General features: G+C 40.2%; 3 protein-coding genes across 5 annotated transcripts; all 3 read right to left on the bottom strand.

Annotated features, from left to right (window-relative positions):
* Window positions 1–15,673: 15,673 nt before the first annotated feature.
* On the bottom strand, window positions 15,674–20,318 carry MCRIP1 (MAPK regulated corepressor interacting protein 1). Of its 3 annotated transcripts, none has more exons than XM_063293298.1 (5): window positions 20,209–20,318; window positions 19,511–19,571; window positions 18,873–18,991; window positions 18,333–18,434; window positions 15,674–16,670 (listed from the first exon to the last, which is right to left on the bottom strand). In XM_063293298.1, exons 2-5 carry the CDS (start codon window positions 19,516–19,518, stop codon window positions 16,606–16,608), a joined length of 294 nt encoding a protein of 97 aa, XP_063149368.1. In that variant the 5' UTR covers window positions 19,519–19,571; window positions 20,209–20,318; the 3' UTR covers window positions 15,674–16,605. The 3 variants fall into 3 exon arrangements, with proteins under 3 accessions (XP_063149368.1, XP_063149367.1, XP_063149369.1); XM_063293297.1 differs by having other exon boundaries at window positions 20,108–20,287; XM_063293299.1 differs by lacking the exon at window positions 20,209–20,318 and adding an exon at window positions 19,885–20,101.
* A 2,954-nt stretch (window positions 20,319–23,272) lies between these two features.
* Window positions 23,273–26,611, bottom strand: PPP1R27 (protein phosphatase 1 regulatory subunit 27). Its single transcript, XM_063293296.1, has 3 exons — window positions 25,993–26,611; window positions 24,776–24,926; window positions 23,273–24,015 (listed from the first exon to the last, which is right to left on the bottom strand). Exons 1-3 carry the CDS (start codon window positions 26,168–26,170, stop codon window positions 23,892–23,894), a joined length of 453 nt encoding a protein of 150 aa, XP_063149366.1. The 5' UTR covers window positions 26,171–26,611; the 3' UTR covers window positions 23,273–23,891.
* A 9,052-nt stretch (window positions 26,612–35,663) lies between these two features.
* On the bottom strand, window positions 35,664–52,970 carry P4HB (prolyl 4-hydroxylase subunit beta). The gene is made up of 11 exons (XM_063293295.1): window positions 52,747–52,970; window positions 51,262–51,468; window positions 47,598–47,731; window positions 47,050–47,187; window positions 44,009–44,113; window positions 43,714–43,839; window positions 42,675–42,875; window positions 40,701–40,821; window positions 40,342–40,523; window positions 39,960–40,046; window positions 35,664–36,688 (listed from the first exon to the last, which is right to left on the bottom strand). Exons 1-11 carry the CDS (start codon window positions 52,904–52,906, stop codon window positions 36,605–36,607), a joined length of 1,545 nt encoding a protein of 514 aa, XP_063149365.1. The 5' UTR covers window positions 52,907–52,970; the 3' UTR covers window positions 35,664–36,604.
* Between the last annotated feature and the right edge of the window lie 12,958 nt (window positions 52,971–65,928).

The raw sequence follows: 65,928 nt of genomic DNA, 5'->3' as shown, positions 1-65,928 counted from the left end.
CATGTATAAAGAGAGTGTTTGTTATGCAGAGTGAGTTGTCTTGGCAAAATTCTATCAGCCTATGCCCTGCTTCGTTTTGTTCTCCCAGGCCATACTTACCTGTAATTCCAGGTGTCATTTGACTGCCCACCTTAGCATTCCAGTCTCCTGTGATGTAAACAATGTCTTTTTTAGGTGTATTGTTCAGTAGGTGCTGCAGATCCTCATAGAACTGCTCTACTTCAGCTTCTTCAGCATCTGTGGTTGGGGCGTATATTTGGATCACTGTGATGTTAGATGGCTTGCCCTGAATTCAAATTGAGATCATTCTATCGTTTTTGGGATTGTATCCAAGCACTGCTTTAGCCACTTTACTATTAATTATGAAGGCTACTCCATTTCTTCTGTGGTCCTCTTGTCCACAGTAGTAGATCTGGTGGTCATTTGATGTGAAGTGGCCCATTCCAGTCCATTTCAGTTCACTGATGCCCAAAATGTCTATCTTTAATCTTGACATCTCACCAATAACCACATCCAATTTGCCCTGGCTCATAGATCTTACATTCCAGGTTCCAATGGTGTGTTGATCCTTAGAACATCGGATCCGCCGTTCACCACCAGCACCGTCGGCCGCTAGCCATCCTTTCGGCTTTGAGCTAGCTGCGTCATCACGTCTGAGGCTAGTTGAACTCATCCTCTGTTCCTCCCCAGTTGCACTTTGACCATCTTCCGACCTGGGGGTCTCATCTTCCGATGGTATACCGACATATCTCTGGTTGTACTGATCCATTTAGTTTTCACGGCAAGAATACTGGGGTGGGTTGCCATTACCTTCCCCAGGGATCGCATTTAGTCTGACCTCTCTGTCATGACCTTCCTGTCTTGGGTGGCCCTTCACGGTTTAGCTCATGGCATCATTGAGGGGCTCAAGCTCCAGCACCACAACAAGGTAACAGTCCTTTGCTGAAGATGGATCACTGTGGGGACAGCATTTTTCCACTTTCCTCCTGTTAAGAGAATAGGAAAAAAGCGTATCACTGAGACTGAGAGGAAGAGCCCTGAGTTTTGCAGACTTGAGAAATAGATTAGTTTTTGTAAGATAGAGTATCAGGCTGCAGCTAACTTTCAGGCATTGTAGGGTCCCAGGGTGAAGATGTCAACCTGTAAAGGGCAGTCTGATGTCTCAATGTGATTGCCACCAGCACTGCTGTCTTCATGGTAAAAAGATGCAGGAAGTCATCAGTTCATAGGGCTTAGTCAATAACAGAGCCAGTATTACTGAAATAGTCCATGAGGGTGCTATGCAGCATGTGCAATAACAGATTATGTATACCTAATACAAACTATTAAATTACTGCATGCAAGAAAACTGGAGATCCAGCAACAGGACTAAGAATCACAGAAACAGCAGCCAGAAAACCTTGGGAGAATAAGTGCTGATGTATTTGATATAGAAGAAACCTGATTGATAGAACAAGAGAAAAGATCAATAGCAAAATGATAGAAAGCTTTACATTTGGTCCTGTAGGAATACATCTTGAAGTCTTCAGGAAGCTTCCAGTAATTGTACCAAAAAGAGAGTAATTGACCAGAAACAGGATTAACTGAGATGAAGCACTGGACCTCACTTCTGTGATGGAATGTTATCACAGAAAAGTAGTCAACGATAGTAGCTGTCCACTAGCTGAACGAAATCCATAAACCATGACCACTGGAAGCCCCATGTGGGTACAATATACAGTAGGAGGGTCAGTTGGCACAAAGCTTGGCAATGATCCCAGATTGGAGGGAAGAATGGGAAAACGAAGAACAAAAATTCCCTGTAACTGGTAAAGGAAAGTATCATCAAAAGCCAACATATCCAACATATCCTGGGTGCAACACTGATGGCATATTGTGCATTTTCTTGGCTTCTGAATAGCTCTATCAGTAGAGTTCCCCATGGGTGGAAAATGTATGCAGAACATGACTGCTGAGCATCAAGTTATAGTAAGTTATGGAGGATCAATTGAGGGAATCCTTGACCAATGTGCTCTTCCCATGATGAAGAACCATGATCAGGAATACTCAGTGTTGGATGCACTAATAACAACAGTTGCTAAAGTGGGGAGTGTGAAGTGGCAAAATCAGAAGTCATCAATACCCACTCACCCCAAATCCAGAGAGATTTGCCCAGATTTGGTGCTGGTTTTAAATACTAGGTCAGTGCATTATCCACACTTCAGTTATGGGCAAACAGCCAATCTAGATGTAGATCTACAGTAAATTGTGCTCCTCAGATGTTAGGTTATGTATTTCCTCACTACAAGCGATCCAGCTTCAAAAGAAAGAACCCTCATTCTCAAATAACCCATAACATTTGTAAGAGTTGGGGATAACTCACCTTCATCTGTCTATTTCATTTATATGCATAGGAGTGTCTGGGATAGAATACTGAACAGACAGGCCAGCAGCTTGACAAATCTGGCATAGTTTGTGTTTGTTTGAGTGCTTCTGTTATTTTTCTTATTTAGTTATCCACTCACTTCCAAACAAAAATTAACCTTAGCCAGCTATTATTGTTTAATTTGTATCAACATCACCATCTTCTGGCTGAAACAGGGAATATCCCACTAACATTATCCAAAATATTTTGCAGCTGAGGCACAGAACACGGGACAAAAAAAAAAGTACTGCATCACATTTTGAATCCAACAATCTACCTCTTCTCTCATTCTTCACATCCTTGTCAAGTGAAAGGAAACAACTTTATAGTATTTTATTTTCAGCTAACTGAAATCTACTGAAGATCAAAAAGGAATGGAGGAGGGATAGCCTCACATTTTTGAAAGGGAGAGATGACATTTGTGCAGGGCCATTCCAATGCAATCTTTTAGGAAGGTTCTCCAAGTCCACAATTTTATGCTGTATTGCAACACATTGGTTGCTACTTTCCAAGCAGAACTTAGAGTGGAACAGATGTTTCTGCCTTTTTCTCCTCCTAATAAGCTATATTTCATGCACCCTGCTGCTAGATGACCTTGGCTGCTGATCCATACATGCAAGAAAATTCATCCTTGCAATTCTCCTTTTCTGTTTTTCAACTTTGCTTTGCCCACGTCTCACACTACAATACAGAACTCTTTCTGGCTCTATTCGAGAAATCTTCACTCAAAATGCTATCACAAAACACTATCCTCCCACAAAGATACACAAAGCCTGGGGAAAATGCCAGAGTAAAGGCAGAGGCCAGTCACCCAAGTCAACAGACTACTGATCCAGAATAAAAAAAAAGTTAGTCTTTAAAAAAAATCTTAGCCTCTGTAGAAAAATTGATCAGAGAATACACATTCAATAGAGTATAGGCATACCTACACACAATCACTCCGGCAAGCTCCAAACAAATATATAGTCAGTTTAATACTCTCAGTGTGATATGTTGGATGATAACTCTCATCATCTCCAGCTAGCAGGTCAATGGCCATACTGACTGGGGACTGTGGGAACTGTAGTCTAAATATCAGGAAGTTGGGGAAGGGTAATGTAAGGTTTTCCCCTCCTTATATCTGCAGGCATACACATAAGATATCTTTTGGAAGTGAACTTTGTACAGGAATTAAGTGAAAAAACATGAGAGGATTAAAAATATAGACTAGGGTGTTTGTCTCAGATAGAATATACTTCGAAGATCAAAGTAGCATTTAAGAGAGAGGAGGAGGGATGGATAAAAGGCAACTAGCATGGAGAGTCCTGGTCATTTCCCCACTATGTATTCTTGGATGGGAATAACAACAGTGGGATGCTACACATACAGTAACTCTTCCTAATTAAGGCAACAAGACTTTGCTGACAACTAGTTATGGCTAAGTAGTCCACTGACCACCCAGGCATGTATCTGCTTCTCTGTGAATTTTCCACATTATTAAATAAAAACTACAAGATAATCCATTTGTTTCATTTTTATTTTTTATATGGGTTTCTTCACAGTACTTAAACCATTTAAAATACTGAACAACTTTGCACCATTTTATGGATACTAATTACTTCATTGTTCTCAAAGAACTGACTGTGCCTCTGTTCCCAAGCCACTTGCAAGCATACCGTGTTTTAATAGCATTTAGGTCACAAAAATTTTCTGCCGAGAAAATGAGGTTTCTCCCTATGTAGGATTGCTGCTGAATGGCTTTTGTGAGCATGCCCTTCTTGCCAATAGACAGACACAGATGCTCAATGCACACAGAATCCACATCTTCTTGACCATCAGGGAGAGGGGCTCTCTATGTCATGGAGTCTTACATACTCCCGGACATACACATAGACATACACACATGCTGATTATTTAATAATTGATATCAAAACCTTTGGGAGCTTTTAAAACAAAGGGGAAATTGGAAATGAAGCAGACGTCACTGCACGGAGGCTGGGAAACAGCTGAGGTGTAGCATCTCTTCAGTCTCTGATAAACAGCTAGAATTGCCAGGAAACTGGCAAGTGCATGTGAATTACAGCAGAGGGAAAGCCTGCTTAACCAGTTCTTTATTTCTGTGGGAATAAGTAAAAACATTTAGCTAGAATTTTGCAATAAATTGTTTTCTGTAGGGTGCTACTTGCCTTTATTTCTCTGTAAAAAGTATAGAATTGGGTGTTTAAACCTCAGTTTGCATCCATCCTTTCAGGCTGTGTGCATGAAGTTACAGTATTTCTCTAGCTCTCTTCTGAAATTCTGGTGGGAAATGAGCCATTTCTGGCAAAACCAGCACCATCTTGTCATCTGCTGAAGCACTGTTTTTGCTTTTCTAGTTCTCTTATAAGTTGCTGAACAGCTCTGCCATTTATATTTGCCAACATTGACAATTTAAATTTTAATATTTAAATATAAAAGGTGAGGTAGGTATATTTTATCACACTTTAAAAAAAAAAATTGCTCTGTTGCAAACCATTGCTCAAGAGGGAGGGGAAAGGAGTGCTGAACCTATAGTTGCACGCCTTGATGCTATATGGCCAGAAGATGGTGCTATTTTATTTTATTTATTTCCATTTTTTACCTTTTCACCACAACCCAATAGCATAGGTTGTGAAAGTCCTCTCTCACAGAGACAGAGATACACATGCACACTGGCACACTTCAGAAGATAGTGTGTGTAGCATCAGGAGCTACCGAAGGACTAGCCCAAAGCAGGAGGCAGAGCCAGGAAGTGGAGCCCAAAAAGAGGCCTCATCCCTGCAGCATTCCACCCTTTGGCTTCAGCTATTCCACTACAATTGGCTAAAAACCCGGCTTTGGAAAAAGGCACCCCCTAGACAGGGCCTGTCCTATCAATAGGGGCATGTATTTTCTCCAGCCCATCTTATTTTGTGACACTGGTTTAAAATAAGCCTGTTAGACCAGAACAGACTTACATAGTCCAGCCTTCCGTACCTTCAGTGGTCAAACAGATGCCTTTGGAAAGTCCACAATAAAAGTTCTTTGCTATTTCTGTTTCCACCCTTGAAACAGTTTGGTGACATATTAAGAAACATAGCCACCTCACTGTTCATTCCTAACTTCAGATCATTGATAAACATGTTGGAAAACACAAATCCTTAAGGGAACACAGTGTGTGCAGGCTTTTTATTGCAGAAACCAATCATTCATTCCTATCCTCTGCTGTTGAAAGTTCTAATAATGTGTATTAGATCACCCTATATGTATGCTTGTTGACACTCTCAAATCACTAAGGAGCTAGCTTTCCCTTTGCAGAGAATTGTGCTAATTCTTCTTCAGTTGGAGTTGTTCTCCTACATACTCAAGGCTTGGAAATTTAATATTGTGTTGCACCAGTTTATCCAGAAAAAATTCATTAAGCTAATTGGCTTATAATTTCCTGGATCCATTTAAAAATTGTGTTATATCAACCACTTTCAAATTCTCTGATAGAAAGGACAATTCCAGGAACATATTGATGGAGTTTTTAAAGGTTAGTAAAAGAACTCCAAGGAGCTAACAGCAATCTTGCAGAGTAGAAGCGTGAACCAGAAAAGAGAACTTGCACACTAAGCTTAACTATGTTCAGAAATAAATTCAGTCTTCACACTGTAGTTAGATGAAGAAAAATAGAGATAGCTTACTTTTATTCAGTAGATCTGGATACAGGTAGGTTCATAGTAGAAAGCACTTAATCATCTCTGGTTCTTTGTAGACACATTTCTATGAAAATAGAGATGTCTGGGTGCAGGCGAGATGGTAGGGGGAAGAGCTGCACACAGCACCTCCTGCTTGCAGGTCTGCCAGAAGGGTAATGGAGATTGTTAATCCCCAGGCCCAAGAAGAAGTGGAAGTCAGGTGACCCATGTGACATCCCACAAGCACAACAGAGATGTGTTTGCTAGAGAGACCCCCTTATGCTTATGAGACAATGCTGAATTGACCCCTGATGATTCCAACACATATTGCATGTTTTTGTTAGGAGAGCAAGAATGTAACATGTGAGTTGGTGATTTATTCTGTTTGTCATCAAGAGAGCCAATATAATATAGTGGTTAAAGATGTTGAATTAGGAACAGGGGGACCATGGTTCAGTTCACTCTCAGCTCCCTGGGTGAATTTGGGACAATCTCTCCCTCAGCCCAACCTCTTCACAGAGTTGCTGTTATGGAGAAATGCTGGAGAACGAAGTGCTGTATATTCTGCCTTAAGCTCATGGTGGAAAGGCAGGTTATAAATCTAACAAACAAACAAGTTCTAGAGCCTCATCTATGGTGACCACTATAGAGACAGCCACAAAAAAGTTTAGATTCCTAAACATATGTCAAACAAGGCTATTCCCTCTTGTTTGAATAACCTCCTTCCTTTTTCAGCAGCATTTCTGTTTATTTTTTTTTTAATATTTCATTCTTTTAAAGTTTTTTTTTCTCATTTCCCACATTCTTTAAAAGAAAAAAGGACACAAATTTTTAAAATAAGTATTTCCTGTAACAAGACAGAATGTCAGGTCAACTGATACTATATCAAAAACAATGTAGCATGCACAATAAGATGCAGAAGTATTTGCCATCTGGGTAAGAATATAATGATATATACAACATTGTTGTTTTTTTTAACTTTTCACTTAGGAATAATTGTTTTGTCAAAATTTAATAACAATTCACTACAAAAATTTAGATTGCTAAAATGCATTGGAGGAAACAGTCAAACCATACAGTTCATATTGGGAAACTGAAAAGGCATCTAGAGATTCAGACGTAACTGGATTTAGTTTTGGCAAAGTAAAAAGAGAAATTATGTCTCTAGCAAGTTTAACTTTAGATGGCATTAAGTCTGCTGAGTCAAAGGAGGAAAACAGATCTGAGTATATTAATAGAGGCAGCCTTTAAATCCTACGCTCCCTCCATTGCCCCTTACAACAAGAAAGTATCTTATGCTCCCTCACAGGAGATAACACTCCCTGCAAAGATTGCTAGAGCTATTAGGATGACTTCCATGCTCCTAGGCATCTGTGCTACAAGATGGTATAAAGCAAGACTTAGGGGTCTATATGACTTCTGCAATAAGTAGGATTACCAATCTAGTGTCTGTGAGCACCTCTCTAGGCATCCATCAGGCTACCTGAGCTATCTGGCTATTGGAAAAAAAAATTGGGAAGTGCCCAATTAATCGGTCAGCCTTCAGCACAATTTTATGTCTACTTCCTGTAGGCTTCAGCAAGATATTGGTAGGATGTAAGTATGTGCAAAACATAGCTTTCTGGGATCAGAACAATCCTGGAGAACTCTGGAATGTGTAGTAGCATAGCACTTGTGTGTTTTTCATGTGTTTTTTTCTGAGAAGCATCAGTATACCCTCTGTGAAAATATGCATTTTGCCATTAACATGCCATCTGAGATCAGATTATCTCAGGCCTTCTGTCCTCTCCAATTTCTCCCTGTCTGCTTTATTAACATGCCCTTGTCATGCTGCTGCTAAACCCCAAGAAGTCCAAAATTAGATCTCTCTCATCCATGATCTAAATTTGGATGAGGGGACCGTTGAGACGGAGATGGCAAGGTAGCTGAATTTTAGTCATCTATGCTGCCTGGTGTCCTCTGTATTGCATCAGTACAGATTCAAGGGTGAGGGAGAAGAATGTGCAACGATCAGTAAGAACTTCCTCTTCAGATTTCCAGTGCACCAGAGTGCTAATTTTGAACCTTTGCATTTGGGACACGTTAAGGATTCTGCAGGTATATCACTCCCTCTGAGGCACAACAGTCTTCTTATCTGAGCTAGCCTATGTGATTTTGGACTTGAAGAACCTCAGACTGGTGATCCTAAGGGACAACTACGTGCATGGCTCAGCATGCCCACTGGTGTTTGTCTGAATTTCTTGGATACCATGACAAGCATGGGAACATCCCAAAATGTCATGGTCCTCATAAGGTAGCAGCTTTCCCTCTGGATGTGGTTTCGTGGTTGGAAAAGATGATGGTAATCAACATTTGCCTGTTATCTCAGGAGTAATGTTAACTGCTAAGGTTTAGACTCTTAATGGTTTTATGTTTCTACAGGAGTGAGAGACCTATTAGAATAACCCACCACCAGAGGCCAATGAAATGTGTATGACTGGAACTTGCGACACTGTGGGTCATGCAGTTGAGACTGGCTGCTTAGCAGAGTCAGATTAGCTGCTTGGTACATTGGAGATAAAGGTAATGAAGCTAGCAAATTATGGCTAGAATGCAACTGGAGGAAAACTCACCCAAAATCCAACTCTACGCAGGAAAGAACTTTTTATCACGCTGCTCTGTGATCATACAGACAGCAACAACTTTTTTACATTGTTACTTGAAGCGGTTTTTGACTGACAAAGATTTGTTAATTCTGTCTCTCAAAGGAAATGAGTTCAACCCTCAACAGTTTGCTATAGGGGTGCAAAACATGGTCTGCCAACATCTCTTCATATTTACCTGAATCGCCTTCCCAGAATGGCTGGGGCTGAATGTACTAAATCCATTTAATGCATTTTTGGGCAGCCTTTGATTCTATTACATGAGAACGATTCTGGAGGAAACTTGCCATTACAATAGACCACTCTCTTCTTAGGCTAATGCACTGTAATGTGCTAATGTGCACCAATGTGCTGCGGGACTTGATAAAACCCTGCCTGAACTAAAGCAGAGGATTTGGGATCTAGAAATCCAAAATGGCAAACCCAAAGTCTCCCATCCCTTTTTATAGCACAGTCACTCCTCCTCCTCGGTCTCCCTGTTATATTTCTATAACATCTTACATGCTCCACCTAGGAGACTGTTTACTTTGGCTTGAATTGGGGCACTACCTATTAGTGCAACAACTGGTAGATATGTAAGTGTCCCATATGAAAGCTGAACTTGTTCAGACTCGGGGGTAGAATCAGTCTCACGTATGCCATTATACACCCAATGGCAAGCAAGTTTAATACTTTCAATTGTTAATAACTCTAATTTCCATTGCAACCAGGAGACTGTTACCCTTTTCCTGGGTGACCACTCTTCAGAAACCTCGAAGGAGGTTACAAAATTCTTATCAATAGCTATAGCTGTTAGAAGCCATCTGGTTCCCCTCTCAAGCTATTGATTGCGAGCTAATTGCTTTAGGATTTTCTCGCAACTTAAAAATTCCTTTTTAGTTATTGTACGGCATGCTGGTCTTTTATTGTACTTGGTCTTGGACTGTAAATAGATTTTGATTATTGCATTTTTGGAGGGTTGGGATTTTAAGTGATAAAATGGGTGTTTTAAGCTTTGCATAGTCTTAAATTTTACCCCTTAATGTTGCCCAACTCACTCCTAAAATGTGCTCTTGCCTCATGTGTTCTTGGAGTGCTAAAGCCTGGTGTGGCCCTTCAATTAATGGAAATGGTACACTTGTGGCTTTCTGGGATAAATTTGTAAGATACTTTGAAATGACAATCACGTGTATTCAGCTGAGTTGGATGACTTCCAATGGCTGAAACTTAAGGGTGCAGTTTGATCAACCACTGTCATGTTTGATCCTTGCTACTTGTTATATTTAACAACATAGGAAAGCATGCATAGCATGACTTCCGGAATTTTGTCCAATCCCTTTTCCAACAATAGCCATCAGAGGCATAGGTATCTTTTTTTGTGTAACAAAATAATATGGGGTGTCTCTGTGTATCTGAGGGACGCGGTGGCGCTGCGGGTTAAACTGCTGAGCTGCCGATCGGAAGGTCGGCGGTTCGAAACCGCGCGGTGGGGTGAGCTCCCGTTGCTCGTCCCAGCTCCTGCACACCAAGCAGTTCGAAAACATGCAAATGTGAGTAGATTAATTGGTACCGCTTCGGCGGGAAGGTAACGGCGTTCCGTGAGTCATGCCGGCCACATGACCACGGATGGGTCCTTAGGGACAACGCCGGCTCCAAGGCTTAGAAACGGAGATGAGCACCGCCCCCTAGAGTCGGACACGACTGGACTTTACGTCAAGGGAAACCTTTACCTTTACCTTTACCTGTGTATCTGCTTTACCCTAATTTTATTTATTTATGTGGGCACTAGAATGTACAGGTTGGGCTGCATATATGCCATTCTGGGTCACATGACTAGGAGGGACAGGGGTTTAGAATGGTGCAGTCACAGACATTCTGAGCTGCTCCCCAACTGCATCTCTCATAGGGATGCACTGGAGGAATTTTTTTAAATCCATAATCCCTTGCATGATGCATCTCACATTTTACTTTGATCCTTCTTTTGCTGGCTTCTCCCTCCACACCTAATCTAATCCCATTCTGATTAATGTTTGAATTATGCTGATGGACCCTGACCCCTTTTATATACAATTTCCACTGGGTTGGAAAAAATAACAACATAGCTGATTGAGGCTCAGAGATTATTAACTCCTTTTTGAGACAGAGAATTGAAGGAACTTTACCTGGTTGTAGAGATGGAAGATACCTACATACCAGGTGATAATCTCACCTTCTTGTGTAAGAAATCTGAACGGTTACTGATTCCAAGCATTTTTGCATGAAATTACATTTTTTCAATTACAGTTTAGGTCTGGGTTTAAGACATATTTTGTTTCAATTGTTCTATGGAGTGATCTTTGACAAACTTGTTCGTTCCCTAAAATCAAACACTGGCCTTTGACAGTTAATGGTAATCTTCTAGGCTGAGTGTTTGAATTAAGAATTAGGGTATTATCACCCTGTTCTTTGGCAACTAGATTATATGGTTCCTCAGAACTTAACTTTATCTTTTGTGCTGTTAATCATCTACATCAACAGACAGAAAACTTTCCAAGCAGTGGGCATCATTTGATCTCAAACCATGGTTGAGTCAGATAAACACACACACACACACACACACACACACAGAGTACTTTTTAATGACCCAAACCTAACAAGATGCTGGTATTATTACCCAGAAATCTTATTCAAGGAAGCTAAGATCTCATCATGTAGAAATGTCACAACTACCACACTGTTGACCCTTGGGGAAGATCATCAGACGACATAGGTTGCATTAGGCTCGATATATGATATTCAGCTTTATCTATCCTTTGAATTTAAAACAGGTGGAAGAATAGATGTTCTGAGTCACTGTGTGAACATGAATTGGATGTGGATGAAAAATTAGAAATGTCATCCAAGCAAGACAGTGTACTTTTGATTTGGGGGTTAGGGGTGCTGTCTATATAGCTGTAAAGTGACTTGTTCTGGAGGGAACTACAGTACATTCCCATCGAAACATTACACATACAGTTTGGAGGTCCTCTTGAGCCCATAATTGTCATAGAAGACATAGGAAGCTTAGGTAACTACTACCATGCTTAATCAGTAAGGCACCAGGCCAGAAACCAGGAGACCGTGAGTTCTAGTCCCACCTTAGGCATGAAAGCCGGCTGTGTGACTTTGGGCCAGTCTCTCTCTCTCAGTCCACAATGTCAGGCTCAAGTGACAAGCCAGTCGGTCAATTGCAACCAATGGATGCAACCAATAGATCAACATTCAGTTGATCCAAAAAGCAGACTCTGCATCCGCAGGAAAATGCTAGGCGCGCGTACGCGTACACACACACACAATTAGCCAGGCATCATATAAGTTCCAGTATCCTCTTGGTTAGATACTGCAGGAATAAGCAATCTGATTCGATGCCACACTATGGCATATCATTACTCTTATTCTTCCCTGTTCACATTTTACTTGCAATTTTTATTATGACCTTCTAATTACTTCTTACGTTGATTTTTTTCCCCTGCAGTTTTTTCATTTTTTTCATTCCCTCCATTTTTTTCCCTGGCAGGTCCTGCAGTTTTCTTGGCAAGATTTTGGAAGTGGTTTCCCATTGCCTGCTTCCTAGGGCTGAGAGAAAGTGACTGGCCCAAGATCACCGAGCTGACTTTGTGCCTAAGGCGGGACTAGAGCTCAGTCTCCCAGTTTCTAGCCTGATGCCTTCACCACTACAGCAGACAGGGTCTCCTTACATTGCTTAGCTATACTTAAAGAAAAAAAAATCATACAACAGCATTTGAGTATTAAAGTGCTAATTAAAATATTATTTAAAAACTCAACTTTGCTGTTCCTTAATCGCTGCCTAGTAACATTTTCCTCATCTGCAAATTTGCAATAAAACACCTTTCTTATATTTAAATTCCCAGAAGTACATAATCTTATCCTTGTGCCTTAGTCCAGATTTAATTAAATACAGGACAATGGGATAGATGTACATACTTTTCCTAGCCATACAGCTATGTATTAGCAGTTAATATGGATGGTACAAAGAATATAGAACAAAAGTTCTATACCACCTAAGGGTAGAAAATTAGTTGCAATTTCACTTGTAGCCTGCAGCACAAGAGCCAATAAGATATTGCTAGAGATGCTTGCCTGGAAGCACATTAAGTGTTGTAAAGCCTAAGGGCTCTCATCCCTCTAACACAGTAGAAACAGGGGGGGGGGGGAAAGTGTTGGCAGTGTCCCCACTGTGCCTTATTATTCACCTCAGCTGCTCATTCCCATCCACAAGCTAAGGTTCTAAGAACATCCAGGATGCTTAAATAAGAGAGAAAGCCCATGTATTCTGGAGGAGGAGGTGTTCAAGAGCTCATTGCCTATATGTGGGCTTATGTGGGAATAAGTCAATGGGCGGGGCCAACACTGTTTGCCCCAACCACTGAAAATATGACTCTTCTTAAAAACTGGTATCCTGGTAGAGGCACACTGAATTGTCGGCAGCTGCATATCTAGTCAGATTATAGTCTGTAATCCAGAATCAGGTTATTGCATTTGAGAATCTGAGCACTTTTATTAGGGAGGAAATGTAAATTAAAAAAAATCATAAATGCAAAGATAAATCAAGCAATTAGAAACTACAGGATTCAATTTCCAGAAAACAAGAATTAGAACCTCATAACTAACCACACCATCATCTTTTGAAAATCTCAATCCAGATTCCTCCCATGGACCAATAATTTTAAATATCTATTGTTTGTAGCATTTTGAGGCACAGTCTTCCTTCTCTGGCTTACAACTACATCCAAAAGCTAAGGTTTTTAAAAATGCAAGTAGTATGTCTACTGAATTCAAAACTCCTTGGTTAAACTCCACCTCATTAATCAGATTGAGAGATTCAGAATCTATTTGCATAACTAACACTTATGGGGCAAAGTCAGGAAGAATGTGTGTGTGTGTGTGTGAGAGAGAGAGAGAGAGAGATTGAGATTTTAGATTTTTCGCCATTCTGGTTTAACCTAAATTTTGAAGAACTTTCAAAAATTGGCACAACTCTAGTCTGCTTCATATATAAAACTATTCAAATGAGAGGCTGCAGGTATGATATAGCACAATATGAGCAGGTCTAGTCTTAGAACATTCAGTTTGGATTCAATGTAAGACATATTCAGATCGTAAATCTCGCTTCAGATAAATGACTACAGGCGTTGGTGTCCTGGGGAAAGCATCCCAGAAGGGAGAGGAGAGCACACAAAGATTTTTTCCCACCAAGGGCCTTATTGCCAACTATCCTGTCCAAAGGATCTTTGGAGAGAGATGGAAGAAGGCACATAGCAATCACCACGTAAACTCTCTCAGCAGTGCAGAGCCATTACCACCAGCTGGTTTTCAAGGGTCTACTGAGATCATGATCTTTACTCCGGAAGAAAAACTTTCATCTCATGGTCCAAAATTCATGTTTTCAAAAGTCTGTATGGCATTCTGACAGAGTTCTTCATGCTGCTTTTTTATGTAAAGTTTGTGCTGCTTGCTGGTAGAGAGACATATTCAGGTTTCTCTTCCATCCCATTATGTTGTATTTGGCTAAAGCAATTATTGCCCAACTAAAGCAAACATAAAGGGCCCAAATAAACCAAATAAAATGTCAAACTTCCTAGGAAGATACCATTAGGAAAATGGACTGAGCAGAAAAGTCTACAGCACAGCAAACAAGTGAGAGCTCCAGCATGTTTTGGCAACTGATTCAGTTTTGAGATGAAGGAAAAACTTTGCTAATATCAGTAAACAAAAATGTCCCCAGAACTGAGGTTGTACAGCAAAACATTTTTACTCTTCCTCTTGGGAAAAAAGTATCTTGACTTGTAAATTTCAAGACTTCAAAAAAAAGTCTTGCCTTCTCAAAAACTTTTAGGAATGTGTTTCCACCATTATGCTGCAAGGTACATAAAGTTCTTAATCCATAGAATTCACTCCTGTACAGAATTCACTCCTTTCTTAAGGTGCCAGCTAGGATCCCTCAATTTGAACACTCAGCCAGGGCAATACAGGTAGTCCTTGCTTAATGACCACTTGTTCAGCAACCATTCAAAGTTACAACAGCACCATACAAGGAGACTTACGACTGGTCCTCGTAGTTGCAGCCATCACAGTGCCCCATGGTCACAATAGCTATTCAGGCACTTGGCAACTGATTCGCAATTATGACAGTTGCAGCATCCCAAAGTCATATGACCATACTGGATTCACTTAATGATGGCAACCAGAACTACCGCAACTGCCATCATAAATTGGTGCAGTCACATGTCATGCTTTATGACCGCATTGCTTGACAGAGCTGCCAGTCCCAATTACCGTTGCTAAGCAAAGACTGCCTGTACTAAATTCATGTTCCAAGGGCAGGAAATACCCCATTGCTGAAATATGTTCTCTATGTGAGAGTGAGAGCCTTTGCCGCACATTAGCACCATGTAAGTATTTGTTTCTCAATAATCTCACATCTTTCACTTCAGGATAAAAACACTGTTCTCAGGTATATAAAATAATATGCCATGAACAGAACAAAGTTGCTTCCACTTTGGAAGCATCAGGAAACACTTCTGAAGACTGGTAGTTAAATACAGCACTCTTTCGGCAAAACCAGATATTTCCTCGCTTCCTTTATCCAAAACTATAGAGGTTTGAACAAAGATGCTTAATATCTTTTCAGGGGTATGCCACATCAAAACCAGAGATATTTAAGGTCAACGAACAAGGCCAGGGTTTGCTGGTTAGCTGAGCAACATGGCAATTGTGATTTAATTTGCAACTAGCCCAGGACCAACAGAAAATAGTGATTAGGCAGACCGCTCCAAATATTATCACTACAGTAACTAGAAAAAGTAAACAAATTCACCTCTTTCCGAGAAAGGCCATTCTAGGTCTGGAGAGTCTGACTACTGGACATAGCAAGGAATACAGAGTCAGATTACTAAGTGATCTCCACTGAAAGAATGCAACTAGAATGCAAGATAAGTTCACACAACAGAATGTCAAAATGACTAACCAGTTTTATTTACAACACCCCTTAAAGACAGACACAGTTCAAAGGGGGACATAACAAAGGGAAAGAAACAGCCACCATGCCCTTGCCTACCAACTTTGGGTAGGGTCCCCAACACCAATGCCTGGGCTAGACACAAGCATGGGCACTTCTGCCACTTGCTAGTGAACAGCACACACTAAGGCTGTCCCCAGCCCTGCTGGGGCACAGGGGCTGGGCTCTGGGGCTAGCTCAGAAATGCCACCTCCCCCCTGGCTGGGGCTGCTGGTCAGCAGGGTGTAAAGCAACAGAATCTGGTGCATCTTTTCAGTACATGGTGAGGGAGATCAGTCAGATTTATCCAGGTACAGTTGAATCTCAAAAGAGCTTGCCCTTCGGAAACTGTCCTGGGCTTGCAGCTTCTATTTTCTGTTCTTCTTCATCACTGTACCAATGGCCGAGCAACACTGTTTCATTCTTCAGACCAAAAGCTCAAGTATTAGCAGTCTAAAATCTCCTGGTTTGTATTGACAGAATAGACTACATAACCATTGCTGCTTCTCTCCCATCAGCCTCTCAGCTTTCCCCTAACAAGGCTGGGTTTTGAGAGGGCTTTGGGGAGAGTCTAGGTCTGGCTGATCCTGGAGCTTCTGTCTTATTTCACACTTAGACAGACTGGACACATGACAGCCACTTGGCTATCATCAGATTAAAACGTCATTTACTAAGGAAAAAGAACTCCTGGGCCCAATTCTAGAATGAAGACAGGCAGCCCAGGCCAGGGAACGCTGAGAAGAAGAGGCAGAAAGCCAATCCTTCCTAGGAAATTCAGAGCCAGCCCCAGGCACAATCCAGACCTAAGGAGGAAATCAACACAAAGTTATCAAATTCATGTACCAGTGGCCACATGCCAGCACTGGAGCTGGGCCAGCCCAGGCCACTTTAGGACTTCTTGGCATCCTGTGTGTTCCGTCGCTTTAGGTCGCTCAAGTCAACAGGTTTGAATGCTGTCAAAAAAATAAAGAAAAATTAGGATAAGACTCCTGATTTTCCACTTTACTTTCTTCAACATTCCTACTGACTTTAGCAAGAAGAAAATGGCTAGATTCCTCACTATCACCTAATCGCTAATACTTTAAATTTTAACTCAGGCCATAGATAACTGAGACATCTAATTAGAAGATTTGTGATGCTCCACTATAAGCTCTATTCAATATAAGAAACTATCCTCACAACAGTGCTACCAACTATATACCCAAAGAGTCTAAAATTCTACCTAGGAACCATAATCTAAACTGTGCAACTAGAAAATCCCTAATATAAAACCAAACAAGTAAAATGCATTGTCTATATTTGCATTTATGCAATCATCAAATTAACGGAAACTAGAATTATAAATGGCTACTAGTCATAAGCAAGAACAAATAATATTCAGAGCCAGTAAAACTTTATATAGAAAAAGGCCATTCTTTATGCTTTTCCTCTGAACTTCCTAGGTGCATTCATTTGATCATCACTATAAATAAAATGTTGGACTAGAATCATAGTACTGGGGGGGACTGCTTAGGCCGTCAAGTGTAATTTTCTGCTCTCTACAGGAATTTAAACTGAAACCTCCATGACAGGTACCTGGATTGAATCTGAATTAATAAGAGTCACTATGCTGTTATGGTGTATATTTTAAACTGAGTTCTCCCCATTCCCCTGGAAACTTTGTGCAGGATTTTGCTGATGGTGAAAAATATTGAAAACCAGAGCAATACATGAATACATTTATTGCTGTGATAGCAGGATCCTGTGAGGAAAAAAGGTAAACTGACGATCTCCAAGTTCTGTCAAAAGCATACTTTGTCTAGGGACTCACACATTTACAAATACAGTAGCAGCCTATTTATTTCTAGAACAAGAAATATCAAAATCTTGTATTCAATAAATTGATTTTTTTAAGATCTTAAAGAATCTCCAATTTTTGTAATCTGGAGCATAAATATATTTGCACAGAACTGTAGTTCCCCCAAACCATAATTTATTTTTTAAAAAACATTACTACTCCACCATTCTATTACTAAGACATCCAAGCCAGCTAGTAATGAGACCAGATATTAGACTATATAATATGAAACTATGACCAAACAATGACCAGCAACAGGCAAATTAATTTTTAAATATCATCCTGAACAAGAGTTTTCACTGTGTGCCAAAAACAGAAGTAAAGACAGGAAGAAATTTCAAAGTCTGGGAGTAATTATTTAAAAGGTTGTGTTTTATTTAGCAATTTGCCTCATTACTGATGCTAATACTAGTAATGCTAATTACTAGAAGAACTTGGAGCTGGATGTATTTTCCCCAATGCTGAAGGAATACAGAGTATATATCTATGGAAGAAAAGGGGCAAGTTGAAACTGAAAAAGGTGGCTGTCAAAGTAACATGACTCTGGACTATCTAGGCTTTTGAAGGACAACTAGAACACAAGAATTAAACCCAGTAATTAGAAGCCAATTAAAATGATAATATTGAAATTATATATTATAAGCAATGAACTTGCAGAACACACTGAAGCTTCTGAATTATCTTCAAAGGCATGCCCACATAAAATAATGTGTAATTTATGCTGGATGTCACTAAGGTTGTCACTCAGAAAGAAAGTATCTGACAGCATGAAACTCACCCTTCAGGCTGGGATTTGGTACCTTCTCCACATACTCCTCTACAAGTCCCCGTTCACCACCTGCCATCTGGCTGCGGAGATCTCGCTCCACACATTGCCACGCTGTAGAAAAGGAGAACGTTAAGACAGGAGAAAATTTCACCTGCAGACTAAGGAAGCCTCTCTGACTGAATCAGCCACCTAAACTCTACCAATGGTTCTACACTATAAGAAATGTTTAAAAAAACAAAGGAAGAAGCAAAGAAAAAGCAAACTGTTTGCCATTAGAGGAGGACCTGATATACAGAACTTGCAATGTTGATCTGTCAGTCCCAAGCACTAGATTCATGTCTAAATGTTTTGACTTTTAAAGACTCTCATTTTCAGTAATTTTTCTCCATTTACTCATGCCTACATTAAAAAAAAAGCACAGATATGGGGTGGGGGCAATGACACCAATACTTGTCAATGGTATGTGGTAGATAGGTAATATACATGATAGGAGGTGGCATAATATGCCATGATCTAGAGGAAATGCAGCAAATGCTTCCCACTCTGCACCTTCATAGATGAAGCGCACATTCTCCTCATGTGCAGGAGTGAAGATCTCACTGCTGTTGCTTGGGGAGCGAGGACTGCTGTTTCTCTTGCCATTGTAAACTACTCTGGAAACAGGGGAGCTAGAAAAGAAGGAGATAGGCAACAAAATTCTGATCTTTGCCAAAAATAAAAAAGCAGAAGGACATTGTAGCTTCAGCCACTTTTCCCCAAATTTGATTACAGTTCCTATCAGTCCCAGCCAGCATAGCCAATAGTCAGGATTGACAAGAGTTGTAATTCAAACTTTAGGTTCCAAAAGTTGAAACCATTCAACGTGGTTGTTCAGAGATTTTCAAAGAAAAAAAAATCAGCTTAAGCAACATATTATTTTGTGTCCGTGTCAGTTTCATTACACTTTCTCTTTTTCAAAGTGCTTTGGGAATACAAGATTACTGAATCCAAGTTAATAATCAATCCAAGATTCAAGCAATTATCCATCATCACCAAACAACTACACAGAGCAACTCTAGCTAAACAATTTCCTGCCTTCAGCAACAAAAAACAGCAGGCTGAAAGTCCTAAAGAAGTAATAATATATTCTAGCAATCTATTTGGTACCAACACAAATTCAATTGTCACAATGCCATAATCTTTCTCACCTTGTCATGGCTGCCTCTTGCCCAGCCCTGGCCCAGGTATTGGAAGGATAGGTTGGTGACACTAAAAAAAAGACAGACTGCTAGAACAAAGGCTGAGCTGACTGTGGATGGTGTCCCATTAGCCACAGTGAGGGAGCAAATTACTTTAGTAACTGAGCAGGGACAAAATCCATGCTGAGCCCTGTCATTCTAAGGCAGCCTGGATTTCGGGAGTTGCTTTACCTTGCAGACCCAGAGGACCATTTCAGCCACTGCTTATTCAAATTAGTATTCTTATACTATCGCTCAAGCCGTTAATCGTGCCACAAGCCCTGAAGCCTCCCAGCTCCCCCACAATACTCCTCCCGCTCTCTTCGGAGTATTCCCACAAGCACCTGTGTTCTGCTGCTCTCTTCTCCCTGCACGACTATCTTTGGCCTCGCCCACGTGACCCCAGAAAAGCCCTAGCCTCGGAAATGGGATGTCAACGCTACACGGAAGGGAAGGGAAGGGAGGAAGCTTGGAAGCCCGACTTTCTTCCTCTCTCCGCCGCCTCCGAACTGCCAGCCCGACCTGGAGCTGGCCCGGCGCTAGGCCCACTGGCCCAGAAGCAAATACCTGTGCGGAGTCAGTTCAGCAGCGCTGCGGGGTCGGCACCGAGGACGGGGCGGTCAAAGCGCCTTCCTCGCCCTTTCCTCCCACCCTCCCAACTCCTTCACCTGGGCCCGGGGAGATCCCGGCCCTGACTTCGCTCGCTGCTGCCAGGCCCGGGCGGAAGAGAGCGCCTAGGCCGGGCTGCGCGTGCGCACTGAGGGCGAGTGGGTCCGGAGAGCCCCTGCCCCGCGTAGCCGCGGGAGAGAGTTTCCATGGAAACGGAGCAGCAGGGCAGGGCGCGGGAAGGCGTAGCCATGGAAACGGGAGTCCGGGGCAAGCTCTGGAGGAAGGAGAGCGGGTCTTGAAATCGGGCGTGAGAGGAGAGGAGAGAGCTGGCGGGAAGGGACGCTTTGGCCTAAGTAGCACCCTGGGTGCCCAGAGGCAAACCGGGGTGCGGGATGTCACCAGGCGGAGAGCCAGAGCGCAGTCCCCACCCAGGTTCAGGGCGGCGCTGCAAAAAAAAAAGACAACTTTCTTGCTTTTCACTTCGTATCCGTTTTGGGACCAAAGCGAGGTTCTTTTAATTATCCTGCTTTCCTATTTGTTACAGACGTAAGCCTTCAAGGGGTATCATTCACTAGGGCCAATCGGAATAAGGAAGCCTTCCACCTGTTAACGTGTCCCATCTTTTCAGTTTGTCTCTAGAGAAGTTTGTGGATGCAGGTAACGTTCAATCTAAACATAGCTCGCTGCTGGCTTCGGCCAGATGCTGGCTGGGAAATTCTGGGAGTTGAAGTCCATACAGTTTAAAGTTGCTGAGGTTGAGAAACACTGAGCTTCCTCACCAAGGCATCAGGAGGATGAGAGGTCCGTGTCCTAGTGAGTGTCTTTCAGCCCAACCCACCTCACAGGGTTGTTGTGGGGAAAATAGGAGGCAGGAGTATTAGGTATGTTTGCTGCCTTGAATTACATATATCATCATCATCATCATCATAGAAAGGAGCTGAAAGGGGTTTAAGCTGCAATGTCCCACAATGCCGTGCATGAGTTTCTGAGAAACTTAAAACAATCAGAGATACTGTAATTCTCACTCATGATTCTGCACAGTATTTTGTGACTGACTAGGTCTAAAAGGGATTCATAGAAAAACTCAAAAATAACCTTGTAACCGAGGGTTCAGTTAATTATTTGGAAGCTCTTTGGACTTTATCACCCTAATATACAGAAAAGTTGAGGTAACTCCAAGCAACATGCCAGACTATACCCTAATACCTACCTTTATAAGCAAAGCTAGGCAAGTACTTGTAATCATATTCAACATTTATATCAGTTACAACTTAAATAAGGTGGGGAGGGGGGTTGGGTGCTTGTTTTTGCTTTTTTTTTAATCCGTTCAATCGTGTTTGATTCTTGGAGACTGCCTGGACAAGTCCCTGCAGTTTTCCTGGCAAGGTTTTTCAGAAGGGCTGAGAGAAAGTGACTGGCCCAAGGTCACTTAGCTGACTTTGGGCCTAAGGCGGGACTAGAACTCACAGTCTCCCAGTTTCTAGCCTGATGCCTTAACCACTACACCAAACTGGCACTCTTTCTGTTTTTGCTTAATTTTCTATTAATTTTCTATTCTATTAATTCTATTAATTTTCTATTATGAACTCTAGAGGTGCATGAGTAAGGAAATGTGCCTGAATAAGCACCATAATGACATCCACATTTTGCAAGAAGCTTAGAGCAGCAGTTAGCCCCAAATATGCTGATGTACATGGCACAAATGATTCACAACTGATTTTCACAATGAGACAAACTGTCCAATTAAAAAGCAGTTTTTACACTTAGTAGGCATGTTTTGAGTGAGGACCAACCTCAAAACATTGTTTTCCAAGGTATCTCTTCTGGGCCTAATTCTGGATCACGTCATTACCAAGCTAAAACAAGTTATTTGGAAAAGAATAATATATAACATGTCCTCTTAATCCACTATTAGAGTGGAATATACAATCTATGTTCCCTTAAGGTTTTAGAACAGAGAAATACATTATATTATTATATTATGCCATGCCTCCACCTATGGGGTTTTACGTTACTTCCACCCTGCTGGGGGTTGGGGGGATTTCTGTATTTGACACAGTATGATGTTTTCAGTTACATTGACCACCAAAAAGCAGACTATATGACCAGTTTTATCCTATTTGGGACTCCTCAGAGGTGGGCAGCCATAGGGGTTCAAACCCTCTATTGGGAATTGAACTCACAGACTTTTACACTTTAGATGACTACTATATATAAAATATATAGTATGAATATATAATATGAACAGCCTCATGTGGCGTGGAGTGGTAGGCAGCAGTATTGCAACCAAAACTCTCCCCACGACCTGAGTTCAATCCCAGCAGAAGCTGGATTCTCGGGTAGCCGGCTCAGGTCGACTCAGCCTTCCATCCTTCCGAGGTCAGTAAAATGAGTACCCAGCTTGCTGGGGAAGGTGACGACTGGGGAAGGCAATGGCAAACCACCCCGCTATAGTCTGCCAAGAAAACGTCATGAAAGCAGCTTCCCCCCAAAGGGTCAGACATGACTCAGTGCTTGCACAGGGGACCATTCACCTTTTACCATATATACATTAACTTGAGTTGCTATTCAAGTCCTGGTGCTCAGTGGTTGCAGGAAGGGATATATAGAATCTATCAGAATGGTATATACGGTCCACCTTCTCTGAAGCTGTTACATTAAGTCATGCCCCTGGGTAAGGGTTTTACGTGACTTCTTGCATTCTTTACCTTCCCCCTCCCCTTGAAAAAGGTAACCTCTTACAGCATCTTAAATATTGTTGATGCTATAAAAATATCCAAGTAGCATAATTTCACATGAAACTTTTAAGTTAACTGGATGAAATGTAAAAACACTGTTTTCAGGTATTACAGGCAGTTCCAGAGGTTTAACTATAGTAGGATGCATATAATTCAAGCTTGGGTGAAGTTTCGTTCCCATTTTTTGTTTCGCTTTTTAGGTATCCTGTGTTTCTTTGAACACTGGAATTAATTTGCTTATTCCAAATCTGAATGCTCTTCTCTCCATATGGACTTCAATTCTATTAAAGGAGAGTTCAGCTGCTCCATAAGGTACAAAACCCAAATGATTCAACAGAAGCTTATCCTTAATGTGAGAAGAGAGGGAAGAAAAAAAACTCCAGCATTTGGGAATTCCTTTATTGAAAAAATAAAAAGCTGTTTCAGAATCACTTAAAAAATACAGTATAAAAGAAAATCTAGAATCGGCAACACATTGAAAATAGGACTTTATACACTATGTTTTAGAATAATTCATATGTACATAAACATGTCAGTTTGAAGGTAGATATTTTCATGGTTATTTTGAAAGGATTCTTCAGGAAAATAACTTGAACGTTGCTGAGGCCACTGTTCAAAATTAGTAATTGCAAAATGAGAATTGGAAAGATACATTTTTATAGAAATTGGTGTCCGGTCCAATCCAGGTCACATATATATGAACTACCTACACAATCACACCATCAAAGCCAGTATATACCACCTATTGTACTGGACAATGGACCACAATAAAGAATGTTCCATATATTTTTTTTGGACAGACTATCCCAAGCATATCGCTGAGAAATCCCAACATAGTCATATATACATATTGCAGCTATAGTATGGCCTCCTTTAGGAGACCTTACAGTCCCTTACCAACTTTGTAGGGGCAATTTTGCTAGTTTTTTTCCCTTCATGCAACAGATTTTGTTGCCTGCCATGGAGACTGGACTTCTCATGGAAAAGAGTTAAGAGATACAATCTTAGTCTACATGGGCTGCTTTGAAGAGCTCCACAAGATCCTTGTATTCTGGGTCAATAAGGTCAAATGGCTTCTCTCCTTCATTATTAGTGGCATCACACTGGGCGCCAAGAGAGATGAGGTACCTGGAGGATCAGAAGAAGAGAAAATAATTAAATACAGTAGAGATCGAAAGGGTCTTGTTTAACCTATATTTGTAAAAAAAATTCAGTCCATTTAGGTAGTTCACTGTATAATATGGTTTAGGTATCCTTTAGTCAGTTTTAATAATTGCAATAGGAATTTGCATTACAATCACCTCTTAAAGTGATTACAATTTCCTTAACCCTTTATACCATTCATGCGTAGAGAATATAGTGGTACACAAAAGCCTACAGCTGTTTCTTCTGTGGCAGAAGAATCAAAGTTGCAGCCCGAATCAAAAAAATGGCTTCCCCACATGCATTGTCCAGTTCATATATACCAATTTCCCCTATACATTATATTCAAGGCGATATAGAGGACTTTAAGATGTAATGAAGTGGCCTTTAGACTTGAAGGATTTTCTGCTTCCATAAAGACAACCACCTTTTAAATATATGGATTCCATTTAATTTTTTTTGTTTGGCATTTCAGCAATACCACAGTTAGTTAATCTGCCAACAATATACTATCAACACTGCTGGTGTCTGAGGATTAGCGCTGTTTATAAGAGAGGATTCATCCATCTCCTGGAATGATCCAGCAGGCACTTCTTGTCACTTCAAAGCTCACTATCCAGTAATCTAGTAGAGCAATCACTTTCCTCATCTTTTCCTTGGCCATATAGTCGGCAATTGCCTGCTTATCAAGAGAGCGGCACAGCTGGCCAAGAGAGAATGAAGCAAACAGTCTAGCATCTCTGACCTTGCAATGTCAGCATAGCCGTCGCTACAGGCCATATGCAGAGGTGTCCAGCCATCATCATCTTTCTGATTGATGTCAGCACCATATTTTATCAAGAGCTTGACACAGTCAAGGTTCCCGGCAAGCACAGCTTCATGGAGGGCAGCCATACCTAATTGGAAAAGGTGATACATCAAACTCTAGCCTGTGAACCCCTCAGATGGGGGTACCATAAACTGAGTGGGGCCCTATAAGATTTTTCTTCTCACACAAGAGAAATCCTTGATGTAAAGAAAGATAACTAGAACTATTTAGTAACGTGCACCCACACAGAACTGCTGATTTTTTAAAGACTGTTCACTTGTGGGAAAAAGGGAGGAGAATTTCAGCTCAAGATTCCTGGGTATGTTTTGTAAGCCTCTTTGGGAATTACTTGATTTATAAAAAGAGTAAACGAAGGCCAGCCTCTCTAAGAGCAAAATGATTCCCAGTGAGACTCCTATAGTCTCCTACAATGCTGGGCTAGAAATGACCTAAATCAGCTTTCCCCAACTTGGCACCTTCCACATGAACTAGGGCTGCAGCCCTTGGCATTCCCAGTATGACCAATGCCCACCGGGAAATTTTGAGAGTTACAGTCCCAACATAACATGAAATGTACCAAACTAGGAAGATTAGACTAGGCAACGCCCATCAGAAAGATTAAGCTCACCCTAACATAATCTACTTGGATTTTACAAGCTGTAATTGTCATCATTTTTAGGCTTATCAAACCCTCTCTTGCTGTTTTGTCTTGTGTAGCTTTCCATGCCCTGATAACAACCAGAGCTTATGTCTCAAAGAGACACTAAATCAACCTTAGAGTTGGTCATAAGCCTCCAAAGTATTTCTGAGAAGCAGATACTCCATTTTATTGCTCATCCTGCCAACAGTCCACCTTTTAATGTGTTTTTCCAATACTGAATCAAAACGCTGTGTACATTAAACAAGTGTTAAACTCTAAGTTGGCGAGAGTACTGTACATGTTTATAGAATTTTAGGTTTATTTCCCTCTTGAATTAATGATTCTACCAAAACAATGTGGATGGTATGGCAACTGAGAGACAGGATGGAAGCTCCCTGTTGTTTCCTTAAATCACACTGAAAATGCAGCCTAATATGCAACCCATATTTTCCCCTGGAATCAAACAGCTTCCTAGTCATCCACCCTCCAATTGGTCCTTCCCTATCCTACATACCAGAGGGATAGATGGTATCCAAAGAGACTTTCCTGGCCCGGATGAAACGTCCCACTTGCTCCAAGTCACCTTGCCGAATATGGTCCTGGAAGACAACATCATTGGGGAAACGCACAGTCTTGAGGTTTCTTGCGTATCGCCTATACCTAGGGAGTGAGCCTGGGTAGTAGTATTTCATGGTCACAGAGGGCAAAGGAAGTCCAATAGACAGATGAGGCAAGGAAAATGAGAAGAGTCTTGGAGAGCAGAAGAGGCACACAGCTACCCCACAAACACTGAGGTGCCAAGCCACAACAATGCCTTGAGATCCAAAGGAGTGTCTCCTGCCAAAAGCTTGCAAAAAAAAAAAGGTGAAGAGATACTCAGTGATGATTTTCTGTTCCTTTCAGGACTTTTCTTGTACAGCACTACACATGGGTGAAGATCTGCCGAGGACTGGTGATTTCCTGCAGAGTTGCTTGTTATATAGCTTCCCTAGGGCTATTTTGAGGGCCCTCAGCTCATACTTTTTGCCATGAGATCTTGTAACTGAGAGGCCTTGCCCTCCAGCCTCCCCCTTTTGAGCGTAAATTAGGATCTCATCTTACAGCCCACCTGTCGATGAGCAGCAGTCAGCAGGTCCAGCAACCTACAAACAGCCTCAGATTTTGCAAGCCACCTTTTGCAAAACTCTACATTACTTTCTGGAACTTGTTGGCAGCCATTTATACTTTTCCCAAAACCAAGCGCACGGCTGTCATTATGAGGAAAGATTCAAAAACAAGCATAGGAGTGAAAAGCTTCTACAGTGAAGAATTTGATTATATTAATAGCAATCAATATTTTGCTATCTTTAAGGCAGGTAGGCATTTTCTTAAGAGTTCATGGTTTAAATTTGCTGCTTGTAATTTGGAAATCCAAAAATATTTGCCAAAGATATGGGCAGAAAGTGGTCAAGGGGGGACTATCCATGGCATCATCCTAGCTCATGTCAGTGATCAATTCTTTCACTGCTTATTAAACACTGCAGGACATAAATTCTATACAGACTTGTGAATTCAAAGCTCATCTCTGTGTATGAATGGGAATGAACCTTATCCAATTTAAGCATTTATACAGCTCTTGTATGAAATAAAAAAGGAAAATAACACCAACTTTTGGGAATTCCTGGCCTGTAACAGGGAGCGAGTATGAAAGACCATAGCTATTTTATAACCTTTATACCATTCACCCCACTTTGCATAGCTATATGTGCTTGACTGCACTAGAACTACTGAACTGGAAGAGTAACTGAATCTAAGCTCCACTATATGACTGCAAATTTTGAGAGTTGTATTTATTCTGAGGAAAAATTGGAACTGGGAATAATGGGAAACTGGAGTAGCAGCTCGTTCACAGGTTCTCTGCCTGTTCCACACATCCAGAGGGTGCCTGGTTGCCTAAGTCTGACCTGGAGAACTTGTGTTGCCAAAATAGAGCATCAGGAATAAAAGAAGAGGAAAGCCCTCCAATTTTGGTGAGTGGTATGAGAATGCATGTGACTGGATGGAAGACTCCACTACGAGGGTACTTTCAGCTTCCCAAAAGATGTAAAGAGAAGTTCTAGTGGCAGTTGCTTCCTCCTCTAGTGATGAATTCTTCTGGTCTACAGTTTGCACCAGTTAGATGTATAATCAGTTAGATGTATAATCTCCCACACCACCTCAGCTATTACATGTACATTTTATGCTAGGATCCACCCGGAAGACCCTATTGATCTTGTCATACATCCAAGAGTTCCAAGCAAGGGCCTTGTATTTGCAACTCTGGAGATATTTCAGACATTGGTAACAGCCATCTTCAAGAAAATATTTGTTCTTTGCATCATTATTTTTAGTATATCCAAGGAGTTAAATTTTTGGATCACTAATTTTACCACTTTGATTCAAAAGAAATCTGTATTTTTAAAAACAAATTCAAAATAAATTGGTCAAAATCAAACTTAGCTAGCCAAAGGGACAGAGGTTTTCAGAATACTGAAACGATAAATCCGTCTCTTTAATTTAAATTAGATTTTAAAAGCAACTAAACTAGTTTTTAGTTATATTTTCAACCATATTTTCATTTTATTTTATATTTTAAAATAGTGCAACAGTGCCATTCATTTCAGCATCTTCCTCCCAGAACATAACTGAACCTCGGTAGACATTCAACTCCTGGAGTCTTTGTTGACATTTTTATAGCAGATTGTTAATTCTAGAAGTAATCAGTGGAGAATAGTCCCACAATTCCCATGACATCTCTCCTCATTTTAACTGTTGGATACCACCCCCCAACCCATCACCCCTCCAGCAGAGAGACCTGATGAGATGCACATTGGCTTTCATCCTTCTCTTGAAAAAAATAAGCCAAGCTACTTCTGTAAAAGGAAACTGTATGTCATCAGCTTTCCTTGAGTATCTCAGCAGGCACTAGAGGATAAACAAGTGCAGCAACAAGAGGCTCTGATACTTCCCACAGCTCTCAGCTGTGAATTAATCTGGGTTTTGCAGGATGAAGGCATCCCCTGCTTGCAACCACTGCAACAAGAAATCTGGCATCTGTTCTAACTTTTGATACCACGAAGTGCCAAACTATTAAAATGAGAAAGTGTTGCTGGGCCACAGACTACTGCCTTCCTCACTCTGGCATCAGAGAGATGCTTGGGCCGATATTGACTATTCTAATGAGTTCTAGTCCTAAATGTCTGGAAGTTAGGGACATCTCACTTACTATCTCAAGTTAAAAACCAGGCACCAGCAACATGCAAGGCAAAACAGTCCCTCAACCATGCTTGGCACAACCAATGGGAAAGCAAGACTAAAACATTTGGAGGACAGCAAGTTGCTTACTCCTGCTGTCATTGCCACTGAAGCATAACTTTCATCAGCCCCATCACATCCAATTAAAAGGGATGCTTAGTTCAAGTTCAGCAATATTAGGAGGGCCATAAGTTCCCCACCCTAATCTGAGCTCTTTCTCAAAGCCTTCCTCTCAGGGCCCACACTACCAAAGAGCCAAGAGCTGCAGGTTGTCCAACTGTTGGTATGAGAAGATGTCACCTGCAGGGCTTCCGGTGGGAATATTGCAGACTGGGCAGCTTTGCCTGCGAGCACCATGGGCAGAACTGGCATTGTGGCAGTTTTTCCAGGGACAGGCTAGTTTCTCCTGTAGCCCAGAGCATTTTTCCGGAGCAAGGAAAATGCTTGGAATTGACCCATTTGTCCTCCAGACGGCAAGTTGCAGCCAGGAGATTGTGGACAGCGTGCACGATCGACAGGTAAGACTTTGCCGGGAGGCTGGGATTTCATCATTTCTGAGCCGCATTGCAGCACTTATAGGGACAGTAAGTCCAGCCACCCCATTTCTTAAACACCCAATTTGCTTTTTTTCAAGTTTTTGTACCCCAAGAGAGGCTTTTTACAGCAAGAAGTGGACTCTCTTGGTACTTATCATTATATCTGGACTTAATTTTTAATTTTTAAAATTTTGGCTTGTTTTCCCATTTAAAGATTAAGGAGGACAGAGAATAAAGAATTGCCTTCCTGTTATTTTTGTATTGAATTTGAAGGATTGAATATTTCCCTACACATTGGATTTGTTGTTTTGAATTGTGATGGAATGTGTTTCTGAGGGGGAAGGTGATGTTATGGAGATTGCAGGCAAGGAAGGAGGGGGCACCTTCAGGGGGAAAAATGCACTTACAGTGTAGAAGACCTTGGGCGCACGGCCAAGAAGGTCAGGCAGGACCCTCCTTAGAGATTCTGGAGTTTTTCCCTTAGAACCTGCTAGTTTTGCTCAGTTTGGCAAGATTCTGTTTGTATAGTAGAAACAATAAAGACTAGAGCTTCATTCCTGGCTCAGCGTAGTTTCTTTGCCTTAATCCTGACATGAATCTTCCGTTTTCTGTTCACTTTCCCTGGGATTGCTTGTTAAGGCACTTTTCTTTCTGCCAGTTTCATTCTGAACTTTTTCATGTTTCAATTTCATTCAGAGCTTTGTATTAACTCATTAACTCCTATTTGCATGAGTCAAGTATCTAGGGGGCACCGAAATATACTGCCTGAAAATGGAGGATTTCAAGGAGGCTTTTTCAGAGTCATGTTATGAGCCTGAGCAGATCTTCAAACAGATTTTTTTAGAATGTTGTCAACCTGTTCTGCAGACTATTCGGGACTTTGGGGAAGAAATTATCTCCAAGCTGTGTCACCTGGCTGAAGATGTTTTGGAGGAACATGAAGATTTTGACGAGGAAGAATTTTTTTACTAACAGTAAGACTGAAGTATGATATTCTAGCGGTGATGGACTCATCCCTGGAGGAGCTGGGGGTGTTGACGACCGACAGGAAGCTCTGGCGTGAGCTGGTCCATGAAGTCACGAAGAGTCAGAAGCGACTGAACGAATAAACAACAAGACTGAAGTAATGCCAGGTGAAGACTACATTTTGGTACTGAAGGGGTTAAAGCAACAGTCTGGGCTGCAGGTTACATGGAGAGTTGCAGATTACATGTGGGATTGTTATGGCTTTCTGGGAGATGAAATTTTTGTTGAGAAAAACTTCTCAACAAAGTTTTTAACAGGGGCAGTTGAGCTGTTTGATTTTTGCAAGAAAAATGCCTTGGGTGTAATAGGAAGATATGTAAATGCATTGGTGGGGTAAAACTAAGAATGTGTAATTGGATTGATAATGAGGCTATTATGATTTCATTTCTCTTTAATGATTTGGATTAAGATTTATTCAATTTCTCTTAAGGTTTTTTGATTGGTAAGACTTATAAGGTATTCATAAGGTATAACTGTTTGGTCTTTTAGGTTTAATAGGATTATGATTGCTGTAGTAGTATTAATTATACAAGTAGACAATTTATTTGCTTTTATAATTTCATTTTTATTATAGTGGACAGAAATATATAGAATAGCGGTGGAAAGGAAATAATTAAAGTTGTTTTATGGGGGAGGGGATTTAGAAATTTATATAAATATATATATTCTTTATATAAGGGGAAGGAGCAATTGCATTAGTGATTTGTATATGTGTTAATGGAAGGATTTATAAAAATAATGTGATCTTGGTTTGAGAGCCAGTTTGGTCTAGTGGTTAAGGCAACAAGCTAGAAACCAGGAGGCTGTGAGTTCTAGTCCCGCCTTAGGCACGAATACCGGCTGGGTGACCTTGGGCCAGTCTCTCCCTCTCAGCCCAAATCACCTCACAGGGTTGCTGTTGTTGGGAAAATAGGAGGAGGAAGGAGTATTCAGTATGTTCCCCGCCTTGAGTTATTTATAAAAATAACAATAAAGGCGGGATAAAAATTAATTAAAAAAATATAGAGTAAGGGATTGATTATGGAAATTGCTGTATATTCTCCCTGTTGAAAGTCAGAAGTCACCTTTCTATGTAATTTTCAAAAATTCTTTTTTGTTGTTTCTCACTTTTTTTTCTTTTTGTAGTTTTTTTCTTTTTTGCAGTTTTATCTTTGCTTTATTATGGCAACCAGCTTGATTGATAACTGGCAAATAGAGGGAGAAAATGTAGAAGCAGTGAAAGACTTTGTATTCTTAGGTGCAAAGATTACTGCAGATGCTGACTGCAGTCAGGAAATCAGAAGACGCTTAATCCTTGGAAGAAGAGCAATGACAAATCTCGATAAAATAGTTAAGAGCAGAGACATCACACTGACAACAAAGGCCCGCATAGTTAAAGCAATGGTATTTCCAGTAGTAACATATGGCTGCGAGAGCTGGACCATAATGAAGGCTGAAAGAAGGAAGATCGATGCTTTTGAACTGTGGTGTTGGAGGAAAATTCTGAGAGTGCCTTGGACTGCAAGAAAATCCAACCAGTCCATCCTCCAGGAAATAAAGCCAGACTGCTCACTTGAGGGAATGATATTAAAGGCCAAACTGAAATACTTTGGCCACATAATGAGAAGACAGGACACCCTGGAGAAGATGCTGATGCTAGGGAGAGTGGAAGGCAAAAGGAAGAGGGGCCGACCAAGGGCAAGATGGATGGATGATATTCTAGAGGTGATGGACTCGTCCCTGGGGGAGCTGGGGGTGTTGACGACCGACAGGAAGCTCTGGCGTGGGCTGGTCCATGAAGTCACGAAGAGTCGGAAGCGACTAAACGAATAAACAACAACATCTTTGCTTTAAATTCAGTAAAATTCTTTAAAAAGAGAGAGAGAGAGAAGATGCCACTGCACATTAGGTACTGCCTGGCCCTTATTGCTAAACATGGATCCGCAGGAAAGGGCTACTTTCTCCTATAATCTTCATAGAAGGAAAATGAGCGTAAATAGCCATGCAACCACCAGCAATGTTTCCACCTTAATTATATAAGCAGAAAGTCACGGCGTAGATCCACTTAAAATTACAAAGGTTCCATGGTTGCAGAGAGAGGCTTGACATGGCACACAAGCACCAAAACAGCAAATATGTGTAATGGACGGCTATTGCTGTGGAAATTCTGAGGTTTATGCATATATGCATGAACAGTATTGATACTAAACACTATTTAAAATAAACTGAGCAACAGGAACTGCTTTAGAAATTGCCTGACATCCTCTTCTGCCACAACTGAAAAGAAATTGTCAGCAAGTTCTCCTGCTCTTCAACAACATGCAGCAGTGTGTTTTCCTGGGGCTGCAAGTAATGAGGCATGTTCATTCTCATCATATGACCGAATGACATAGTTGCTTACAAAAACATTGTTCAACTGAGGTGGCCAACAGCCCAGGACCTCATCCATAAAGCAGGTAATAGTTGCACATTACATACTTCCCCAGACGTTTCTTTGAATTAGAAAGAATTCAAAGCTTGATGACCTTTAGAAGCAATTTGTACTCTGATAATCCTAAATGTTAATAGCTCTGTCCTTTTGGGATGGCAAGGATCTCTCTCTCCAACACACACACAGAGCTATCCTTTGAATACTTGGAACAAATCCAAAATTATACCTGGAACACCTTATCACAAATTTTCTTCAGTAATTCTTTTCCTAAGGAAATTCTCACTCTTATTTGAAATAAAGATGTTGGGATAATTTACAGGAGTAAGCAATCTACTCCAATTCAGAAGGGAGAGAAAAAGATAGGCTGCAGCCAACAGAGAAAGCTACCAAATACACAGGGGTTAAAAATTCCGTCCAAGAAAGAACTACATATGCCAGATTCAAGCCAAGTAACTCCAAGAAGTTCCTTAATCGGGAAAAAAAATATGGGATTTTTTCCCTGATTAAGAAAAATCAGTTTCAAATGTATTGGAATAAAAGTAGATCATTTAGAAGTATCTTTTCAAGTGAGGGCTATAAATACATGAAATCCAGAGGATGCAGAATCGTCCTGAAGGCTATATAACCCTGCCATAATTTCATGGATTTCTTCAAGCTACTACGGTATACTACTTCTGCAATAGATACAAAGTACTGCAACTGATCAATTCCAAGAGTAGATCCACTTACTTAAAAAAAAAAGTTATTGCCACTTGTATGCTCTTATAAATACAAACTTCAGTGATGGGATTTTTAGGGTTATATTTTTTTCAGCTCATTATTTTGAGCTACCCAGTTTGGCTTGTATTGACTTCATCAAGCACTCTACTAAAAATTTACCCCCAGCTTCATTTGTATAAACAGCTGTTCTAGTGTCCTGTTTTCTATCCAGCAATAAAACTTAGAGGCACTGATTTTTTAAAACATTTACGCTTTCTCACTGGCTGGCTGTTATCCTTTTCAGACCTAGTAATTTCAATTATTGCCACACACGCAACAGGGGCCTGAGTAAACGAATGTCTTCCTTATAATTTTCCCCCAATTATCTTCTAAGGTGTGAAGATGGTAAACCCCTCTCATTTCTTTTCCTTTCAACTTTTGAAGTAGAGTATTGTTGATGACCTACAATTACAGTGAGCCAAAGGAAAAAGGACAGAGGGAAATAGGAAAACAGGTCTTGCTAGTCCTGGTCCACCAGTCGTTACACCATCATTTAAGCTCTATGAAATGATCCACTAATGACATTCAATTTCCCCAGATTCTCAGTGCTCTATGCAACAAGCAAACTTCTTGCAAATATATTCACCAAAACAAAAACCTGAAGGACAAAATCTCATGAAATCTCAGAAGTGAGAAGAATCATCTTTCCAGCAGCCAGAGATTCCCCTTACTTCTATCCCTTCCCAGAGTATTAAAGCAGAAATGCTCAACTCACAGGGAGTGAATGCACCAGGAACATTCCTATCCTGCATGCAATTCAAAATATTGGTCATGACAAAGAGAATCCGCAGTATCTACATACTAAGCTCAATCCTCAGGCTCTAAACTCCTTATAAATCACATTCTCCCATAAACAACAACCGAAGTACTTTTGTCTGTATCTCTAATGAGTTGTTTTGCCACTAAAGGAATTCTTTACTGCTCAAAATTTGCTAGCAGCATTTTCAGAAGAACACAGGTATTTCTCTTTGTATTTTTAGTGCATTTTTTAAACTTCAGTTTCTAAACTAAGAGGGGATATAGTTAAAATGGGATTTAGTTTGATCTGGCCTAATTATCCTTTCTTTCACCTTAGAAAGACTGCAAGGGCTCTTTGATGCAAGTAGAACAATGAAGCAGAAAGGATAGGAAAATTGAGTGTATTGCCGCTAGAATGCAGAATCACAATATTCTCTTATACAGACAATTCTGCAAGCATAAAACATGGTAAAACTTAGCAGCACACTTACATACTGTCTTTGTGTTAAAGTACTTACAATGATTTACATTTTATAACAGTGGTTTACAGTACAAAAGGAAAAAATAGGAAGAGGGGAAAAAAATTCAGAGACCACAACTTTCACAATCAGGGAAAGCACACACAAGAGAACCGAAATGATACAGCCCAGCATACTACTTCATTACTATGATATATAGACCAAGATTAATTTCGGAATTATAGCATGCAGCAAGTGGAATGGATAGAAAGTCAGAATTGATGCCCTTTCATCCTATACTTTTATACATTAGTTGAAACGTTGCATCTAGATTAATTTTAATCTGGACTAATTTTATAGAACCCATCACAAAACAGAAGATACAGTATGTCCAAGCTTTCTAGAGTACTTTCTCAACAAAATGTTTAAATGTACAGATTGTGCCCAATAGGCACAAAACCAGCTCTTTAGGAGGTAGTCAACAAACCATAATTAACTAACCTATGGTTTAGCATGGTGAACTTGTGGCTCACTAAACCCTTTCAGACTGACCTAGTTGTTAATTTGGTGGAGTGACAGCCTAAAGCAATCAGCAGAGTTTCCTGCTGTTGAGGACACCAACCTATGTAATGCCTGGCTCTTTTTGTATTTCTTCATAAATATTTTCCAGGCCGTGACACTTTCTTTACCAGAGTTTGATTCAGATACCACATTGCTTTAGAGCCCATGCTATTTAGATATCAAGCATTAAAAAAAAAGTACTTTGAATACATTTGCTTAAATTTGAGTATTTGTACATAGGAGATTTCTTCTATGGAAATGACTTTTCTGTACTCCATATAATCTAGGACTGGTTAAAGTTTCTGGCTGAGTGGAAACTATGGTGGAAGTAAGTTCTAGCAAAAATTCCATAATTCAGCCTTCCTAGTCTGCCTCATGTATAGCCCTTCTTAAAATAACCCCCAATTTAAAGAAAACAGCAAGATTCAGAAGAGTATTAAAATTAACTTTTATTTGGCCAATGAGTTCCATTCCACTGAGCATCATGGATGCTTAAAACGAATTCTGTTGAAACATACCCTCTTTGCAACACAGCACTCCATGGCTCTCAAGTATCCCCACAAAACTCCTAGTTATCAAGTGTCCTTTTTGTTGAATTCAGGGAAGTTATTTCCCAACAGCCCCCAGGAAACCCATCTGCAAAAAAATGTGTAGACAGTAAGGCTTGTGTTTCATTGCAGGCGAGGTGGCAACTCAAGTTAGATTTTGCTTTAGGCAAGGAGGCAATTGGACTGTCATTCCACAGCAACTGTTTCCCACCCTTCCAGATCTTTGGATGAGACAGATCAATTGTACAGTATAAAGAGGACGTGAGACTATGCAATGAGTTAAGAGGACCTACTATACCGCACTCGTTGCCTTCTCCACTGGAGACCTAGTGATTCCTTCCACACTGGAATGGTCCGGGGTGAGAAAAAAAACAGTAAAGCACGAAGTAAAAAAGCTGGGACAGTAAATGAGAGCCTGCTGGGTCAACAGCAGCTTATGTCATTTAGACACATTGTGATTAAGATTTAAGGATGTCTTACTGATGAAATTCCCAAGTTAGTTAGGCAATAGGACATATTACCATTTCAATCTGCCTCTACCCAGGCCACAATACTCTAAGGAAATGTACATCACAGTTTGCAAATGAAAGAAAAGAAAAGACAAGACAAGACCCAGCAGAATTTGCCAACTAGTCAGATTATTCTTCAGCACAGAATAAAAATAGATTGGTTTGACAGGTTAGGGGAAAGGGTTAATTTCCCTGGACTCTCAACCAGCTTCAGTCTTCTGGTTAGAGTTTGTTTGCTGACTTGCTTGACTGCTTGAGTTGGCAGCCACAACACACTGTCTGGGGATATGCAGATTGGACTCTCCTGTTTACAGTTCATCTTTTTGAGCTACTGCTTCTTCCTCTTCTCCAACATCTGGCTCCTCATCTGTGTCCTCCAGATCTTCCAGATCCTGTTTCAATGAAGGAAGGACTAGTCAGTGGTTCACAGATTCTTGTGTCTCGCAGCTCACAGTCAGCTCTATAGACCAATGCATCGCTAGGGTGCTGTGAGAGCAGTTGCTGGAGCCCATACCAGCATGGTAACTCAAGATCTGCCTTTATGCTTAAAAGGTAACTAACTGAATGAGTCTTCCCCTAACACATGCAGGAAGATCCCATGCATTCCAAGAAGCCACACAAGACCAAAAAACAGGTAGAGAGATGCCAAAAGCACACTGCCCACAAGCATTTCCATACAGCAGGTAGAAGGGATTTCAAGGCAGTGGAGTAACATTAGGTTTCCCACGTCTTCTGTAAAGTTAAAATCTTTTTAATGAATAAAAATAACAAAGGGGTAGCTTTATTACACACAATTTAATTTCTCAATTTTAAAGTACCTGACATCACTCTTTGGGTACCTAACATAACCAAACTGCTATCCCACAGATGTCACGTAAGGCTCTGCTAAACAAACAAGTGACAAAGGACCTCTGAACAGATTATATTATAGGCAAAAACAGATTTAGTTTATTGCATCTGAACTCAAGGAAAGAATGTGACCCACCAGTTATAGTAAGCAAAGTAAAAACTAGATTAAAACATCTGATCCAATCATCCCCATTACATTGACCGGTCCCACCCGGTCAGAGAGAGCATGTTACAGACCCCGTAGATAGATGGGGCCCAGGAGGAGGCCTTCTCTACCGTGGCCCTTGCCCTATGGAACACTCTTCACCCAGAGGTGAGGCAGGCCCCCACTCTCCTGGCTTTCTGGAAAGGGGTAAAGCCATCTCGCTTGGGGCAGGAGGGGGGATAGCCAATCCTGGGGTGGTTAGCACCCTAAAGAGGCTCCCATTAATTTATGGATTAAATTAAGAACTTTTAATATCACCATCTTGGATTTTATATTTTAGAAGTACGTTTTTTTTAGTGTATTTTAATCTGTATTTATTTTTAGTTTTATTGTAAACCACCCCAGAGTTGCTTTGTGCAAGATGGGCGGTGATGAAATTAGAAATACAGAAGTTACTCAAAAGTAACAGAAGTCTTTTATGCAATAATCAATAGTTAAAACTTCTAGATAATATACAAAGAGACAGTTTGGTACAGTGGTTAAGGCACCAGGCTAGAAATTGGGAGATGGTGAGTTCTAGTCCCACCTTAGGCACAAAGCCAGCTAGGTGACCATGGGACAGTCACTCTCTTGCAGCTCTAGGAAGGAGGCAATGGCAAACCACTTCTACAATCTTGCCAAGAAAACAGCAAGGACTTGTTCAGGCAGTTGCTGGGAGTCAATACTGACTCGAAGGCAGAACCCCACCCCCAAACCCTGTTCACAGAGTATGTTATTAATTCTAACACTCTAGTTTACTTCTTAAGGGTTTTTCAAAGAGAACAATTTGTAAGAAACCCAGTACAGGTGGTCCTCATTTATCAACCATAATTGGAATTGGCAATTTGGTTGTTAAATGCAGTGGTTGCTAAGTGAAACCACGAATGTGCTTATGACCTTACTTTAGCTTTCCTTAGCTTTACAGACCTGTGAAGGTCGTAAATGCAAGGATTGGTCAAAAAGTTACTTTTTCATCACCACTGTAACTATGAACAGTTACTAAACAAGGCAGTCACTAAATGAGGAGTACCTGTACACATTATCCTGCTAGGATACACCCTATCCAGCATTTCTGGAAATCCAATGCTTAGGTCATGGATTACCACTGGAAAAAAGGAAAGCATATGCTGCTCTAATTCAATCCTATTCTCTTCCTCATAGAAATTATTACCATGAGTTCCAAATTCAAGGTTCAGAACCACGAACAGGCTTCAATTTTTTATTTTTTTCTACAATTCTGGGAGTCACCAACTAGAATCTGGCACAAGATGGTAACTCAAAAAAAGGAGCAAATATTTATGTTATGTTTAAAGAACAGCTCCTTTGAACACATCTGAATCACAAGACTGATTCTGTACCAGACTAGAACTGAGATCATTGTCCTTTTACACGTGAAATTATTTTTAATTTTGATCCTACTCCGATCCTTTGTTTAGTCATGCAATTAAAAAAACTGGTAGTACTTTTTGATCTATTCTAAACCACTGATCATCACCATCTTGGACCGAATAATCCAATAACACTCCTAATTACTATCTTTTTTGGTCAATTCTATTTTGAGTTAAGACCCACAAAACACAGGTTAAGAATTATCTGTCTTCAGAAATGTTGGAATCAGACTGAAACAAAAATTTATGGTTTGCTGAAATTCATTGGGTCAGTTAAGAATAAGCTAAACTGAAATGAACAAGCCAGCAGTATTTTGCTTCATCGTAGCTAAATGTTAATGCCAGGTATAGTGCTCCAAAGTTATACAGCAATCAAAAAAGAGCTGAACTGTTACCTGAACATCCAACTTTTAACAGATAATGGATGGTGCAGAGACACAGCAGCTCAAAACAGTGAATAACAAACCAAATCAGGACAGGCTCTATACGCTACAAAGAATGGTGGAGAATGTGCTCTAACACCTGGCATCTACAATAGCTACAAATGTATACATCTCCAACCCTAGTAGCCAACCTGAAGTCACCACACAGAACCTACTACGTACAAAAATTCTACAGGAACGTCAGATATGCCAAAGCTGGGTTGCTAGATTCTCACTAGCCAATATAAATGGGAAACCCACAGCAATTCTAATTTTGGCATTTCATGTTTACCTTTTAAATAAAGCTCAAATGTACAGTAGTATACAGAGCTTGTAGCATCTCTGTCAATGAACAAGCAGAGAATAGTTGCACATGCTAAAAGCAGCAACTCTGTGACTGAAACAAGAGGATGCGCACACCTGCTGATGGGCTTTGGACTGCCCACTGAAGATTCATCTCATGACAACTATGAGTTCTTGGGCCAAGGCTGAGAGAAATGCAAACAATGTTTTTTCAGCATATTTTTGTGTTTATCTGAGCATGGAAATGTTTTTATAGGCTCCTCCATTTATTTTACATGGCCTGTTCAGTTCACATGGAATTGCAGGTATTCTGAACACCCTTGCTGCCACCCCAGCTCATTCTGGATATTACCAGCTGTGTTTTGTTTAGAGGTTGCTATGGAACTAACATTCTCTGCTGCCACAATAAGCCGTAAGTAGCTTCACAGGACAGAACTGCCACTTCCTCAGAGACCTGATTCATGTCCGGGAGCTGAATATATATCAGAACAGAATATCATACCCTTAAGATACTCACATTCTCATCTACGCCACCATCTTTTCCACCGCTTTCCAGGAACTTCTTAAAACCCTCCAACGTCCTTTCTCCATTGTAATCTACAATCTAGAAAACCAAGGAATAAGAGAATTATTACCTGGAGGCAAATCTGGGCCTTGATGGATGAAGGATTTGCTTCTGAACAGCGAAAAGAAAAGAGGGGGTTAGAAAATTTACCTTCACCCTTATGAGCCGAAGAGGAGCCAGCCACTAGATTCCCATGAATGCTATGAGCAAAAAATAGAGCACCATCCTCCATTAAGCAATTTTCCCTACACATCATGCACCCAAGCATACCCTAAAAACAGGTGAGGGGAACCATTTCCCTCTCTGTCAAGTTTCAGTGAACAACTGCACTCACCGTTCTCTCAGGGCCAGCAGGGAAATACTTGAGGGTAGGGAAACTGTGGACCTTCACAGCCTCAACTTCATTGGCTGTGGAGTCCATCTTAGCAATAATGATGTTTTCATGGTCCTTATAAGTTTCTCCAAGTTTATCCCAAATGGGAGCCAACTGTTTGCAGTGGCCACACCAAGGAGCATCTGTAAGCCAAAAGATGATAAATTATTTTAACAGCTGTCCAGCATGCACAGCTCCCCCCACCCTTTCTTTAATTTGGCTGCTGAGAAACTTTACTCTGATTTATGATTTACATGCATAATTTAGGACAAGATAAATATGCATGTGTGCACATATGCTGCTATCACCAAAATACTTACAGAATTCCACAAAAACATTGTTATTTTCATCAAAAGCCACCTCCTCAAAGTTCTTTCCAACCAGAACTTTGACAGGCTGCTTGTCCCAGTCATCAGAAATCTCTTGGCTCATCAGATGGGGCTGAAATACACATGCAAAAGCAACAACATGAGAGCAACCGCATGGAATGTGCCAATAGGAAATCCCCACATCCACTGCTCCAAGTGCAGAGCAACTGACAGACTATAAAAAGGCAGATTAATATAGATTTGCTCCTACAAGGTCACACCCCCATCCCATGACCCAGACATATCTGAGTTCTTGCATGAAGGAAGCAGATAATTCTACACAGAGCAGGTCTATGTCTAGGTAGTCCTCATTTAACAACTGCAATTAGGACAGGAATTTCAGTTGCTAAGCAATGTGGTCATTAAGCAAGGCACCACATGATCAGACCCAATTTTACAACCATTTTTACAGTGGTCGTTAAGGGAATCAATGGTTCCCTATTGATTGGTTTGTCGGAAGCCGGCTGGAAAGGTTGCAAATTGCAATCATGCGACTGCAGGACGCCGCAACCAGTCATAAATGTGAGCCAGTTGCCAAATGCCCAAATCGCAATCACATGAGCATGGGAGTGGTGCAACGGTCATAACTTCAAGGACAGGTTGTAACTTTTTTAGCCCCATTGTACCTCAGAACTATCGTTAAATGAAACATCGTTAAGTGAGGACTAACTATATTATGTTAGTCCTCACCAATCAAGACTCTGAAGTTATAAAACAGAAGAAATGCATAGCACATAAAGGAAAGAAAATGAAGTGATTACAATGGCCTAGTTAGTTTCAACCGTTTTATAAGATGAGGCTTTTCTACAGTACACTTCAAAGAGTCTTATACTCCAGCCTTCCTCAGCGTTTTGGACCCCAGTTCCCATTTTTCCTGGTCACTGTCCACACTGGCTAGGGCTGATGGAAGATACAGACCAAAGACAACTATGTTGGAAAGACTGCTTAAAATAACCATGTCAAAATTCTCAAGCAATATATTTAACCTAGTCTTAAACATGATTTTTAAAGGTACTATTCCATGTGTTGCTTGATCTTAAATCTCCCCAATTATAACTGCCTAATTCTAGATATACCTTTAATTTATCTCCAGTATCTAAATTTATTTCATATAGGTAGAAAACATTTTTATTTTTGCTTTGTACTCCAAAGCTAGCCTTCTAGTCTAATTATTATCCCTGTATCTCTCTTATCTCGTCCATTTCGAAGCCTAGTGCCAGAAGTCTCAATAGCATGAGATGTATTGTATTCCATTAATATAGTCATCATATAACCCATATCCTGTTCAACATTTCTGCCAAGTTATTTAACATTTCATATTTTAAGCTTTCCTTCCCTATCATAAATTGGGCTTTATCAATTTCAAAAAATGTTCTTATACTTTTAGTCTCATTAACAATTCCTAACACTTTTTTCCCCCAAACAATCAGATCCAATATACCATTATGAACACTGCTTGATTGGTGGAGGGAAGGAAAAATAGAAGTAAAAGGACAGGACAATGAGACAGAGCAAAGGAAGTGGTTCAAGAGAAGCCTTGAATGACAAGAAACAACATACAGTAGCTGGTCTAACAGGGTTCCTTTCCAGATTAAAACAGAAATCTTCCAAGCATTCAAGCAACATAAGCCCAAGGCCACACTTCCTCTTGTCATGCTGAAAAGAGTAATTCTTGGATCTGCACCACTCACTCTAAAGCAGCTCCCAGTAGAGCTATTTAAATCCTGACACCATGCTCCACTGACTCTGCCCTTTGGATTTCTCAGCACAAGCTCCACACGATGTAATGTCAAACTACACTGCAATATGAATTAAAAAGGCTTTGTGCCATATGACAGTTCTCAAATTCCATGACATTTGTGCTACGAGGATCTCCTTGCATGGAGGTACCTGCTCCAAAAATTGCATTTAAAAAAAACCCATTACCTTGACTTTGCCCTCCAAGAACTTGTGGCAGAAGTCCCTGATATTTTCTGGAGTCAGCTCATCTGATTCTGGTTTGTACTTGGTCATTTCTTCCTCCAGAGTAATAAGACGTACAGCAGGGCATTCCTCCTTTTTGAGGCCAAAGAACTCCAGGATCCTCTGGTTGTCACTATGGTCGCTGTCGATGAAAATGAACAAGATCTTGGGGAGGAGGGGGAAAAACAAGACAATGAATGGATTAGACAAATGCACATGGGACAACAGAAAACCCTGAATTAAGATTTCCCCCAACATCTATCCCATCTTCCTAAGTCCCCTTGCACTTCATGTACAATTCTAAACATTATAATCCCAAACCTGGAATAAGTAATCCTAATTGTTTTGGAGCAGAAGTCCCACAAATGACTTGCCACTAGCCAAGCTGGTGATGAAAACTATAGAGTAAGTAGTGACACCAGATGCCTACCCCTACACAACACATGGAAGGTGGAATTCAGAAGATCATTAAGGCAGCATTACAACACTGGGTAACAAAGCAGAATGCACTGCTTTTTATAGCAGTAAAGTTCCTGTGGAATGATTTCCTCGCATGATGTTGGGCCAACAACTCCTTGTTTTAAATACTTTTAAATTTTCTCCAGCTACAACTGCTATTAAAATGGTTCTTTATAATGAACTGCATTTATTTCATTACAATGTGTTTATATTAGTGTCATAAATTCTTTGAGATTTGTATAAACAAAAAGCTGTTATGTGAATCAACATTTAAAGAACAGCAATAAAAATGAGAAGCAATAGCTCATGTGCCAATTGTAACTATGATTTTAAAAGTGTCAGGGGACTCAGGGAAACCCCAAAGACAAAATATAGACTTTAGGAAAACTGTATTTTTTCTTGGCTCTACTTACATATAACTGAGAGAGACCGTATGATTTTAATGCTTGGTAATGTACAACCATATGAGGACTGGAGTGCATAATAAAATGGACAAATGTTTGCTTAGGAGCAAATAGTTTTTTAGTTACTTCCTTTTATTTACCTTTCCTCTGAAGCCTTCAGCTGCTGTTTTGAAGTTATCCAGTTTACCCTGGTATCCCTCAACACTCTTAGGCAAGAATAACAGGATGTGTGTCTTAATCTCTCCTCCAAAAATTTTGGGTGCAGTCTGGGGGAAAACAACCGCATTATTGAAGACAATTACATTACAAGGAATCAAAAGGTTAATTTTCCTAACCATTCCACCTCCTCCTTCCAGCCTGTTGGATTCACTGCAATTTGTCTTGCCATAGATCCAAGCTACAGGCCAACCCTAACCCTGAGATCTACTCCTTTACCTGCTCGGTAAATTCAATCACCAGGGGCAGCTGGTTTGATTTGATGAAATTCAGTAGGTTGTCTTTTGTTAGCTCCCCATCAAAATTGTTACGACCTTCATCAAACTGGAAAAATATAAAAGGATACAGTTTACATTCAGAAAATGGACAAAATGCATACTTAGTTATGCAAGCACTTAGTAAAACAATATAATAAAGCAGAAGCAGGTCTGCCTATCTGCCATAGTGCATATATACTGCTTTACTGCATGCGGCATTCACTGAGGTAACTCGCCCACGTGACACTGTAACCAAATGCTTCCCGTTAGTGGTAATGCCTGTGGAAGGTGGTAGAATACAATTGCCAGAGGCTTGAGGAAGGGACAAGGGCAAGAGAATAGTGTGTGCTTCTTTGCCTCAGCCTAATTATACAGAAGGTGCATAATTCAGTTAAACATGAAGGTGCCCAATAATTCACTTCTCACTGGCAGAGGATTATTTTAAAATTGCAAAGAGTATACAGAGATTGTAAGGCTCCAACCCCCATAACTCATTTACAAATCTAAGGGAGCACATTTCGCATTGCAAGCAAGGTACAATATTCTCAAAGCCCAGGATAAAAACTTCACCAAAGTTCTCATCTTACCACCCAACTGGATTCAGGCAGCATGCAAAAGGAAGCTCGGCATATATTAGGAGGCCAGATTCTCAATGTTGTATTTCTGCCAAAGGACTGCCCATCCCATCATTATTCTTGAAACTCTTTAAAAAAATAACTGAGAAATTGCTTTAAAGCTCAGCACCTTAGAAGTTTGATACTCCTATTTTAGGGAGAGTGAAATTACAGGGCTTGCTTGAATTGGACAAACGTATCCAATCAACAGAGCCATTAAGAGAGGTAGAATTGCACACTATTAAGCTCCTAAACAGAGCAGTTTGTTGAGAGGCAACACACACCCCTGCAGGGCTATTGTTAGCCACAAAGGAGCAGGGGTAGAGCTCCAGCACCAGGAAGCCTCTTATTGCAGAGTAACATCCACTATGGCCCTTTTTTTTTCATAACCTTTCCTGGCACTATAGAGGGGAAAGGAAGCATACAGAGGACTACAGCCTTATTAGGGGCTGGATGTTTTCCCTTCAAAGGCTGGGAGATTCTGCTTTATTTCCCCTCCAGTCACTTTTGCATACCACAATTTATTTATATGAGTTCTCTAAAAAACAGGGATGAGGAATCTAGAGACTTGGGAGAGGGAAGAAAACCTACTGACCATAAATATGCAAGCAAGGCAGCCTTCCCCAACCTGGTGTTGTTCAGTTGTGCCACACTAAAACTCCCAGGGTTTAAAACCATTGGCCATACCTGTGAGTTGCAGTCCAACACATCTGGAGAGGACCAGGCTGGAGCATTTTATAGAGCAGTGTTTCTCAACCTTGGCAGCTTGAAGATGTGTGGACTTCAACTTCCAGAATTCCCCAGCCAGCAATTCTGGGAGCTTAAGTCCACACATCTTCAAGCTGCCACAGTTGAGAAACACTTATAGATACTTTAAAAATCAGTTGTGTTGACATCAAAGATGTGAATTGGGAATTATTTCATCTTGGTTCCTACTAGCCTCTACTAGTCCTACTGAATCTCTACTGAGAGGGAAATACTGCACTATTTTATAATTGATACAGGACAAGAAAAACACTATGCAATTGAAGAACCTGAAACCATTATACCAGGATATGGCAAAAAGATTTTTGGAGCCATTATAATCAAGCTTCTTCACAAAAGTTTTGCTGAAGCCTTATTACTTTCAAACCAGTTTGGCTCAAAAATGGAAGGACCTAGCAGCATAGACATTTAGTAAATGAATAAATAAAAATGACAACAGGCAAAATAGATAATGCAAAAATTTGTCTCTATTCTGGCTGATAACCTGCTATACAGGAGGGAAAAATAGTTCCAAGCCCAGATCTGATCTCATGCTTAGACCATGAACAGACATATTACCTGAATAGTTTCACAGCAGGTAAGCCTACTGTGGAATGATACTTACTGCTACTAAGATACGTAACTATATTTCCTGACCCAAGCCAAGGTTTTCATTGTCTAGAACAAAATCAAATGCTACCTCTCTTATGCTTTTAAGGCAAAACTGCTGCATGAAATCCAATTGTGTTGGCCAAGCATTAGTTATATACATACAGCTTCCTAGCAGGCTGGCCAACCATAAGCATAACTTCTCCCCTTGTTGTTAAGCAAGGACCATGAGGGTCGTTAAGCGAGGGCCTCACGTGACCATGACTTCCAACTTGCTGCTGGCTTCCCCACTGATTTTGCTTGAGGAAAGCCGGCAGGCGGGACCACAGGACACTGTGATGGCCGAAAGTACGAGGTTCTGTCATAACTACCACTTGTTCAGCACCATTTTAAGTTCAAACGGTCGCAGACTAAATGGTCATTAAACAAGGACCACATGTAGGAGCAAAAGCAGGTGGGAAATAAATATCTTAATCAGACGCCAAAACTGCAAGCCTGCTTTTGTGCATAGCTGTAGCCACACTCTTAAAGGACAATTAGTAGAAGTTCAAATCAGCAACAGAAAGCATTTGCCTTAAAAATTGAAATAGACAATGTTAAAAAATCACTGGCAAACTATCAAGTACAAAAGCTTTTGGGAGCCAAGAGAGTCCCATCCTCACAGTTCTGGCATGCTTGAATAAATATTACTATCAAGTGAGATGCTGCTACTCTCAAATGTACTCTTTCTAAGCCTACTGGACTTACTTTTAAGATTGTGCTGACACTATAGCTTGTTCTTCATAAATGAGACAGATAAGGACTTTGTTATGTTCACTGCCTCTAGAGGAATTAATAACAAGCAGGTGATGTACCTCAGCACAGAATATTAGCATTGATGGATTCTGAAGCAATAGTTTAAATGACTACAAATTGCAACACATAAGCCTTGGATGAAACTTACTACAATAGGAAAAAAAAGATTAATTTGCAGGGTGCTGCCAGGTAGACTAACATATACCAAGCAATCAGGGTTTTTTTCCTCACAACCACTCACCTTCTTAAAAAGAACAACTCCATCTTTTTTGAGCTGGTATTTGGCAAAGATATCACTGCTGGAAGTGATCCCAAAAGGAATATCATCAATGGACTCTGCTGCCAGCAAAAACTGTTTGGCAACATCAGATTCTACATCCTACATTTAAAACAAACGAACAAGAAAAAAGCCCACATTATTTTGAATGGTTACCCATCATACAAATCCTATAATTTGTTATAGGATTTACAAATCCTATAATCTCAAACTTACAAGTAACTAAAACAGAATTAAGTAAACAGGACCAGATTTTTCCCCTATTAAAGCAAACAGATAGGCCTACAAGAAAAATTAGCTCAAGCAGAAGTAGCCACTGGTCTGCATACGCAGACTGCACATGCAGTCAATCTCTGGCAACAAGGCCAAATTTCATGTAGTTTATTGTCTGATACCTCTGCAATTGATTAGCTTGTATTTCTGTTACGGTGGTTACTAAGTCATTCTCCTCCATCCCAGAAATGCTGCCACTGTCCTTAATCCCTCACCCTGATTTATGAATGAAAAAATACCTTAAAGAATCCAATCACAGCAACTTCACTGGATTCCACTAGTTCCTCAGCAGCAGCTACATCTGCCAGGGTAGTGGCTGCTGGACCTGTGCGCTTCTTTAACCAATTTATGATGTCATCTGCTTCTCTGCCAGCTACATTAGAGGAAAAAATTACTTATCAGACATCTTACCCTTTTTTTTTTGTCTTTCAAGACTAAGCAGAGAATAAAGCCCCACTCCTAAGACTAACAAGGCAGAGTTTTACTTGTGTGCTTCTATATCCTCACTGTAGTCTCCACTTATCCTGAAACAAAATCATCACAGCTCCAAAGCAGAAACGATTAGATTCCTTAGTACAGTTCTGTAATGTAACTGATTACTATAGTTGTTAGAAGTGATAGAATCTTTATTATTGAAACATTTTAGGCATTTAATGCTACAGAAACCTTTTTTTTAAAGAAAGGTATTAGGGAGGCACTACTGAGAAAATGCTTCATGTATTCTCAACAGGAACAGTACAGCAATACCTAAAGATTGGCAAGAATCTATAGACCTTTATCAAAAAACAAAACAAAACTGGAGGCTGCACATTGACCAGCTGTCAGGGCAAAGAGTTGTCCACCTACTAGATACCACCATTTGGTGCTACCTTGCTATGGGCACTCTACTGGGTGTGGGAGCACCCTTCCTCATTGATATGACCAAGTCTTTAAAAAGTAGCAAGGAAGCAGAATCTCAAAGTTTAGGATGACATATGTACAACCTGAGCTCTATGAATCTTTTTTGAATTACTGGAATACACTGAAAAACCGCATGTCCCATCTAGGTAGGAATTTCTGCCCATTTTCAGGAGAAAACAAAAACTTCCATCCATCCAGGGGATGTCATCTAGTCACTGGTCTGCCAACAACACTTGGCAGCTCAACCTTCGCTCCCCCACCCCCGTGTGGCTTCTGGCCACTGAAGTGATGTCATTCTTGGTCAAGGGCCACATTCTACGTATGACCTAAAGTCAAGATTGGGTGGAAACTACTACCTCATCTTCTACACCATTTTCTTATTCTCCCTTAACAACCTATTCTTACATTCTGATCACCTTATCTGTGTGTTCAACCCAAGGATCAGCTACACATGCCTTCTCCAAAAAACACAATGTTGGAGATTACACATGGAGAACAGAAGTTATTATCTGTCCCCTTCACCAGAAACGAAAATCTACATAGAGAATGCAACACAGAAGAAAACTAAAATATGTTCTCTATCATTCCAGAGCCCAGGAGGTTTAACCATAGGAAGGCAGATTCCAGTATAATGTTAGGAAAAACTTACAACCATTAAGACTAACAGGCATACACGTTACCTGGAGTTTAAGCAAAGATTGGACAGTTTCTACTGGGAATACTTTAATTTGTACTTGACAACCCATGGCCCATTGGGTCATCATTTCAGAGATATTGCCTTACCAGATTCCTCAATGCCTTCAACAATGGCAGAGCTCCTAATGTACTGGAAAAGTTCTTAAAAATTCAGGGAGAGGTGTATCTGCCTTGAAAGTAGCCAATGTTTAACTGCATAGCACAGTCGAACATCAGGAGTTGACCACTGGAAATGTTTTATGACATTTTGTATTATGTCACATTTTACAAAATTTGCCAAATTTCTTTTCCATGGGAGTCATGGGTCCCGGATTTTGGACCCATTCTGTAAGTTAGCCCATTTGAGGTACCTTGGTTTTATAACTCGTTGGCCTATGATGCACTGTTTCGCCCAGTTAAAGGTTACAAAGTATCAAACAGACACGAGAATTTTAGTAGTATATAGATTCCAGCACTTAGGACTTGATGACTAAAGTGGCCCTTTCCAAATGACATGATTCTGAGATTCTAAGAACTTTCCCACCAATGTATGGATACAAGATGCATAAAGCTAACACTCTCTTTCAGTTACCACAACCCTGTGGTCAAATCAGGTGCATGTACACATGAACCTATAGCTAAGTTCATAAATCATAAGCCAACCATATGACCAGTTTTGTCTTATTTTGGGGGACTGTAGTTTGTAAATAAAGGCTCACAGTGACGTGAGAACCCTATCTCTGTGTACTACAGTAGCAGCAAATAAGGTTTCCGCAGATCATTTGCTCATGCTACACTTTCAGTTCAGAGCCTAGAGTAAAACATATGATAGCTTTTGTGACTAACTGGGAGCCTCTCCAAATGGTGAGAAAGAAGTGCCTTGTTTCAAACTTCATAGAAGGAATAGCAATTATATCCAGTCTTCCTGCATTTCAAAAGCTCTCAAATCATTTCCATCATTCCAGTTCCTAGCTGAAAAAGTAAGCTCAAAGCCAAGGGGCAAAACAAGCCCAAATAATTGTCCATAGTTGAAGTTAGGAAATCTCTTTTGTCTTGTGCTTCCAGTGCTCCTAGAACAGCTCAGAAAAAGGGTGAGCAAACTCTCTACAACCTCCTTCTCCCTCTTACAGTTGCATTATGTGCTGCTGTATCACAGCCACAGTAATGATTCACAACCACCTGTATTCCACAAGGTATATGAAAGGGATGCAAGTTGACAGATTCATTTATTTACCAGGTATGCAACACCTGTAAACATATTTTACTTTAAGCATTTCTATGCTGACTTTTTTAAAAACAGTATTGTTTGCTATTTCTAATGGTTTACTCTTGTTCATGTATAGTAGGATTTTAAGTCACTCAGAGCTGGTTGACAACTGGAACAGCATATAAGGCTAGTTAAATTAATACAATATGCTGCCAACAAGCCCCAAAACTCAAAATCTTCGTTTCAGAGGCCAAACATCTGAATAGCAATTTATTAGAAACCTGTGACTGAAATTTTGTTTGATTAGCTATTACAAATTCAACTACAGACCACACTGTACAACAGTAATTGTAACAGAGATCATGTTACAGATATGTAGCCATCACATTCAACAGAGATAGAGTGACTTGCCAATTCTATTTTCTTAAGTGTAGTTACATATAAAGGACTATGCTTTGCTTAATTACACAAAGCCAAACAACATAGAACATTTTATAAACAGACTTTTAGTTATGCTTTTAAAAGCAAGCCAGGTTGTCACAGAACAAAAGTATTATAAGAGCCCCAATACAGCTGCATAAGTATCCTTGCAGCAATCCAGTAATTATGGATGCTGATTATAGCAAAGAAGCTGACTAATTGACAAAATATTCGACAGCTTAACATGCAAGGACAAATGGCATAAAAGTTACCAGCAGCATGATGGGGCATTCTCATCAAAGTCTGATAGGGAAAAATAAAGTAAAAGCCAATATTTTAACACTGTTTGAAACTACAGCAGCGTAATGCTTCAGATTCAAAAACAAAAAGGTTCTTTGGAATAAACAGAACATCTATCTACAACTCTTTAAATCAGATGTTTCTTTTCCCAGGACTGAGCTCATGATCCTGGAAAAAGATGCACTCTACTTTAAAGAACTGCAGATGGTTGTTCCATATGCACCTTTGTGCACTCTGAAGCAGCACTTTTCCTTCAAATCCGAAGCACTGCACAGCCCTTCTGATGCAATAAGTGTTTATTAGTAGTTCTCCTGTACAAAACCCTGTTTGGTTCTATTGTCCAGCATCAGTCCTCTAAGGAAGTTTATTAGAATTCTTTAACAGCTTTATTATGCTCTCACCTGTGTATTCTTTGGGGGAAGATTTATCTCCATTCTTGAAGAATTTGATAGTAGGATAACCTCGAACACCAAACTGTTGGGCAAGTTCTGATTCTTCTGTAGCATCTACCTTAGCTAATCTGATTTCAGAGTTTTCAGATTTCAACTTTGCTGCTGCTTTCACATATTCAGGTGCCAGAGCCTTACAGTGACCACACCATGGAGCATCTGTGGAAAAAAAAAATTCAACAACTAGAAAACACAGCATCAAAGCAATTATTGTGTAGTTTTTCACATGAGAGAATTTTATTCAAAAAGCTTCACCTTTAATTTATACACTACCTATAAACTTGTCTATCAGCATGAATTTCCATAACAGAAGCTGCATTACTCTCACAGGAAAAATTATGCTGTATCCTAGAAAGAAATACCTTAATAAATGTTTGAGGTATTCAGAGTGCCACAATAGACTCTTAATGAATAGATAAAACGCTTGATATTATAGCTCTCACATTATAAGCAATCCCCGCTAAAGTGAAAAACACATTGTGCCAAAATTAAATTACTCCAGAAAATCTTGAAGAGAAGATTGTTCCTTCAGACTCTGCAACAAACATTTGATAAACCAGGCTTTCAACTCTATAGTGAACTGGGAACTTAAAAGTTAATGCTGAGGAAAAAGCAGGCTACTTTACTCCCCTTTCAAAGGTGAACAGCAGAAATTGCAACAAATATAATGAACTGGAAAATTAGCATGACTTCATTAGGAATTATGCCATGCCTTCCCCCCACATGTGGAGAGTCACACCTCACAAAATAAGATGTGTGCCTAGAGGAGCAAGAAAGGGCAGTTTTCTTAGAGCTAAGGCAGCATTTTAGAAAATGTTTGCCACCTTTCTATATTTTTTTAAGCCAGAATCTACATGCCCTTTTACATAAATGCATTCCCTGTACAATACTTCGTTTTACTGCTAGATCTTTAATTTCCTATCCGCGGACAACATAAATGCCTTAGAGGGGAGCACACAACTACCACAGCACTCCAGACACTTTTCGTGAGCCTCTCAAAGCACCTTTATCCAACGCCCTCCCTTAAGCGGCACACCCCTCTTTGGCGATTCGATGAGTTTTCCTCATACTTCGCGTAGGCTCGATACCACTCCGGCCTGGAAAGCCCGCTTATGAACTTACGCTTCCCTGCATAACTTGCTAGCCGCCCACAGCCAAGATCTTACTAACGCTGCCAAGATACTACAAGCTAAACACTCCGCCGGCGCCTGGGCAGTACGAGGCCAGAACCGGCGCAAATCCTGCTGCGGTAGGTCGCGGCGGAAGGAGAGCCACTCGACGTCAGAAGCGAAGACCCGCGGAAAGCCGCAGGGGCCGCTTCCAGGATGGGCAGGGTCGCCCAAGGCCCCAGGGGCCTTCCCCCCAAAGCCGCGGAAGGCTCGCCAAGGAAGCCAGCGTCGCCCCGCGCTACGCCACCCCCGTCCCCTCTCCACTCACAGAACTCCACCAGGATATTCGGGTATTGCTCCAGCGCCTGCTCGAAGTTGGCCGACTTCAGCACCAACACGCCCTCCTCTTCCTCGATGTCGGCGGCAAGGCAGACCTGACCCAGCCACAGCAAGCACAGCAGCGGAGCGAAAAGACGGACGAGCTTCATGGCGGCGCGGGCGACGACGGCGGGACCTCCAAGCGAAGAGACCGAACAACAAGAAAGCACCGCGAAAGAGAACCGTCTAACCCCGCCTTCCATATATAAACCCGCCCTTGCCCTGCCGAGGCTACCGCCTATTGGCCACTTCCGGCCTCTGCAAGTCTCTTCTCATTGAACCGGCTCCGAGTCTCGGGCCACCCTCATTTGTTGATTGGTCGCTAAAAAACTTAGCGTCATCTTTCTTTCCACCTCCGAACAACCCGGAGAGTTTTCTGAGTTCCGTCAACTAGGATTGGCTCGGCAGACTTCTTTTTTGGCTGCGATTGGATAACATCGCCGCCCTCGTGTCGTTGTTCAGCCGCTTTTGATTGGTTGCTTGGTGAAGCTTTAAATAGAGTCATCCCCTTCCGCCATTACGTTTCACCTCTCGCCTTTGGAACGTGGCATCTAGGGGGCCCGCCCGTCTTGTAAGGCGCATGCGTATTGGGGAGCCCTAGTTCGTGTTTGATTCTGACTGGGCCGCGTTTTATGAGTGAGCCGGAAAAACAAGCAATAAGTATTTCCGGGTGTGAAGAAATCGAATATATGTAGGCGTTTTCTGCCTGAAACATCGATCTGAAGGCGGGGGAGAAAAGAGGAAAGGAATTGGCTGGATGGTGGGGAATATGAACTGTGTGGGTGAATCTGTGTATTATGTCAAATTGCCTATAAAGAATGGGAGAGATTATGTATAAATATGTGGAAACTGGGCTGGTTGGAAAATTATGGTGGGGGGTCGAGGATGATTCGTATTGCAGTTGCATGGGATAAGGGAGTGTAGGCCGAAGTTAGAGTGGTCTTTTCTCTGCTTCTGAGATAAAAAGTGTTCAAAAGTCTTGCCTTGCAGGAAAATTAAAATATTATCTATGTTTTATTGTAAACCGCCTAGAGTCCCTTTTCTGGGGAGATGAGCAGTGATAAATTTGATAGATAGATAGATAGATAGATAGATAGATAGAATTAGAGTATTAACTCTTACTGGATGACTTAAAAAGAATTACTGTTCTCCAAACCATCCCCTCATACATTTATGTATTTTTAAAATACATACACAACAAAGCTCTACAGTACAAAATGATTACAAAACTAATAAAAGGAATAAGTAGAAAACAACAATATTTAACAGTTTCTGTGAAAATTGGAGAACTTCAAATCATACAATCTTTTTCTATCTTGCATAAAAATAAAAGTTATGAATATGTGAGGCTGGGATGTTGTGCTTTATTTGTGGCATATTTAAAAAAATACTAATGTCATAAGAAACTAGACAACCCGTGTCCCGTTGGGTCACTGTTTCAGAGATAATTCCTTGCCAGATTCCTCAATGCCTTCAACAGTGACAGAGCTTCTAACATACTGCCTTCACTGGAAAAGTTCTTAAAAATTCAGGGAGATATTCAGAGATGTATCTGCCTTGAAAATAGCCCCTGTCATTCATATTGAACTGTATAGCACAGTCAAACATCAGAAGTTGACCACAGGAAACATTTTATGACATTTTATGTCAAAATGTCTTCTGATAATTTTTATGTCATAAAATATTTAATAAAAGGTATCAAATTTCAATTCCATGGGAGTCATGGCTCCCAGATTTTGAATGCATTTTGTAAGTTAGTCCATTTGAGGTACCTTGATTCAAAAATTGTTGCCCTACGATGTACTGTTTTGCCCAGTTAAAGATTACAAACAGACACAAGAGTTTTAGTAGTACATTAAGATAGGCCTAAGCCTACATATAAAAGCAAAGACTGCTTTGAATGGAGTTTAGCTCCTGCCTTAGTAAAATGAAGTGACCCTGTAAATTGCAGAAATAAATAATTTGGGGGGAACAAAATAGATGTGATTTAGCATTACCCTTCTTCAAGAATGTTCTTCCCAACCTAACTAAAACCCTGGGATGTCCTGGTTCTTTTCATTCCATATACAAGTGTGCCCAATACTGTAGTATGCCTCCATAAAACTTAATAGCTAACTTCGTCACATTTTGCACATGTTGGCTAAGTTCACATATGCTAAACAAATGATTTATTAGCATCCAAATGTAAAAAAAAATAATCATGGTTTTATGAATAAGCCATAATTGTTTGTTTCATACTTAAGCCATATGAGTTGGTTCATACATATGCTAATCGAAAAAACAAAACAGTTGTATAGCTTATTCCAGTGTGAATTCAGCCACTAAGTTACTAAACAGTTGTATTTTAGCTTTTTGTCTCATGAGGATGGTTCTGTTCAGGGTAACTACAAATGCTTCATGAACATTCTGGCTTTTCAAATTCTGTTCTTCTAAATAAAGTTATATATGCCAGACACAAGCTATATAGGATAGTTCTGTACTTACGTGGTTCATGAGATGGTGAAATAACAGCTGCCTATGTGGTATTGCGATGACTGTTAATGAAACGTGGTTTTTTTAAGCAAACAGTTTACAACGGTAAACTGACAACTCTTGAGATTGCAAGAACTGCAGATGTGAAACATTTGTGTACTATTTTAGAACACAAACGCTTTTAAATTTGACCATCTAGGTTAATTTTCATTATTTGTAAGATACTATTTGGTCTGTAAAAATATTATATTTCCTTTAATTTATAAAAATACATTTCTCTTTCATGAACTAACTTTATTCAGTATTATAAACTTCTCTGTTGAATTATAAATTACCATGTTACAGTAATCTGATTTGTACTATTATTAGTATAGAAATATGTACAGTAGTAATATATGAACTATCAGAAAGCTTGACTGAATTCAGTTACTTGAATGATGCTTTTCTCTGGTTTATTTAAATCTATAATTTGAGATTGTAATCATTAGTTTGACAGTGAAAAGCCCTTTGAAGACAAAACTATGAGACACTCTTGAGCGAGCTAAAACAATTCTAGGTGCAGAATAACAATTATGAGGGAAAGCTGTGATATTAAGCATGTTAATTTACACACAGATCCACTGATTTCAGTATTGTACAGTTTAATCATAAATGAATGCACCTATAACCTTTCTTCACAAGAAAATGGATAGTCCGGTTAAGTCTGTGATTTTTCAGTCAATTAGGAGATCCTATAACAAAAAAGAGAGTCTTATTATGTTTTAGTAAAACACAGTAGACATCAGGCTAGAAACCAGGAGACTGTGAGTTCTAGTCCCGCCTTGGGCACAAAGCCAGCTGGGTGACCTTGGGCCAGTCACTTTCTCTCAGACCTAGGAAGGAGGCAATGGCAAACCACTTCTGAAACCTTGCCAAGAAAACTGCAGGGACTAGTCCAGGCAGTCGCCAAGAATTGGATGCAGTTGAATGGCAAAAAAATAAAAATAATTAAAAAGAGAGTCTTACTATGTTTTAGTAGAATACAGGTACTTTACACAATATAAATGTATTTCTTTATAACTTATTATGTCACCAAACTAAAGTATGTAAAAGGAAAAAGCAATTAGTAGCCATTAATTTGCATACAACTATCTCTTGAAGCAATGTGAATAGTCCACGTTGCTCTATTTAAAAAATCATTTGTTTCTAGTTTTAATTAATAATTGGGAAATTGCGCACTGTCATATTTTTAAGCAGGACTTCAAGGGTGACTGTCTTAAGTATTGCTTTTTTTTCTCGAAGTCATGTATAAACTCACCTCACAGTCTGGCTGCTATAAGCAAACAATATTCTGCAGGCCATGGTGGCTCTTTATAATTTCCTTCACCACCAGCCCATCAATTAATGAAATTACACTGTTAGACAAAAAAATGAAAGTGCAAGAAATTGCCTTTTCCCATAGGCGCAATAGAGCTAGTCTTTTATTAAAGCAAAAGTGATTAAAAACATTCTGAATCAGATTTGCTTAAGTCTAAAACTGAACTAGTAAGTGGGGCATGCAAAGCTTCAGAGAGTGAAAGTAAAAAATGTGATGGCCTAATGAACTCAGGAAGTGTGTTCCTTTCCATTGAAAAAGCTCTTTTTGTGTACTAAAATTTTTGTGAATTTTTTTTTTCTTCTGTGTAAAGGCCATAAAGGAAATACATGCTGTTGGACATAATTGTGTAAGTGTCTGATGCCACTCAATTCAGGGAATTGAAGTCGGTGCCAAACCAGCAAGAAGCAGCTATTTTGACTGGTGCCCCAGTAGCCTAGTATCAACAATTACGATTGCATGATAAAATAAATTAAAACTGGCCCACTTAGGATCAGAGGCTCTGCAGATGGGTTGAGGGGAAATCAGCCTTTCCTCATGTTCCTGGGGTCTGTATTTTATTCCTCAGTGCAATTTTATTCCTTGGGTCTGTATTTTATTCCTCAATATGGGGAGTGACAATTAAAAAAAAATTGCAGATAGAGCAACACAATTTTGCATTTATTTCGGCTACCCTAAATTTCAAATTAATGTTCCTGGGTTTTTCTGACATGAAGAGCCCCCAGGTTATGATAAGTAAACTTCCTAGAAACTTTGGGTAAACATTAGTTAAAGCATCTAACTTATATTTAATTCGATGTATTGTGTCAATTTAAAACCGTGCTAATGTGGCCATTGTCTTTAAATGATCATAAGTTTTCAACAAACATTTCCAAAGAAAGCTTTAAGTTTGACTGAACTTAAGGTTCAAACCATATTAACAGAATCTTACAGTAATAAATATTGGAAAGGTCATGAAACAGAAGGAACATTTTATCCCATTTGGTGCCATGTAAAAAACCCTAAAAAGTACTGGAAAAACATACATAGTGTAATGCAGAAAATCTTGGAATTTAAATTTGAAATGTAACTTATACTATTAGGTATAATCTCAGAAAAAATCAACAAGAAACATCATAATTTAATGAGATATAAGCTTACAGCAGTTAGAATAAATTATGCTCAATGCTGGAAGAAAGATACAATTCCAAAAATATCTGATTGGGAATTTAAACTTGGAGAATACACAGCAATGGCAAAACTAACAGTATATATACACAACAGAAGTTTAACTAAACTTAAACAAGAATAGTTCCCATACGTACAAGACATCATGCGGCACGGCAAATATAATCACTTAGAGCCTGGCTTCTAAGGGAGCCTAAAAGTCTACAAATACTGCAAATTAGGAGTCAGAAACCCAATAGTCCTTTTTTTTCTTTTCCCTCCCTACTTTTTGGGTATTTTAATTCTTTAATTGTTAATTAATTGTTAATTACTTCTTTAATTGTTAAATTTGCTCCTAATTTTTCCTTTCATTAATGTGTATGTGTGAGGGTGTATAAAGTAACAATACAGTGGAGACCTTAATATTAAGTAATAAGTTTAAGATTGAAACCTCTATTATACAACAAATACTCTGATGTGAGTCATAGTGGGGGGGTTTTCGATATTATACCCAACTTCAGATGAAAAAGCCAAATAATTTTATGCTTATAATATTGACATCCTAAATTGTAACTAATATTGATAGAAAATTTTGCTTTCTCTTCTCAATACTCTAAGCTATCTAAATAATAGAATGTTAATAATCTTTATTCATATTATATAAACATCACTGTATTGAAATAGTACAATGTATTAAGATTCATAACATAATCAAAAGGGGAAATTTTTTAACAGCAAAACTGAAGCGGGGGGGGAGAAACAATTGGTGAAGACAATGCCATTTTATATGCTCAAAATAGGAAAGTAGTGGGGGGGAGTTTTTTGTTTTTGCATATTGGGGAACAAAAGGATTTTACAGCCACAGAGATCCTTGGAACAAAGTTTAAGACCTCTAGTACTGATGCACAGCTCCATGTATAAGATTTTCTGCAGTCATACTGGGAGCTTATTGCAAAATTCCTTCAGCTATATCATTCCTTTGTTAGTGTCTTCCTCCCTTCCTTTCCTTATTTCAGTTCCAATTATTTATCACTATTGGGTTAAAATTATGATGAGGATTCTTTTAAGTTTTGTTTACCAGATATACTAATTTAGATTAAGGCTTTGAAAAATGACCAAGGAGACTCACATCAATGATTTTGTAGATATTTTGCCAATAATGTTAAATGGACAATTAGCTAATTTGGTTAACATATTTATATCTTTGTTGCTAAATCATCAGGAGACTTATTTTGTACTGGGCAATTGCTGATAGCATATCTGTGTTTTTTAAAGGTAGAACTGCTCTTTTAAAATATTCTATAGTAATTGTAAAAATATATTAGTTAAGATTGTTGAAATGGAATTTTATAGCTGAAGCACCACTTTGTCAGAACTGCTGCTTGATAAAAAAGATAGGTTAAGGTGGTAGAAACTACCACTGTCATTGCTGGGGAGAATTTCTGTAATAAAAATGAATGTCTTGCCTAGAATGATATTTTTGTTTCAGACAATATCTGTTTTGACAACTGATGCACCATTTAAACAGTGGCAAAAGGATATATCCAAATTTGTGTGGCATCGGTAAAAAACGTGAGTTAAATATAAGTTGTTACAAGATGCGAAGGAAAGAGGAGGATTGGGTTTACTTATTTAAAATTGTATTTTGCAGCTTGCTGTTTGGTTTGGGTGAAAGAATGGGTGCTGCTGAGAAATAGAAGGCTTTTGGAGTTAGAAGGGCATGACCTGAGATTTGGGTGGCATGGATATTTGTAGTACGATAAAGTCAAGGTTAATGTGAATTTTAAAAATAATTTTGTTAGACGTGCCATATTGAGAACATGGAATACATACAAATCTAGGTTGTGTCCGAAAAGATCATTGTGGCTCTCAGCACAACAAGCATTTTATAGATGAGAAACAATAGGCAAACACAAATGGGTAACTAATCATGAGATACTAGAACTTTGTCAAGGGGAATACAAAATAAAATCAAGAGAACAATTGGTGGCAGGGGGATATAGATGCCAATGGTTTTCTTATGAACTGTTATCAGAAGGATTTAAAGTAGATAATTTAGTTTATGGTATTGATCATTGTAAGACTGATTTTAAAATAGAATTGTGTACAAATAATGAACATGTGATTGCTAAAATGTATAAACTTTTATGGAAATTTGAAACAGGAAGAACAAGTGAAAGAATGTATGATAAAATGGGCTAAAATGTTGGTTATAATATACAGATTGAACAGTGGGAAAATATGTGGTTGAAAGGTTTTAAATTTATACTATATTATAAACTTAAAGAGCACTTTTATAAAATGATGTACTGTTGGTGTCTTCAGCAAAGGATCGTTACCTTGTCGTGGTGCTGGAGCTTGAGCACCTCAATGATGCCATGAGCTAAACCGTGAAGGGCCACCCAAGACGGGAAGGTCATGACAGAGAGGTCAGACTAAATGCGATCCCTGGGGAAGGTAATGGCAACCCACCTCAGTATTCTTGCCGTGAAAACTAAATGGATCAGTACAACCAGAGATATGTCGGTATACCATCGGAAGATGAGACCCCCAGGTCGGAAGATGGTCAAAATGCTACTGGGGAGGAACAGAGGATGAGTTCAACTAGCCCCAGACGTGATGACGCAGCTAGCTCAAAGCCGAAAGGACGGCTAGCGGCCGACGGTGCTGGTGGTGAACGGCGAATCCGATGTTCTAAGGATCAACACACCATCGGAACCTGGAATGTAAGATCTATGAGCCAGGGCAAATTGGATGTGGTTATTGGTGAGATGTCAAGATTAAAGATAGACATTCTGGGCGTCAGTGAACTGAAATGGACTGGAATGGGCCACTTCACATCAAATGACCAGCAGATCTACTACTGTGGACAAGAGGACCACAGAAGAAATGGAGTAGCCTTCATAATTAATAGTAAAGTGGCTAAAGCAGTGCTTGGATACAACCCAAAAAACGACAGAATGATCTCAATTCGAATTCAGGGCAAGCCATCTAACATCACAGTGATCCAAATATACGCCCCAACCACAAATGCTGAAGAAGCTGAAGTAGAGCAGTTCTATGAGGATCTGCAGCACCTACTGGACAACACGCCTAAAAGGGATGTTATTTTCATCACAGGAGACTGGAATGCTAAGGTGGGCAGTCAAATGACACCTCGAATTACAGGTAAGTATGGCCTAGGAGAACAAAACGAAGCAGGACACAGGCTGATAGAATTTTGCCAAGACAATTCACTCTGCATAACAAACACTCTCTTCCAACAACCTAAGAGACGGCTTTATACATGGACTTCACCAGATGGACAACACCGAAATCAGATTGATTACATCCTTTGCAGCCAAAGGTGGTGGACATCTGTACAGTCGGTAAAAACAAGGCCTGGAGCTGACTGTAGTTCAGATCACGAACTTCTTCTTGCACAATTTAGGATCAGACTAAAGAGATTAGGGAAGACCCACAGATCAGCTAGATATGAGCTCACTAATATTCCTAAGGAATATGCAGTGGAGGTGAAGAATCGATTTAAGGGACTGGACTTAGTAGATAGGGTCCCGGAAGAACTCTGGACAGAAGTTGGCAGCATTGTTCAGGAGGCGGCAACAAAATACATCCCAAAGAAAGAGAAAACCAAGAAGGCAAAATGGCTGTCTGCTGAGACACTAGAAGTAGCCCAAGAAAGAAGGAAAGCAAAAGGCAACAGTGATAGGGGGAGATATGCCCAATTAAATGCAAAATTCCAGAGGTTAGCCAGAAGAGATAAGGAATTATTTTTAAACAAGCAATGCGCGGAAGTGGAAGAAGACAATAGAATAGGAAGGACAAGAGACCTCTTCCAGAAAATTAGAAACATTGGAGGTAAATTCCAGGCAAAAATGGGTATGATCAAAAACAAAGATGGCAAGGACCTAACAGAAGAAGAAGAGATCAAGAAAAGGTGGCAAGAATATACAGAAAACCTGTATAGGAAGGATAACAATATCGGGGATAGCTTTGACAGTGTGGTCGGTGAGCTAGAGCCAGACATCCTGAAGAGTGAGGTTGAGTGGGCCTTAAGAAGCATTGCTAATAACAAGGCAACAGGAGACGACGGCATCCCAGCTGAACTGTTCAAAATCTTGCAAGATGATGCTGTCAAGGTAATGCATGCTATATGCCAGCAAATTTGGAAAACACAAGAATGGCCATCAGACTGGAAAAAATCAACTTATATCCCCATACCAAAAAAGGGAAACACTAAAGAATGTTCAAACTATCGAACAGTGGCACTCATTTCACATGCCAGTAAGGTAATGCTCAAGATCCTGCAAGGTAGACTTCAGCAGTTCATGGAGCGAGAATTGCCAGACGTACAAGCTGGGTTTAGAAAAGGCAGAGGAACTAGAGACCAAATTGCCAATATCCGCTGGATAATGGAAAAAGCCAGGGAGTTTCAGAAAAACATCTATTTCTGTTTTATTGACTATTCTAAAGCCTTTGACTGTGTGGACCATAACAAATTGTGGCAAGTTCTTAGTGGTATGGGGATACCAAGTCATCTTGTATGCCTCCTGAGGAATCTGTATAATGACCAAGTAGCAACAGTAAGAACAGACCACGGAACAACGGACTGTTTTAAGATTGGGAAAGGAGTACGGCAGGGCTGTATACTCTCACCCTACCTATTCAACTTGTATGCAGAACACATCATGCGACAAGCTGGCCTTGAGGAATCCAAGGCTGGAGTTAAAATCTCTGGAAGAAACATTAACAATCTCAGATATGCAGATGATACCACTTTGATGGCTGAAAGTGAAGAGGAACTGAGGAGCCTTATGATGAAGGTGAAAGAAGAAAGTGCAAAAGCTGGTTTGCAGCTAAACCTCAAAAAAACCAAGATTATGGCAACCAGCTTGATTGATAACTGGCAAATAGAGGGAGAAAATGTAGAAGCAGTGAAAGACTTTGTATTTCTAGGTGCAAAGATTACTGCAGATGCTGACTGCAGTCAGGAAATCAGAAGACGCTTAATCCTTGGAAGAAGAGCAATGACAAATCTCGATAAAATAGTTAAGAGCAGAGACATCACACTGACAACAAAGGCCCGCATAGTTAAAGCAATGGTGTTCCCTGTAGTAACATATGGCTGCGAGAGCTGGACCATAAGGAAGGCTGAGCGAAGGAAGATCGATGCTTTTGAACTGTGGTGTTGGAGGAAAATTCTGAGAGTGCCTTGGACTGCAAGAAGATCCAACCAGTCCATCCTCCAGGAAATAAAGCCAGACTGCTCACTTGAGGGAATGATATTAAAGGCCAAACTGAAATACTTTGGCCACATAATGAGAAGACAGGACACCCTGGAGAAGATGCTGATGCTAGGGAGAGTGGAAGGCAAAAGGAAGAGGGGCCGACCAAGGGCAAGATGGATGGATGATATTCTAGAGGTGACGGACTCGTCCCTGGGGGAGCTGGGGGTGTTGACGACCGACAGGAAGCTTTGGCGTGGGCTGGTCCATGAAGTCACGAAGAGTCGGAAGCGACTAAACGAATAAACAACAACAACTGTTGGTGTATGCCACCAGAAAAAATGTCTAGAATGTATAAAGGCATTTCAGATTTATGTTGGAAATGTGAACAACAAGAAGGGTTATTTTATCATACTTGGTAAAAAAGCTAGAAAATTTTGGATTCAAATACATACGTTGATTCAGAAGATGTTAAAGATTAATATATAATTGAGACCAGAATTCTTCCTCTTGGGACTGATGGACAATTAGAAAAAAGTCTGGAACTTCGTTTTTGTATGTGAGAACCGCAGCAAGATTATTGTATGCACAAAGATGGAAAGATTTGGCAGTACCTACAATGGAGGAATGGTTGGTGAAGATGATAGAACTTGCTGAGATGGCCAAATTGACTTCTTTGATTAGAGAAAAGACATTATCTATGTTTATTGCTTACTGGACACTCCTAATAGACTTTTTGCATAAAACAGAAAAAATGAACTTATGATTTATGGTTTTGATTATTAGATAGGATACATTATAGAAAGAAGAGAGTCATGATATAACTTTAGAGAAAGAGGCAAATTTATAATTGTACTTATAACTGCTGTGAAGAAAATCAGAAGCTACTTCTTATCTTTTTTTCTTTCTTTTCAATTTTTCTTTTACTACTTGTTCTTTCTTGCACTTTTAGCTCTCTCTTTGATTTCTTTCTTTTTTCTTCCTTACTCTATATTAGTTTATATTAGTTTTTACCTTTCTTTTCAAAACTTTCAGGAATATTTTATGTGTATGTGTGTGTGTGTGACATGAATGAAAGAGTATTTTAGCAGATACATCTTAATACCTTTGCTATTCCCATTAAAAATATTATTGAATTAGATATCGCAACTCATGTACTGTACTGAAAAGTCTAGAAGGATCCCAGATACTTTCATTATGATTTTCGTAACAGGAGTATCAGTAACTAACTACAGGGGTATGACAAGATCTGCTGGAAGGTCCTCTACTTACTTATTATTCTGGATCTTGTAATGAGCCTTCATAGCAGTAACAGCTGGCAATAGAATATCATTCTTCTGACGTTCATTAGTATCAACATTGGCTAGTTTTAGTCATTAAGTGAAAACAATTCTTTTTCACAGAACTTTAGATGAAGACAGTATACATACTCCAGCAGAATGGTTAGAGTCCGATTTTTGCATTGGCTGATTGTTGTTTATTCGTTCAGTCGCTTCCAACTCTTCATGACTTCATGGACCAGCCCACGCCAGAGCTTCCTGTCAGTCAACACCCCCAGCTCCCCCAGGGACGAGTCCCTCACCTCTAGAATATCATCTATCCATCTTGCCCTTGGTCGGCCCCTCTTCCTTTTGCCTTCCACTTTCCCTATCATCAGCATCTTCTCCAGGGTGTCCTGTCTTCACATTATGTGGCCAAAGTATTTCAGTTTTGCCTTTAATATCATTCCCTCAGGTGAGCAGTCTGGCTTGATTTCCTGGAGTATGGACTGGTTTGATCTTCTTGCAGTCCAAGGCACTCTCAGAATTTTCCTCCAACACCACAGTTCCAAAGCATCTATCTTCCTTCTCTCAGCCTTCCTTATGGTCCAGCTCTCGCAGCCATCTGTTACTACTGGGAATACCATTGCTGTAACTATGCGGACCTTTGTTGTCAGCATGATGTCTCTGCTCTTAACTATTTTATCAAGATTTGTCATTGCTCTTCTCCCAAGGATTAAGCGTCTTCTGATTTCCTGGCTGCAGTCAACATCTGCAGTAATCTTCGCACCTAGAAATACAAAGTCTTTCACTGCCTCTACGTTTTCTCCCTCTATTTGCCAGTTATCAATCAAGCTGGTTGCCATAATCTTGGTTTTTTTGAGGTTTAGCTGTAAGCCAGCTTTTGCACTTTCTTCTTTCACCTTCAACATAAGGTGAAAGAACCAAGTTCCAAAGTTTCCTGGGATTCGCAAATTTCTACAGATCCTTCGCAAAAGGGTTTGCGGAGATTGCCCTGCCCTTGACTGATTTGTTGCGGACCAAAGGCGTCGGGGAAATGCGCAAGGTAAAAAACCCAGGGGCCGTGCTCAATTGGACTCCTGCCTGTCAGGCTGCGTTCGACTGGTTGAAAGCTCTCTTTACAGCGGAGCCAATTTTATCCCATCCCGACCCCGAACAGCCTTTTGTTGTTCAGGCTGACGCCTCTGATTTTTCAATTGGGGCTATCCTATTACAAAAGGATTCTGCCGGACTCTTGAAGCCCTGTGCCTATCTCTCCCGGAAATTTTCCGAGATGGAAAGGCGCTGGCATGTTTGGGAAAAAGAGGCATTTTCAGTAAAAGTGGCACTGGAGGCTTGGCGTCACCTCTTAGAAGGGGCGACTTGCCCTTTTGAGATCTGGACAGACCACCGCAACCTTGAGGCGCTCCGCACGCCCAGGCGCCTCAGCCCTAAGCAGATTCGCTGGGCTCAGTTTTTCAGCCATTTTAACTTTCAGCTGAAGTTTATTCCGGGGAAGAAGAATTTTTTGGCAGATGCACTTTCCCGACTGCCCCAGGACACGAAGCCTGTCTCCGACGTCGTGGGGACGGTGCTCTCTGAGTCTCAATTGGGTTTGGCCGCTGTCACCCAGAGCCGCGCTCAGGAACAGCCTCCCCCCCCCCCTTGCGAACGAC

The sequence above is a fragment of the Candoia aspera genome, chromosome 2 (assembly GCF_035149785.1).
Source record: "Candoia aspera isolate rCanAsp1 chromosome 2, rCanAsp1.hap2, whole genome shotgun sequence".
Taxonomy (NCBI): Eukaryota; Metazoa; Chordata; class Lepidosauria; order Squamata; family Boidae; genus Candoia; species Candoia aspera.
The sequence above is the reverse complement of the archived record's forward strand: the minus strand, read 5'-3'. Positions and strand labels throughout refer to the sequence as shown.

Bases quoted from the DNA above. Each gene is read 5' to 3' on its own strand.
- PPP1R27 (XM_063293296.1), bottom strand. From the start codon at position 26,170: ATGAAATACTACTACCCAGGCTCACTCCCTAGGTATAGGCGATACGCA. The intron at 24,927-25,992 runs GTATGTAGGATA...TTTTCCAATTAG, and splicing joins GGATACCATCTATCCCTCTG to GTATGGCTGCCCTCCATGAA. The intron at 24,016-24,775 runs GTCAGAGATGCT...CTGATCCTCCAG, and splicing joins GGCTATGCTGACATTGCAAG to GTACCTCATCTCTCTTGGCG.
- P4HB (XM_063293295.1), bottom strand. From the start codon at position 52,906: ATGAAGCTCGTCCGTCTTTTCGCTCCGCTGCTGTGCTTGCTGTGGCTG. The intron at 51,469-52,746 runs GTGAGTGGAGAG...TTTTTTCCACAG, and splicing joins GAATATCCTGGTGGAGTTCT to ATGCTCCATGGTGTGGTCAC. The intron at 47,188-47,597 runs GTATTTTTTCAT...TTTTAAATGTAG, and splicing joins CTGTGATTGGATTCTTTAAG to GATGTAGAATCTGATGTTGC.
- MCRIP1 (XM_063293298.1), bottom strand. The intron at 18,435-18,872 runs GTGCAGAGTGGG...CCTTTTCTACAG, and splicing joins TGTGCGCTTCATCTATGAAG to CGTGGCAATGTGTGGAGCGA. The intron at 16,671-18,332 runs GTGAGTTTCATG...TTTTTTTGACAG, and splicing joins ACCAAATCCCAGCCTGAAGG to CATTCAAACCTGTTGACTTG.